The 63589-nt window shown below is 43.9% G+C and overlaps 2 protein-coding genes across 6 annotated transcripts in view; both read right to left on the bottom strand.

Moving 5' to 3' along the window:
- The window catches only part of nbl1 (NBL1, DAN family BMP antagonist), a 32395-nt gene extending 11540 nt beyond the window's left edge, over positions 1–20855 (bottom strand). The window contains exon 1 of one of the 5 annotated variants that reach the window (XM_080215298.1): positions 20460–20855. Coding sequence is in view for 1 of the 5 variants with exons in the window: in XM_080215297.1 (XP_080071423.1) it covers positions 19207–19226 (20 nt within the window). In the remaining 4 variants the exon portion in view is untranslated. Of the gene's footprint in view, positions 1–2069; positions 2126–16633; positions 16655–19195; positions 19429–20459 lie in introns of those variants that run through there. The other 4 variants (XM_080215297.1, XM_080215299.1, XM_080215301.1 and 1 more) reach the window with 4 other exon arrangements.
- Positions 20856–31813: 10958 nt separating this feature from the next.
- micos10 (mitochondrial contact site and cristae organizing system subunit 10) lies at positions 31814–59021 on the bottom strand. The gene is made up of 4 exons (XM_080215102.1): positions 58910–59021; positions 35694–35741; positions 34417–34526; positions 31814–31963 (listed from the first exon to the last, which is right to left on the bottom strand). The coding sequence occupies exons 1-4, from the start codon at positions 58971–58973 to the stop codon at positions 31949–31951; spliced, it is 237 nt and encodes a 78-aa protein (XP_080071228.1). The 5' UTR covers positions 58974–59021; the 3' UTR covers positions 31814–31948.
- Between the last annotated feature and the right edge of the window lie 4568 nt (positions 59022–63589).

The following is a 63589-nucleotide window of genomic DNA, read 5'->3' on the forward strand; positions in this document are numbered from 1 at the left end:
AGTGAAGAATAAACTGCTTTTTATCTTCCAGGTTTACTGTCTGTGAGAATACTTCAACGTGATTGGCTGCTTGTTCTGTTTGTCAACACCCCCTGCTGGCAGTCTCCTGGACTTGGCACCAGATTTAAACTGTCCCTGGGAAGGGGGAAAAGCATCCCACCGAGATTCCGTGATTTTTTTTTTGAAGAACAGTGGCGAGTGCAATCGTTTCACTACAGATCACAACATCCAGTACATTGAAGAAGAGAGGGGGCAGTAGTGAACAAAGTAAAGAAGTTATTGCCCATCGACAGAAGGAGGAAGAGAGGACAAGAGGAACCAGTACAGGAAGCCCACTGAGGCTGGATGTGTTCAATAGTTCAGCAGATGTGGTGAAAACACAGGTGGAGGAAACACAGGTAACAGGAAGAACCAAGCTGTAGTTCCTGGGGAAAGAAAAACAGGTGCTATAAGAACAGGAAGTGGTCATGGGGAATTTCTTCTGAATTGTAAAGGCAGCAGATTAAAGAAAAGACGTATATTCCTTTATTAATGTATTCCCACAAGCCTCAGTTATTTAAGTGGGCTAGCTGTCTTTAGAATGTGCTAACCGTACCTCATTATAAGCTAATTGGATCAATCTGTTTCCAATTAGTTGTGTACACGGTGAGCTGCAGCCAGTGTGCATCTCCAAGAGTTACATATGGTCCCCATCATTCTCCAATATTAGATATGTCACTATGGACAGGTACCAAGTGTAGGTATAGAGGGAACATTGCCATCGTACTTCACTCTGTGGCTGTGAGAATTGATGTGGGATTCACTCAATGGCCAAGGGAGCACGGTCATGCCTCGCACGCAGCACGCGCAACATCGCCGTGCCTCGCACGCAGCACGCGCAACATCGCCGTGCCTCGCACGCAGCACGCGCAACATCGCCGTGCCTCGCACGCAGCACGCGCAACACCATCATGCCTCTCACACAGCACACGCAACACCATCATGCCTCTCACACAGCACACGCAACACCATCATGCCTCTCACACAGCACACGCAACACCATCATGCCTCTCACACAGCACACGCAACACCATCATGCCTCTCACACAGCACACGCAACACCATCATGCCTCTCACACAGCACACGCAACACCATCATGCCTCTCACACAGCACACGCAACACCATCATGGTTTTCCTCCCACAGTCCAAATATGTGCAGTTTCGCTGGATTGGCCATGCTAAATCGTCCCTTGGTGTCCAAAGATTGTAGGTTAGGTGGATTAGCCGTGGTAAATGTGTGGGGTTATGGAGATAGTGGAGGGTAGAGGGCCTGGGTAAGATGCTCTGTCTGAGTGCAGACTCATTGGGCCAAATGGCCTCCTTCTGCACTGTAGGGATTCTATGATTCTATTGCCGTGTCTCTCACCCAGCACACACAACATTGCCGTGTCTCCCACACAACACACGCAACATTGCCGTGTCTCCCACACAACACACGCAACATTGCCGTGTCTCCCACACAACACACGCAACATTGCCGTGTCTCCCACACAACACACGCAACATTGCCGTGTCTCTCACCCAGCACACGCAACATTGCCGTGTCTCTCACCCAGCACACACAACAATCAATGTGACTCTCACACGCAACATCACCATTATATACCCCTTTGACAAGGAGCAATGGCATAGGATTCCGCTAACTCACTTGAACAGAACCTATCATCAGCTCCCACAACAACAAAATCTGGGTAAGAAAGTCGGATCTGCCCAGCGACTGAAGTGGGTTCAGAATATAGATTCCTGGTTGGTGCTGTGGTTACAAGAAACAAGAAGAAGACATGCAATTGAATGAGACTAGCAACGCCTTGCAATGCAGAAGAGAGATACTAACCACGAACAAACTTCCTTATTTAGACAAACAATTGTAAAACACCACCTCTTATGCCAGACACACAATGCAATATTATTCCCATGGAAATTACATTATGGGTTTTACAGATAGCGCTATGTTGTCAGAATTGGCAGGAGGTGCAACAGCTCAGCAATTAAAATCTATCACACAGAGAAACTCTGAGTTTACTTAACTGGACTGGCACCAACACAGGACCTTAACTCTCACAGACTGAGCACTGGCTCTCTCCCAGTCACAGCTTCACTCTCCTCTACAGCCAAATGGAGCAAAGGAGGCTGCAGTTTATATAGCTTTCCAAACAGGCTAAAATAATCAAATCCAGAGCATCAGTTATTCTTAAGCAACATCAAGCAAGTTATAATCAGCTATGAACAAACAACGTAATCTGTACCATGGGGCAGCATGGCTGCACAGTGATTAACACTGCTGCCTCACAGCGCCAGGGACCCAGGTTCGATTCCTGGCTTGGGTCACCGTCTGTGTGGAGTTTGCACATTCTCCCCATGTCTGCGTGGGTTTCCTCCGGGTGCTCCGTTTCCTCCCACAGTCCAAAGATGTGCAGGTTAGGTGCATCAGCCACATTAAATTCTCCCTCAGTGTACCCAAACAGGTGCCTGCATGTGGCAACTCGGCGATTTTCACAGTAATTTCATTGCAGTGTGAATGTAAGCCTACTTGTGACGCTAATAAATAAACTTTAACTTTACTTTTAACCGTCCCAAGCAAAATGTCACAGGACTCCAGGATTATTCCCATCCCAAACATCGCTGTTGCCTTTTAATAAAGCTGCCCTTATACTCAGCACTCCCACATGTCAAATTCATTCATTTTGGACCCCTTATTTCCCCAGCAAGTTACAAGATCTTGTTAACTAGCTGTTCACCACAGTGTAACACAGTAACAAACTACACAAACCAGAATCACTAATGCAAAAGCAAGATACTGTCAGAAATCTGACATAAAAACTGGACACAGTAGGAAGTCTCACAACACCAGGTTAAAGTCCAACAAGTTTATTTGGAATCATGAGTTTTCGGAGCGCTGCTTCATCACTCACCTAATGAAGGGGCAGTGCTCCGAAAACCCGTGATTCCAAATAAACATGTTGGATTTTAACTTCCCACTGTGCCCATCCCACTCCAACACCGGCATCTCCATATCACATAAACTGGAAATAACTCAAATGGTCAGGCAGCGTCTAAAGGAAGGTGAACAGAGTTAACATTCTAAACTGATTACCTTTCATCAGAATAACTGATATAAAGTCATCAAGCTGAAATGTTAACTCTCTTTCTCTTAGTGCCTAGTGTTAACACCCCAACCACCATCTCAACCATTCACTCCCTCCACCACCAGCACCCAGTGGCAGCCGTACCATCTACAAGACACAGGGCAGCAATTCACGAAGGCTCCTTCAGCAGCACCCGCCAAACCCACAATCGCTATCGCCTAGAAGGACGAGGGCAGCAGATATCTGGGAACACTACCATCCAGAGGTTCCACTCCAAGCCGCTTACTATCCTGACTTGAAAATATATTGTTCTTTTATTTTGTCATTGGATCAAAATTCTGGAATTCCCTCCCTAACAGCACCGTGGGTGTACCTATGTCGTATGGATCACATTGGTTCAAGAAGGCAGCTCACCAGCACCTTCTCAAGGGGCAATAAATGCTGGTGTAGCCAGTAAAACCCACATCCTGTCTGTCTGTGAGGAGTCTGTGTGGACAATCCATATCCCTCTGGGCTACAGGTTCACAAATATTTAGTGTGAAGTGACTTCTTCTCATCCCAGTCCATCCAACTGGCTGAAGGATGACCAGAAGTCTTTCTGGCTTCAACCCAACCTCTTGGAATTTGGGCTTTGGCTAAACATGACCCTATTCTTTTTGTCTGTGAGGAGTTTGCACATTCTCCTCATGTCTGCATGGGTTTCCTCCAGGTGCTCCAGTTTCCTCCCACAGTCCAAAGATGTGCCGGTTAGGTTGATTGGCCATGCTAAAATTAGTGTCCTTAGTGTCCTGAGACGCATAGGTTAGAGGGATTAGTGAGTAAATGTGTAGGGATATGGGGGTAGGGCCTGGGTGGGATTGGGGTCAGTGCAGACTCAATGGGCCAGATGGCCTCATTCTGCACTGTAGCGTTTCTATGATTCTATGATTTCTATCCCATAAATAAACAAGTAAGAAAAAAGACCAGCTGAGTTATTCCAGCATTTTCTGTTTCTGTAACACAAAAAGAATAGTGGGTCAAATTCCAAGAGATTGGGTTGAAGCCAGAGAGACTTCTGGTCATCCTCCTGCCAGTTGGATGGACTGGGATGAGAAGAAGTCACTTCACACGAAAGATTTATGACTCTCTGGCCCTGAGGGCTGTGGATTCTCCATCATTCAACACACTTCAGGCTGGGGTAGAATTTTGGTTTCTGAGAATTGAGGGAATTGGGAAGTGGGTGGGAATGTGAAGTTGAAGACCAAGGTCAGTCATGATCATATTGAATAGTGGGGCAGACTGGATAGCCCATAAAGTTACTCCAGCTCCCATTCCATGTGTTCCTGTGCACAGTTGTGGACAATCAGCAGTAGGCCTCAGAGGTGTTACAGGGGATTTATGAGGCTGAACCCTGGTGTCAGAAGGATGAACTGGGGATAATGACTCGATAAGCTCAAACTGTTTGACTTTAGAAGGAGACATTGTAAAGAGGAGTTGCTTAATGAGGTAGAGAGAGAGAGCAAACACAACAGAATACTTGCACATTCCAGACCATCACTACCCTCACAACCCCCTAAATCCTCTACCTCTCACCCTGAACCTATGTCCCCTTATGACTGACCCTTCAAATAAGGGGACAGCTGCTCCTTATCCACTCTGTCCACGTCTCTCATAATCTTGTACACCTCTGTCAGGTTGCCCCTCAGTTTTCTCTGCTCCAACAAAAACAACCCAAGACTACCCAACTTTTCTTCAGAAGTTAAATGCTCCATCCCAGGCAGCATCCTGGTAAATCTCCTCCACACCCCCTGGACTGGAATATATACTATATACAGAATGTATTATCTGAGGTTGATTTCAATCCCAGCCCAATGATCTCTCTCCTGGAGAAGAACATGAGCAGCAAGTTCATGAGAACATTTTCATCTCCGTGTTCCTCTTAAATCACACATCATCCTGACCTATCAGGGGGTCAAAATCCTAGCATTTCCTACCTTGTCCCCTGGGGAAGGGGCACATCAGCCTGAGGAGTGTAATAATTCGAGAACCATCATTTTCTTAAGACAACTAAGGCTCGGTGATGTATGTGGGATGGATCCGATATTAACCAGCATCCCGTCAACATTTTTTTTAAAACAATCAAAGGTGAGTCTGATCTTTTCCTCCATTTGATATCCACGTGAGCGTTCTCCCAGCAGATCTGGAGCAGATGCCCAAGCCCCTCTCCGCCCTCTGTTAAGTTCCTACTGCCTAATCCAGGAGCACTGATGCTAACTCCAGCACCCTGCAGAACCCCATCTAAAATCAACACAGGTCAAAGTTCAAACACGGGCTCTTCAAGTCTGCATCACTTCAGGTGGTATTTTTAATCAACTGGCTATCAGTGTACCTTCCAGTGTTCTGCTAATGTTATTCCAGCAACAGTTCAGACCCCAGCCCTCGTGGTCTATGGTGTATGGCTGCTGGTCTACCAATAAAATTAAATCTTCTCTGTTTACTAAGCACCTATGTGGTTCTATCACATCAAACACCCTGCCCACCTGTGCAAAGACCTATGTGCCAATATTCTGAACTGCCCATACACAGTGAACTTTTGGTGCCAATTCTTGGTTATTGGCATCTCGATCTACCCATCCACACCTCCTACAGCGAATGTGCTACAGACTACACAGCAACTGGGAACACCTCCTCTTAACACTGAAACTTCCAGGACAGTGAATAAAACTACCTTTGCCTGATCACAGATCAAAACTGGACATTGCAATTTAGGGAGGATGCAAAGGCAGCAGACAGGATGCAAAAAAGATTTACAGGAGTGATTCCCAGGGAGGAGGGATTTTGTCACAAGGATAGATTGAGAAAGCTCAAGCTGTTCTCATTATAGATGGCCAGGAGAGATTTGCAGGATGGAGTACATCGGGAGAAACTGTTCTCACTGGCAGAAGAGTCAAGAACCAGAGGGCACAGATGGACGATAACTGGTAAAAGGAGCAACAGGAACATGAGGAAAAATCATTCACACAGTGAATGGTTAGAATCTGGAATGCACTCTCTGAGAGTGTGGTGGAGACAGTTTCACATAGCGAATGGTTAGGATCTGGAATGCACTGTCTGACAGTGTGGTGGAGACAGATTCACATAGCGAGTGGTTAGGATCTGGACTGCACTGTCTGACAGTGTGGTGGAGGCAGGTTCACACAGCGAGTGGTTAGGATCTGGAATGCACTGTCTGAGAGTGTGATGGAGACAGATTCACACAGCAAGTGGTTAGGATCTGGATTGCACTGTCTGAGAGTGTGGTGGAGGCAGATTCACACGGCGAGTGGTTAGGATCAGGAATGCACTGTCTGAGAGTGTGGTGTAAACGGATTCAAGGGCTATGGGGAAAAGGCAGGGGTGTGGAACTGGCTAACTAGCTTTTACAGAGAGCCAGCACATACACAACAACTGACCGACCATCTCCAGTACTGTTATCCTCCGAAGATCCTTTAACTGAACTGCTTGATTCTGACAGATCAAATTAACTCCTTTACACAGCAATTGCTCATTTCAGAATGTGTTTGCTTTGATTATTTTGGCTGTTTTGAAAGGTTATATAAATTCAGAGCTCTACCTAATCAAGCTGGCTTGATGGAAGCAGCAGATTTGGCTACAAGGCACAAATCTGAACTTTCCAGTTTATGGCAACACTTTTTCAGAAATGTGTTTTTGCCGAAAAGGCAAACTCCTTTCTCATAGTTTTCAAAGGAGACATGAGTTAGTGTGAGTGTGCATGTGTTGAGTGAGTGAGTGTGCGTGTCTCTGTGTGTTAGTATGAGTGTGCATGTGTTGAGTGAGTGAGTGTGTGTGTGAATGAGTGTGTGAGCATGTGTGAGTGTAGTTGAGTGAGTGAGTATGTGCGTTTCTGTGTGAGTGAGAGTGAGTGTGTGTGTGTGTGAGAGAGTGTGTATGTGGGAGTGAGTGAGTGAGAGGATAAGTGTGTGTGTGTGTGAGTGAGTGTGAGCGAGTGAGAGAGAGGTCCTGCAGTATCAGTTACTCATCTTTATTCTCTCTTTTGTTCCTCCTAATATTTAAATCGGCCGTTCTGTACACACCCTGTCCTCCCTGCATCCTCACTGTGATGAAACACAAATGTTGTTGCGACTTCTACATACTTTCCTGAGACTTTGAAATTGAGGAATCCCTCACCTTCTTTAGTAATTCCTTCCTAATATCATTTACAGGCTTTTGAAATGCCAACTTGGAGTTAATTAACCTCCTGATTTACCCCAACTCCTCCTTCTCAATCCTGATCATGCTCCGCACTAGAGGTTTTAACCTTCACCTGGGTTTGCCAATGACAAGAGCCAGTTCCTATCTGTATGTTCAGATTACAGTTCAGGAACAGATTGGGAAACACCACACAACCCATTGTAACAGCAAGTAACATCAACTCAATCACAGTCACTGAACACACCTCTGCAACTGGACAATGGCTGCCCCTCAGAGGCCCCATTATAACAAACCCTTAAGTGGTCCTTTCTTTATTCATTTGTGGGACAAGGGCATCACTGGCTGGCCAGCATTTGCTGCCATCTCTAGTTGCCCTTGTTCAGAGGGCAGCTGGGAGTCAACCACATTGCTGTGGACCTGGAGTCACATGTAGGCCAGACCAGGTAAGGACAACAGATTTCCTTCCCTAAAGGACACTGGTGAACCAGATAGGTTTTTCTGATAATTGACTATGGTTTTGTGGTCATCAGTAGATTCTTAATTCCAGATTTATTTTTTAATTAATTCAAATCCCACATCTGCCATGGCAGGATTCGAACCCGGGTCCCCAGAACATTAGCTGAGTTTCTGGATTAATAGTCTAGCGACAATACCACTTGGCCACTGCCTCCCCAGTTGGAACACCCAAGAGAGGATCATGTACCAATGAGTGTGACTTGCAGTGAAGAGATAGAGACTGGACACTTCGTCAGGAAACAAGAAAGAAATCCCACAATACCAGTTTAAAGTCCAAACAGGTTTATTTGTAGCAAAAGCCACAAGCTTTTGGGACAGCCTGTCCCTTCGTCAGGTGGCTGGGAGTTCTGAGGCTGTCACGAAGGCTTGCGGCTTTTGGTACAAATAAACCTGTTTGGACTTTAAACTGGTGTTGTGGGATTTCTTTCTGTTTTACCCCAGTCCAACGCCAGCATCTCCACATCATGACTACTAGGTCAGGAAACAGGGCAGGAACTGATGTGGGGTGAGGGATAAAGCCAAGGACAAGGATGAATGGGCCTGGCAAAGAACAGGAGATCCAATCCTGCAAGTGGCTGCAAGATCACAGTCGCGACATAAGGATCACAAAATCGGAGGCTATGCAAACCCTGACTCGAGGAATGGAGAGATTGTTAGCCATCACAGCCCAGTTTAATTGTCACTTCCTTGCAATGACTGGAGCCATAAAGAATCTAAAGAACGAGCTTAACTTCAAAGAGTATGATTACATTCCCCAAGGTCCCAAACTTTCAGCAGGTCATAGAATCCCCACAGTACAGAAGGAGGCCATTCGAGTTTGCACCGATAACTATCCCACCTAGGCCTTATCCCCATAACCCCCACATATTTAGCCCATTAATCCCTCTAACCAACACATCCTGAGGCACCAAGGGGAAATTTAACATGGCCAATGCACCTAACCTGCGCATCTTTGGGGTGTGAGAGGAAACCAGGGCATCTGTGCAGACACCCAAGCCGGAATCGAACCCAGGTCCTTGGCACTGTGAGGCTGCAGTGCTAACCACTGTGTCACCATGAAGATGTCAATCTCTGTCACATCACTTTGTTGTCTGCCTGTTGTTGAGGGAGTCCTAGGGCACACCCATCCAGACTCTCCCATATTCCAGATTGCAAGGGCCTCTCTTCTCATTGACCACCCTGAGCTGAATGAAGTGACACTCCCCATCTGCAGGCAACAGGTGCCATTACTGGAGGTTCATGGTACATTCAAAAATTAATCAAATGATATGTCCTCCCTTTGCAGGATCTTATCCAACTGCTGTGAATCTCCAGCAAACGTGAGGAAAATGCTCGTGAGGCGCCTTTGAGTTTTTGGAGATTGATTGGGATGACACAAAGATGAAAAAAAAAGTAACTGGATTGAGGAAATGTGAAACATGTTGCTGTCCTGCAGGGTGATTTGCAGGGTGCATCCTATAAGACCACAAGAGCAGAATTGGGCCATTCGGCCCATCGAATCATTGCTGATAAGTTTCTCATCCCATTCTCCCACCTATTCCCCATAACCTTTGTTCCCCTTATCAATCAAGAACCTATCTATCTCTGTCTTAAATACATACAGTGACCTGGTCTCCACAGCCTTCTGTGGTAATGAATTCCATAGATTCCCCACCCTCTGGCTGAAGAAATTCCTCCTCATCTCGGTTCCCTTTACTCTGAGGCTGTGCCCTCAGGTCCTAGTCTCTTCTACTAATGGAAACATCTTCCCCATGTTCACTCTATCCAGGCCTTTCATTATTCTGTAAGTTCCAATAAGATTCCCCTCATCCTTCTAAATTCCATCGAGTGCAGGCTCAGAGTCCTCAAACACTCTTCATACGTCAAGCTCCTGTGATGTGTCAGAGCGATAATTAGGTTGGCTACCGTAATTATGATTTTGAGACTGATTAGCACTGAGAGTGAGGCAGTACAGAGTGGCCATTTTGTGCCAAGGCCCAATGGAGATGGGCAACAGTCAGAACTTATGGTCAGATGTTTGCTTTGAAGTTCATCAAAAATACAAACTGAAGCAAAAAACAGTTAGGCTCCCATCTCATAAATTAAAGGAAATTGACTTTGATTAGTTTAAATAAGCAACCGCTTGGTATCTGGTTTGGGATTTTTGATGTCATACCTACTTAAAAACCTTGGCTATCTAAACCAGAGTCAGGCTGATTATTGGCCAAGAAAATGATTCTTGTCCTGGGCTTGCATTGATTGAAGTTAAAACTTTGTCAAACTGTATCCATTTCAGTTAGGGCTGCAGTAGTGCTCGCCTTTCCAGACGCCAGTGCATCTATCCACCCTACACTTGGTATGATTAACTGTGCAGCTAACTCCATGGAGCCCTGGTGCAAATTCCAACCTCCAGCGTACCCAAACCGAGGGCAGGCCTCAGATTGACAGATTCTGAAGCAAATATGTCTAACTTAATAGGGTGAACTTGCTAAGCGCAGCCGGGTTGATGTGAGTGGTTCCTGCCTCGTGTCCTGAGGCACTGTGCTGCCCCAACTCAAGATGACTTCCTTATAACCCACCCCCAGATTGTTTGACCCCCTGGCTCCCACAAACCCTGGTTAAATAAATGCTTTGCAAAAAAGGCATTCAGACTTAACTCAGAACATCGGCTGCAAGCACAGGACCTGATTGCAAACGCTGGAACAATATGAGACTGTAATCAGAACCATTTACCAGCCTGACTTGATTCATTTGCTACAGTTCATATTATTCTGCATTCTGTTCCCTGTGCTCGAATTTAATTTCCTAGTCTGCATATATTACCATATATTACAGACTGATATTTTTAAATCAGATTAAAGAAAGATTTCTCCTTGCAAATCTTGCATTGCATTTTTTTTTGCATTGACCAGTATTTTAAATACAAGCATTGTTTTCACCTCAAGCTTTCTGGTCCTCCCCGTGCACTGGAGAGGCAGCCGGAACAAGCTCCAATCTTTAATGCTGTCAAGTTTGCCTCCAGCACAGCGTGTGGCCCTTGTTGCTGCCTCAGTGAACTGTATTTGTCCCGCAAACATTGTGTCCCAACTTGCTAAAGGAGGTTCATCCAAACTTTCAGATGGTCTCTGACTTGGGGAGGGGCTTTCACGTGTGCACCCTCAAGGGGGAGAAGTGGGGGGCCGGGGGGGGAGGGGTTCAGTGTGCACCCTGACCAGACCCTGGTCAATTATATCAACTCCCACACAAAAGCATCTCAAACTTCCGATTGCCCAGAGGCTAAAGTCCAGTCCGGAATGGATCGGTGAAACCAGCGAGCTCCATCATGAGTTACTCACTGGGGACGTGACTCATACATGGAACCAGTTGCGAGTTGTTCAGCAGCCAAGGTCTTGGGCAGTTTGGGATGCGGCTACACAACAGCAACTCAATCCTTGGTTTCAAGCCCAGTTTCAGCAAAAAAAACAAGAAGTTTTGTTTCCCCAGCCACAATCTCTCTCTCTCTCTCTTTCTATGTACAACAGCTTTTCACATCTTCCCGTTCCCTTATTTTGGCTCCAACCATACCTGACAACCACAACCCTAGAGCCAAGTAGATTTGAAATTAGATAGAGCCAAAATGGTCAGAAAAGGGTTTGAAAGGTTCCCCTCAAGCAGCCATGTCTTCCCTGTAGGAAAAAGAAAATCCCACAGAACTTCCTGATTAAATCTGGGTTTGATTTCCAGCTCAGGTCACTGTCTGTGCAATGTTTGCACATTCTCCCCATGTCTGCATGGGTTTCCTCTGGGTGCTCCAGTTTCCTCCCACAGTCCAAAGATGTGCAGGTTAGGTGCATTGGCCATGGTAAATTTCCCGTTAGTGTCCCAGGATGCGTAGGTTAGAGGGATTCGCTATGGTAAATGAGTGGATTGTGGGGATAGGGCATGGGTGGGACTGGATAGGGCCTGGATGCAGACTCAATGGGCCAAATGATCTCCTACACGGTAGCATTTCTATGATTCTATAAAAGTACGGATACTGAACTTAGAGGGAATGGCAGGAGGAGTCACAAACCTTAGTCAAAGATACAGGCTTAATAGGAGAATTCTTTTTAAAAATTGTATTTCTATAGTGCCTGTAACATCCCAATGAAATGCACTGAATTTGAAGCCATTGGTGGAATGAAGTAGGAAGGGGGTGGATGGTGCTCAGAAGGTCTTTTTTATTTGTTTCTGGGTGTAGGTGTCACTGGCTAGACCAGCATTTATTGCCCATCCCTAACTGCCCTGGAGAAGCTGGGTGGTGAGCTGCTTTCTTGAACCACTGCAGTCCCTGAGGTGTAGGTACACCCACTGTGCTGTTAGAGAGGGAGTTCCAGGATTTTGACCCAGTGACAGTGAAGGAACAGCGAAATGTTTCCAAGTCAGGATGGTGAGTGGCTTAGAGGGAAATTTGCAGGTGGTGGCATTCCTTGCTGCTCTTGTCCTTCTAGGTGATAGAGGTTGTGTGTTTGAAAGGTGCTGCCTAAGGAGCCTTGGTGAGTTGCTGCATTGCATCTTGTTGATGGTGCACAGTGCTGCCACTGTGCATGGCAGAGTAAACAGGAAGTGCCAAATCTATCAGCCCAGTCAACACAAGTCCCGCATACATATCATAAACTTACATTTAAACAACATCTTGAAATCCCAAGGTGAATAATCAGAAGAGAGAAGTTCTAGAAGAATTAATTAAAAACTTTGCCTGGTTTTGAGGGGAAGGTGCTTAAACATGGAGGAAGGTTCAGGGAAAGTGTGTCAAACAGGGAGCAAGGCTGCTAAAGGTTACGCTACCAACAAACATTCCATTGCTACCATGTTGACATCATCTCCCATCAGCCTGCATCCATAGCAGAAGAATTGCAACTCATAATAATTAAAAGTCATAGATTTAAAATCACTGTCAATAGGTTTTGAGAGGGTGATGCAGAATCATTTTTATAGAGGGTTCATCTGAATCAGAAATGCTCTAAGAGGCGCTGGAAATTGATTCCAGAGTTTTGTTTGTTCCAATGGAGTTGGACAAGGACTTGAATAGAATCCCTACAGTGCCATTCAGCCCATCAAGTCTATACCAACTCTTTGACAGACTTTTTACACAAACCCTCTACCCCACACTATCCCCATAATCCCACACATTACTATGGCTAATCCATCTAACCTACACATCTTTGGACACTAAGGGGCAATTTAGCATGACCGATCCAACTAACCTGCACTTCTTTGGAGTATGGGAGGAAACTGGAGCACCTGGAGGAAACCTTCACAGACATGGGGAGAACGTGCAAACTCCACACAGTCACCCATTGAACCTGGATCCTTGGAACTGTGAGACTGCAGTGCTAACCACTGTGCCACCATGCCAACTTGAGAATGAGTTTACAATTTTGCCCCCCAGGGTAAGGCAGGGAGGTGGGACTTGAGCACAAATGGTTGTTTCTTCTCTGTCACTAGGTCAAAATGCTGGAGCTCCTTCCCTAATAGCACAGTGGGTGTGCCTACAGTTCTAGGGGGCAGCTGGCCACACCCTCTCCAGGGCAATAAATGTTGTGCCTAGTCAGCGACACCCACATCCCATGAATGGATTTGAAGGAAAAAAGGGGCTAGCATGGGCATGACGGGACAAAAGGCCTCTGTATGCTGTAAGTTTCTCTGAATCTCCAGTCCAGATCAGCAAGCACTGTCTTTATTTTGGGAGATACAATGTGTTGACTCATCTGCCTGCCATTGGGAAGGCTGTACATAAATCATCTCTTCCCCAGCCCTGGGGCAACAGTCATGGACAAACAATGCGTGGGTGCCTCATCCCTTCTGAGGAATTAGGCCTACAGTGAAGGGGGTGGGGGTGGGGGCGGAATCTCCGTACAGAGGGGTGACACCAGAAGATTTCATTGCTAAATAAAAGCGAATGGGTGTGGCAGCTGCCGGAAAGTCCGTGACACAATCACATTTGTGATCAGCGTGTTCACACGGTGAATTTTGCACTGAAATTGTTTGGAGAATAAGCCCCAACATCAGCAATACAACCAAAGACCAGCAGAGGGCCACGGTTGAGGGTTTAAATCATCCTCGAAAAAAAGTCCTTCAAAAGCCTCAAAAGGCCTCTGCAAAAAAAATGCTGCTTTAAATTGTTAACATCCAGACTTTGATTTGAAACAATTGCTGCGTTTTGGGATTTTAAAAAAAGATACATTAGGCGTTATTTTAAAAAAATGAATATTAAGTGGTAAGAATAGGGATTCTTCAGAAAAGTCCCTAACACAAAAAAAATGAAAAAAGTACTCTAAACTTTATAGCAAAGTTACAGGGAAGTGGCAGAGCTGGCTTTAAGGCAGAGAAGAAAATGGGTGGAAGTGTGAATGCTGCTGGGGTGTCTTTATTTATTGGTTTAAGGAGAGGGCTGGGGGAAATTGAAGTCAAAATGATAAGAGGCTCAGACCTATCGGTGGGTCAGGATTTACTGGGGCCGGATGGTCATTTTATAACATTCAAATCCGCTTTCAAAAGAAAAGCGGTGCCGTTTCTTCCTGTTTGGTTTCTGTATTTGCTTTTTGTTTTTCAAAAAAAACTGAATGTAAAGTCCATGTGACAAAAAGAAAACTTCGGAGATTCCTGATAAACAAATGAAAAGCCAGTGGGTAAATAAATAAACCTCCGCTCGACTTTTCAACACATCACTAACAAAATAACACAAGCTTTTTGTTTGTTGCACAAGATTGTTCAAATAGCAAAAAGCTGCCTTACTTAAAACAGACACCCGGATCACTCAACGCAAACAGGTGTTCGTAGGGTCTCCCCAAAACATCCCCCCCCTCCTCACCCGGGCTGGGGGAGGTGAGTGAAAAGATGTTTGTGGAGGTGTGCGGGGGGAGGAAGAAATGTGAGCCAAACTCTGCAGGGAAACGGCAGCTTCACAGATACACACACACAGAATACAGACAGAGAGAGAGAGAGAGACACACACACACAGATAGATAAACACAGATACAGTTATATACACACGCAGATACATAGACATACACAGAGATACACATAGGCACACATACACAAAGAGGCATGCACATACAGATACACACAGAGAGATATACACACATACGCACACACAAACACACAGAATTAGAAGAGGGGAGGGAAGGATAGACAGTGTGGGTGAGTGGGGGGGAGACTGGGGGTGAACTTGCTTAGTGGCTACAGTCGCCCGGGGAGTGGGGGGCTGCCAGAGCCATTGGACAGGGGGTGGGGGGAATTATAAAATAGTCAATATGTAAACAGAGCCTTTACGAGACTAAAGTGAAAGATTGGAAACTCTGTAAACCCCTCCCCCCCTCCCTCCATATAACCAGGACTCTCTCACATCAAGCTATTACTGCGGATGCTGGAATCTGAAACAAAAGCAGAAAATACTGGAAAATCTCAGCAGGTCTGGCAGCATCTGTGCAGAGAGAATAGAGCCAACGTTTCGAGTCTGGATGACCCTTCGTCAGAGATTTAAGATTCTGTTTTGCTTTGATGCGGTCTCCTTTTATGGGACGGCATTTTAATTTATCCCTCAATTTGTTCATTTATTTTATTTGATCAAATCCAAAGAAGCGCGGCATGTTTAAACCGTTTTGTTTAAAAAATTAGAAATAAGACTGTCACAAATCCCCAGAAAGGGTCCAGGTTTAATTTTAAATCGAACCCACTCACCCCATACATCTGGGTTAAGTCCATCATCCCGGAGCAGTGTATCCATCTGGACTGCTTCGCTGGGGCGGTGGGGGGGGGGGGGGGGGGGTGGGGGGCGGCGGGTAGAATCCATGTGGTGAAATGTACTTGTAACAAATGTGAGCAGAGGCGAGATGAATGTGGACTACAGAGCCCATGTTGGGTTAGACACACACACAGACGCTCCCACAGATACACACACACACTGACACACAAATACACAGATACACAGACACACACACACGCTGAAACTCAGATCAAGGTCCACAGCTCCATTCTCCTTAAATCCCCAGCTCCTGTTTCACAAACAGAATCCCAGATCTCAAAAATAAACTGGGTTGTAATTAAAATTAAAAAAAAGTCTAAATGCACCGATTGTGATGGGTGGGGGTGGGGTGGGAGGATGGAATGAACATCTTGAGGCAAGTTGCAAACTGACATTGGAGTTGTTCAGGAAACATCAGAAACGGACACAGTTCCCGAGAAAGTGAAACCGCATCAAAAATATAACAGAAATCAACTTTCTGTTAGCACTGCAACAACTGTATCCAGGAACTGTAAACATATCTGAAACACAAGTGGGTCAGAAAAGGCGGTTTGTTTTTTGTTGCTATTTGGGGAACCCACGTTGAAATGACTGTAGGGGAAACATTATTTCTAACAATTGAACGCTATTTTACTTGAATATTTCGGGGACTCTTTTGGGGATTATTTTAATTTCGGGTGAGGGGACAGTTTGGTTTTGAGAGTGGGAGTAAGTCCCGGGTATCTGCCCCCCCCCAGACCCTCGGGGGGTGGGGAAAGGAGTTGGGGAGGGGGCCTGGTTATTGTTCGCCCTGATTTTCTCTCATTTTGGAGCTCAGACCCTCCCTCCGTTCCCCACTCGGTTGTCACCGGCCCCAAAGCCCTGCCAGAGCGGGGCGATTTCGGCTCATTGCACCCACCCCACAGCCTGGGGGTCTCGGTAAAGCTCCGCCTGCCTCCCCCCACCACTGTGATTAAACAGACCCCTCCCTCCCCCGGTACTGATTTAATTCCTCCACCGTCAACCGGGTCCCACCACCCCACCGCACCGAGCTACCCTCCAAGCGGGGGACTCACCGGCCGCTCTCCTGTCCCCTCTCACCGCCTCCAGTGACTGGGACCCGGCGCAGGGTGAGGGGTGGGGGGGGGGGGTGGGGTGTGGTGTCTCAGAGTCCCAATATCGGGGGGGTGTAGGGGCCGCTTTCACAACCAGATTTCTGTTTAAATGAAGGACATTTTCTCCACGGCTACTTTACCTTATTATCAGCAATACTTTGTCCAGTGTTTGGGGTCTCCCTTATTAAAGTGGGGGGTGGGAATCTGCTTCATATGCGGAGAGATTTACCTCTACTGAAAGGGGAGGGGAACTCTCAACGTTCAAAGGACAAACACTTGGAAGAAAAGTCAGTGAGGTGAGGGCTCAGAGTCGCCTGTTTCATGGAAACACAAGTAATTCTGATTTACTCAATCCCTGGATGTACCTGAGCTGGGAAAAGGCTCGCTCACTGTTTCTGGGACATCTTTGCATTTAACCCTCTGCCCCCGAATCCCCAAAAAGATTGTCCTGCTCTTGTCAAAGGAGCTTTCGGGGAGGGGGAGGGGGCTCTCTGAGGTTGCCAAAGGTTGCCTTGTTTTATTGAAGGGTGGAGGTGCCAACCAGGCTGACAGGTCCCCCCCCCGCATCAGCAAAACCCACTTTGCAAACTGAATGGGCACCGCTGACTCAGGGTGTTGGGGGACGCCACGGAGGGGCAGTGAGATGCCAATGGGGTAGAGTGGGGAGGGGAGGGGAAGGGGACAGCATTTCAAATCTGGACGAGTTCCCCATCTCAGACGTGTCGCCACCAACAGTGGATTCAGCGGGAAGGGAATACCAGAAAGTTACCGGGCTCCCGCAGTCTGGGTGACCAAGTATCGCTGCCAAACTCCTATTTCTCAACTGGTCTGGGAGAAATGGAACGGGCGTGGGAATGAGGTGAGAGGATTGTCCTGTGAGAGGATTAATAACAGTGTAATGGACATAACAACCCCAAAATTCACAATTTTGGGTAATACGTAAATTTCTAAATTCAAAGTCAGTGATAGAGAATGGGACATTTTCTGCTCCCGGTAATATTAGACACTGGCGTTGGACTGGGGTAAACACAGTAAGAAGTCTGAAACCTGGTGTTGTCAGACTTCTTACAATATTAGGCACTGCCAGCTCAGGCCCGGAGTAAAGTTCCCTTAACACTGTCCCTATTCAGCATTCACACAGACTACAGCATGGGATAGGTGTAAAGTGAAGGTACACTATCCCCCAATCTCAGAAAGCAATATCCCCTCATGCACCAGCCTAGTCTCTATACCACAGCCCGTTAGTACTGAACTATCTCCAGTTTTTTTTGTGCTGCGGGCCCCATAACCTCCAGGACTGAGTTGAGATCAGTCAGATAAAAGCAAATTATTGCGGATTCTCGGATCTGAAACCAAAAGGGAAAATGCTGGAAAATCTCAGCAGGTCTGGCAGCATCTGGGACAAAGGGTCCTCTGGACTCGAAAGGTCAGCTCTTTCCTCTCCTTACAGATGCTGCCAAACCTGCTGAGATTTTCCCAACATGTTCTCTCTTGGTTTGAGATCAGTCAGAAGCGGCAGCCACAGCTGAGCGGAGCGTTTCATCTTGTAAAGCAGACCTGGATTTGAAGCTAAAAGCCTGAAATTGAAATCCCCCCCCCCCTTCAACATTCTGCACCCCCTTCCTCCAATGTCCTGTTAGCTGCTTTCACTGTTGGTTAAACAATGGGATGAGTCTCACTTGCCAGAACTGGTTAATATACTCCGCTTACCAAAATTAAACCAGTGGCAAAAATGAAATGTAACTTCATGGCTGTATAATCCAGCTCCTGTCTGCAGGAATGTGCAATTCGCGGCAGAACCCTTATTTAAAGCCAAATCCTAAGATGCATAAATCTATTTTACTTACCAGAGTTAATGCCCTTAAGTTTAGTTGAACATTGCACGCAATTTAAACATACTTAATTCAAATAGGATTTTTATCAGATTTTCCCTCTTATTGAAGGTGCGGGCTGTGTTGTTAGATCCTCCAGGGAGGGCCAGTGGCCATTCGGCAGCAGTGTGTCTGGAAAGAGAACCTCAACATAGAGGTGGGGGGGGGGGGGGCAACAGCAGAAAGCACCCCCCGCCCCCCAGCCCACAGGCTCTCCAGCAATGGTGAGGAGCGCGGATCCTGTTCTGTACCCGGGATTCTGAGACCTCTCGCAGCGTTTCCACTGAGGGGGCCGAGTTTGATCTGCAAGCCTGGGGCTTGCCCCATCTGTCCAGCCACAAATATGAAGGGGTGAGGGGGGGATGAATTCTCAAACCCCGCCGCCTGCTCTGTCTTCCGAATCGGTTCCCTTATTCTCTGCTGGGAACTAAAACCCAAAAAAGTTCCACAACTTGGAGGGTGAATCTAATCTTACCAGGCGGAGAGGGGATATCTTCCCCGAATTATTTACACTGACTGGATACTGATGGGGGCCCCTAAACTGAGGTTCTAAATTTAAAAGATACCTTGCAGACATTTCTGGCTAAATTAAAGTTTTAAAGTTAGCCAAATTACTGCAGAATCGACCGCGGCTGAGTTTAGATTCAGATACCTTCCCCCTACCGATGATTCTGCAAACCCATCGATGTTTCCAACAAGCAAGGGTTCTTTTCACCCTCCGTGAGCAGTGGGAGGAAAAGCCAGATCCGATTTGGGTTTCTGATTTGTTGATGTCGCCTTTCTCATTCGCTCGACCCCGGCTCCTTTGTGACTTCTGACAAACGCAGCCCCTCTAAGATGTAAGCGCCAAGTGCGTGGACATGTGAACAGAAAAGGGATTAAGAATTCTTGGATCTGAAGTAGGTGGTTGGACAATTAATTCGCTGAAGGAGGAGGGAGGGAAGAGAGAGGGGAGGGAACCCTCCCCATTCCAGAATGAATCCGGTTGGAAAATATGCCTATTGTGGGAGTTGGGGTGCCCTGCTGATATTGGAACATATACCAAGTTACAAATTAGAGGAGTAGGCCACTCGGCCCCTCCGGCTTGCTGCACCCTTCAATAAGATCGTGGCTGGTCTGATTTTAATCTCAACCCCACATTCCTGTCTACTTTCTCCCATAATCTTTCACCCCCTTGTTAATCAGGAATCTATCTTGTGCCTGTACAATATTCAGAATCTGCCTTCACTGACCTCAGACTGTTCCACAGGCTGAAAACGTTCTCATCTTTGATTAGATTTATTACTGTCACGTATTAATATACAGTGAAAAATATTGTTTCTTGTGCTATACAGACAAAGCATACCATTCATAGAGAATGAAAGTAGGGCGCAGAATGTAGTATTACACTCAGGGGATTTTCACAATAACTTCATTGCAGCGATAATGCAAGTTTACTTGTGATCCTCATAAATAAACTTTAAATTTATATAAAGTTAAAACCTGCTTGCGACTAATAAATTAACATTAACTTTATTTAAGTTTAAAGTTTATTTATTAGTGTCACAAGTAGGCTTGCATTAACACTGCAATGAATTTATTGTGAAAATCCCCCAGGTCGCCACATTCCGGCGCCTGTTCGGGTAGACTGAGGGAGAATTTAGCATGGCCAATGCGCCTAACCAGTGGACTGTGGGAGGAAACTGGAGCACCCAAAGGGAACCCACGCAGACGCGGGGGAAACGTGCAGACTTCACACAGTGACTCAAGCTGGGAATCGATCCGGGGTCTCTGGCGCAGCTAGGGTGTAGAGAAAGATTGAATGTCTGCAATGTCTTGGCGGACAGGACAATAGCTGTTGGTATTTTACACCGTAGTCACAGTCAGGAGAGGCAGAAGAAGCAGGCAGCGAGAACAAGCTGGGAGTGTGACCTTACCTGTGTTAATAGGAGAAAATGCTGGATTGTCCTTTGCTAAAGAGCTGGAAAGCACTGAATGATTCCCTCCTGCCAACGCATCAACGTCTATCCAGGTTATTTTGGATTCAATCCTGTTCTGGTGCTGGGAGTGCGGGGGGTGTGCCGTAGAGCTCACTACCTTGTGTAATCCAGAGTGACTGTCAACATTCAGAACAAGGAATCGCCAGCCTGAGTGCTCGATGTGAAAGTGCGGCACATTTTCTGTATCTGCCTCAGCCCAGTTTGAAGATGGTTTTTGCTGGGAGGAGGCTTTGTAGTGTTGGCTGGTGCTCCAAGTTTATTTACTGACAGATAGACCAAGCCTCAGGGAGTCTGTATACCAATCCCTGGTGTGGGAGCAGCACCCTCTCCCCTCCCCTCTCCCCTCCCCTCTCCCCTCCCCTCCCGCACTCTGCACAATCCGAAAGGGTTTGCCAAAAGAGGGGCGGGTTGTTAAAAAGTGGGACAGCTGCAAGGAGCGGAAACGCGTCCTAGCGGAAACGCAAGGATCCCGGGAGCAGTCCTGATCTTCACCCATGGAATGCGCATCCGAGCCGGCCCGCTTTGATATCAGCTCCCGGCCTAATCCGCATCAGCGCCTTAATGCAGCCTAAATCTCTCCATGTCACCCAGAGAGTTAATGGCTTTAACACTGCTCTCGGTTTTACAGCTACAATCACAGCTTAACAAGCATGCAACAACAAGAAAAAAAAACTTAATTCCAGCACAGCTCCAGCACTCTAACCGCTTTCAGCATAAAAAAAACACGCAGCAGGAATCCTCTCCCTTTGTAAAATAAAGTTTAGTGTTTTAATAAGAAGTACTGGGATAATAGATTCAGCTGCGATCTCCAGGATAGTCCTGTGTCGATCAGGGAGTTAGAGACAGAGTGGAGGTCCCTCTACACTCCCCCCCACACCCCACCCCCCCGCCCTCATTCAAACACTTTCATCTGGGACACCACCTTGCCACATTTCGAGAGGTTTTGAAGACTTTTTTGACTTTTTTCTGGCATCTGTCCTGAGTCGAAACAGATTTAAACCGATCATTTGACAATAACCACTTACCTTCAGATAACACGAGGACGTGCCCCGGGGGTCTTTCACCAACAGATATAAACTAAACAAGCCGAGTGAGAGAGCGAGTTTAGGAGAGAGGTGGCTTAGGCAAAGCAATGGACCCTGAGGATGTTTTTGCAGGTGGGGGAGAGAGAGATGTCCAGGAGAAAAAGATATAGAGACAAAGTCGAAACCGACAACAAAGGTTGCTGGATACTTTTTACAAACGGTTAAACAAAGGAAAAGAAGGTGCAGAGACATCAGATACTGAAGTTTTAAAGTTAAAATTTATTTATCAGTCTCACAAGTAAGGTTTGTATTAACACTGCAATGAAATTCCACCTAGTCGCCACAGTCCGGCGCCTGTTCGGGTCAATCCACCTAACTAGCACATCTTTCAGATTGTGGGAGGAAACCGGAGCACCAGTGGAAACCCACCCAGACACGGGGAGAACGTGCAGACTCTGCACATTCAGTGACCCAAGCTGGGAATCGAACCCGGGTCCCTGGCGCTGTGAGGCAGCAGTGCCACTGTGCTACCATGTCGCCCAAAGGCAAGGCTGTTCAAGATGGGGAGGTGGAATTGGAGGCGATTGTAGAGATGGCGGGGGAGGGGGGGGGCAAAGCTTTGGAAAGATATATTGATTAGGACAAGGAAGGGGGGATATCAAGTGGAGGGGCAGCAAGGACAACTTGATGGATATCAGGGATTTCAGGTGGGATGGAATGTGTGTGGAAGAGGCTGTGATTGCACCAGAGGGGTGCAGAGGAGATTCACCAGGCTGTTGCCTGGACTGGATCCTTACAGTAATGAAGAGAGGCTGCTGAGACTGGGATTGATTTCCCTAGAGTAGAGAAAGCTGAGGGGGGACCTGATTGAGGTGTGATGAGGGATATTGATAAGATAGGTACGAAGAAACTTTTCCCCTTAGTAAAGGGATGAATAATGAGGGGGCATATATTTAGTTTTGAAGTGTATTTATTAGCGTCACAAGTAGAACATAGAACATAGAACATTACAGCGCAGAACAGGCCCTCCGGCCCACGATGTTGCGCCGACCAGTTAAAAAACAATGACCCTCTAACCTAAACCAAACCCTTTCCATCCATAAACCTATCCACGGATCTCTTAAACGCCCCCAAACTAGGCGCATCCACAACTGCAGCAGGCAGGTCATTCCAATCCCTCACCACCCTCTGGGTAAAGAACCTACCCCTGACATCCGTCCTATAACTACCACCCCTTAATTTAAAGCTATGCCCCCTCGTGCTAGCAGTGTTAATGTAAGTAGGCTTACATTAACACTGCAATGAAGTTACTATCAAAATCCCCTAGTCACCACACTCCAGCTCCTTTTCGGGTACGCTGAGGGAGAATTTAGCATGGCCAATGCACCTAACCAGTGCGTCTTTCGGACTGTAGGAGGAAAACGGAGCGCCCGGAGGAAACTTGCGCAGACATGAGGAGAATGTGCAGACTCCATAGAGAGAGTGACTCAGCAGATGCTGTCAGACCTGCTGAGATGTTCCAGCATTTTCTCTTTTGGTTTCTGATTCCAGCAGTAATTTGCTTTTATTAAGATTTACCCACAGCTGGCGAAATAAGCAAATGTATCAATGGCGAAGACGTAAACGGCGGGACTTTACTACGTGTCAAACACTGACATTTCTGAGATAATTGTAGAAACTTGAAGGTTTCTTCGTGTAATATATTGCAGATATCGAAATATAACAATTGAAAACAGTCAACGTAGTCAAAAAATCCATTGGACCAGGGCAGATTTTGGATGAACGGTCGAATAGGCTTCCCAATACAAACAGATGGCAAGTGACTGGTAGAACTCCAAACCCCGATTTCAAAAGAGGAGGAGTTTAAAAGATAAGAAATAGGAACTGGAGTAAGGCACTCGACACCCGGTGCTGAGAGGGGAGGGGAAGGAGGAGGATCCCCTGGTTAACCTACTCCTGGACCTGGCCAAACTTGCCATCCACAGATCCAGGCAGTGGGCCAGCCAGGGGTCATCTAACCTGACTGTTTACTCCTCTACCCCAGTTATATGTGCGGCTGGGGCCCCCTAGTGAGGGAGCACGTGGAGTTTACAGACACCATAGAAACCTTCCATGCCTAGTGGGCACTGGGGCACCTTATAGAATTATACAAGCCCTACAGTGCAGAAAAAAAAACATTCAGCCCATTGAGCCTGCACTGACAACAATCGGGCGGCACGGTAGCACAGTGGTTAGCATTGCTGCTTCACAGCTCCAGGGACCTGGGTTCGATTCCCGGCTTGGGTCACTCTCTGTGCGGAGTTTGCACATTCTCCTCATATTTGTGTGGGTTTCCTCCCACAGTCCAAAGACGTGTGGGTTAGGTTGATTGGCCATGCTAAAATTGCCCCTTCGCATAGCATAAGTTAGAGGGAGTAGTGGGTAAAATATGTAGGGATATGACGGTAGGGCCTGGGTGGAATTGTGGTCGGTGCAGACTCGAATGGCCTCTCTCTGTATTGTAGGGATTCTATGATGAATCCCACCCAGGCCCTATCCTCATATATTTACCCTGCTAGTTTCCCTGACACTAAGGGGCAATTTAGCATGGACAATCTACCTAACCTGCTTTGGATTATGGGAGGAAATTGGAGAAAACCCATGCAGATATGGGGAGAATGTACAAACTCCACACTGACAGTGTCCCAAGGCAGGAATCGAACCCAAGTCCCTAAGCAGGTTTGCTCGTAAACCCATGTAATTATGTTTTGGTTTAAAGTTTTAAGTTTCATATGTGATTTGCTTTTTGTTTAATGCCGTACCCCTTCAAGGGACTGCCTCTTTAATTTGCCCCTCAGTTCATCTGATTTACTTTAATTGGTTAATCGTTTATTTTAAAATGGGAGTAAGCTATCAAAGCATCTTGAACCTGACTCACCATAAGATCACAGCTGATCCGATCAGGACTTTAATTCCACTTTCCTGGCTGACTAGTATTCCCTAGTCAATCAAACATTTAACTCAGCCTGGAATATATCCATGGCCCTGTGTCCACTGCTCATGAGTGGGGAAGATTCCAAATATTCAAAACCCTCAGAAAAGAGATTCTTCCTCATATCAAAATCAGCAGCTAGAGTGTTCGTGTTCATAAAAGGATCAAGAACCGGGCAGCACATGGTTAGCACTGCTGCCTCACAGCACCAGAGAGCTGGGTTCAATTCCCAACTTGGGTTACTGTTTGTGCGGAATCTGCCAGTTCTCCTCGTGTCTGCATGGATTTCCTCCAGGTGCTCTGGTTTTCTCCCACAGTCCAAAAGACATAGCATTGGCTATGCTAAATTCTCCCTCAGTGTATCCAAACAGGCGCCAGAGTATGGCAACTAGGGGATTTACACAGTAATGTCAGTCACTGTTAGTATAAGCCTACTTGTGACACTAATAAATCAATTATAACCAAGAGGGCACAAGTTTAAATGAATTTGCAAATGCGATGTGGGAAGAAACTTTATCACACAACTGGAAGCAGCGTTTGGAAATGTGGTGAAGGCAGGTTCAATCGAAGCATTCAAGAGGGCATTAGATGATTGTCTGATTAGAAACAATGTGCAGGCGTATGAGGAAAGACAGGGAAATGGCACTAAGTCATAATGCTCATTTGGAGAGCTGATGTAGACACAATGGACTGAATGGCCTCCTTTTGCACCATAATAATTGTGATTCTACCTCTGTCTTAAATGGGAGATACTTTATGTTTATGTTTATATGGGAAATCATCATCAACACCGATGCCCCACAAGACTGTGTTCTCAGCCCCCTACTATACTCCTTATATATCTATGACTGTGCAGCCAAATTCCCCTCCAAATTCAATTTTCAAATTTGCCGATGAAACCACCAGAATGGGTCGCATCTAAAACAATGACAAGACAGAGTACAGGAATGAGATAGAGAATCTGGTGAACTGGTGCAGCAACAATAATCTCTCCCTCAACGTCAACAAAATGAAGGAGGTTGTCAGTGACTCAAGGAAGCATAAAGGAGAATATGCCCCTGTCTACATCAAAGGGGATGAAGTAGAAAGGGTCGAGAGCTTCAAGTTTTTAGGCATCCAGATCACCAACAACCTGTCCTGGCCCCCCCACTGCTGACACTATAGCTAGTAAAGGCAGCCAATAATAAGAACATAAGAAATAGGAGCAGGAGTAGGCCATCTAGCCCTTCGAGCCTGCCCCGCCATTCAATAAGATCATGGCTGATCTGTTGTGGCTCAGTTCCACTTTCCCGCCCTCTCCCCATAACCCTTAATCCCCTCTCTTATCAAGAACCCATCAACCCGCTTCTTAAAAATATTTAGCGAGGCAGCCTCCACCACTTCAACGGGCAGAGAATTCCAGAGATTCACCACCCTTTGAGTGAAGAAGTTCCTCCTCAACTCCGTTCTAAACCGCCTCCCCTTTATCTTGAGGCTGTGCCCCCTAGTCCTACTGTCTTTTTTGAGCGGGAAGAGTCTCTCCACCTCTATCCTATCCATCCCATTCATCATCTTATACGTCTCAATGAGATCTCCCCTCATTCTTCTAAACTCTAACGAGTACAAGCCTAGTTTATTCAGCCTCTCCTCATAGCTCAATCCCCTCAACTCCGGTATCAGCCTAGTAAACCTCCTCTGCACTCCCTCCAGGGCCAAAATATCCTTGCGCAGGTGCGGCGCCCAAAACTGCACACAGTACTCCAGCTGCGGCCTCACCAATGCCCTATACAGCTGCAGCAAGACCTCCCTACTTTTATATTCAATCCCCCTCGCTATGAAGGCCAGCATCCCATTCGCCTTCCTGACCACCTGCTGCACCTGCAAGCTGGGTTTTTGCGACTCATGCACAAGGACCCCGAGGTCCCTCTGCACCGTCGCCTGCTGCAGTTTTTCGCCACGTAAGTAATAATCCTTCCTACCAAAGTGGACCACCTCACACTTGCCAACATTAAATTCCATTTGCCATTTCCTGGCCCATTCGCCCAGCCTATCTAGATCCTTCTGCAGACTCTCCACACCCTCCGCACAATTTGCCTTTCCCCCAATCTTGGTGTCATCAGCAAATTTCGACACCCTGCACTCGGTTCCCTCCTCCAGATCATCTATATAAATGGTAAATAGCTGAGGCCCCAGCACCGACCCCTGGGGCACCCCACTAGTCACCAGCCGCCAATCCGAATAGCACCCATTGACCCCCACTCTCTGCCTCCTATTTGACAACCAATCCTCTATCCACGCTAACACCCTACCCCCAACTCCATGTCCCCTGACCTTCTGCAATAACCTCTTGTGAGGTACCTTGTCAAACGCCTTCTGAAAATCCAGAAATGCTTCTAATTTCTCAGAAGCATAAGGAAATTTGGCATGTCAGCTACAAATCTCACCAACATTTACAGATACAGCCAGAAAGAATGCTTTCTAAGGTGCATCACAGCTTGGTGTGGCTCCTACTCTGCCCAAAACTACAAGGAACTACAAAAGGTCATGCATGTAGCCCAATCCATCACACAAACCAGCTTCCCATCCATTGACTCTGTCTACACTTCCCGCTGTCTCAGCAAAGCGGCCAGCATAATTAAGGACCCTACGCATCCTGGACATTCTCTCTTCTATCTTCTTCCTTCAGGAAAAAGATACAAAAGTCTGAGGTCACGTACCAACCAACTCAAGAACAGCTTCTTCCCTGCTGCTGTTAGACATTTGAATGGACTTACCTTGCACTAAGTTGATCTTTTTCTACAACCTATGACTGTAACACTACATTCTGCACTCTCTTGTTTCCTTCTCTATGAATGGTATATTTTATCTGTATAGTGTGCAAGAAACAATATTTTTCACTATGTTAATACGTGACAACAATAAATCAAATGAAATCGAAATAGGAGGGATAGATTCAGATACTTCAGGCTTGACAGTGTTACTGTACTTGGGTGGGGGGGTACTTCACACCAATTATTCAATGAATCGTATAGCAAGACTTCAGATGCTATATCTGATATTGCTTAGGCTTAAATTGTTTTCTTCAGAGCAGAAAAAGCTGAGGGGGGGGTGCAGAAACATGATTGAGGTGCATAAGATTATGAGGGGTATGGACAGAATGAAGAGGAAGCAGCTGTTCTCCTTGGTTCAGGAGCAATCACAAGGGGATACAGGAGATTAGAGGGAATTTGAGAAAAAGAGAATTCACTCAGGGGGTGGTGAGAATCTGGAATGCACTGCCTGGAAGGCTGTGGAGGCCAGAAACCTTAAAAAAAAACAATTTGGATGAGCACTTGAAAAAGAACATTGGAGGATATGGGACGAGTGCTGGAAAATTGGATTAGCACCCTTTTAGTGATTTATTGCCAGTGCAGACTCGACGGACCAAAGGGCCTTTTCTGCATTGTACGATGCAAACTGAACATTGTCAGTTCTCTTCTGCACAGGTATCTAATATCGACTGGAAGTGTCTCTCCATTCATGCAGGGAATATGGTCAGACCTCTAAAACCTGTTGCTTCAGAAGATGTTGACAGGAGATAGTTTAGGGATAAACCAATACAAGTTCAGGAGTTGGGACAATCTGAAAGGCTGGATATTTATGTACAGCTTTATTTCAGTACAGGCTCCTTGAAGTTAAACATTTTTAAGTTTATTTATTAGTGTCACAAATAGGCCTACATTTACACTGCAATGAAGTTACTGTGAAAATCCCTTCGTCACCACACTCTGGCACCTGTTCAGGTACACGGAGGGAGAATTTAGCATGGACAATGCACCCAACCTACATATCTTTGGATTGTTTGTGGAAATTCACACAGACACTGAGAACATGCAGACTCTGCACGGACAGTGACCCAAGCCAAATCAAACCCAGGTCCCTGGTGCTGTGACACAGCAGTGCTAACCACTATAAAAGTCACTGTGCATAGATAATAGTATCCAGTTATATCTTTAAGAAGTCACTCAATCAATAAACATACAGCATAAAAAATGTCATCCATGCAGAAGGCCCCAGCCAACATGCGCCTGCTTTCTGAAGATTGAAATGGACAAGAGTTCCAAAATCTACATAAGCTTAGATTACAATCTAATTTACTGAAGCAATTTAATTGATGGTTTTAAACATCAATTATTTCCAAACCATTGATTATTAAAAAGAATTGAGTTGAGAATGTTACATTTGAGCAGGGCGATAGGTGAGAATCCAGAAATCAGTATGAGTGAAAACTTTCCATTCTTATATTCTAATGTCTAGGAAATCCTATTTCCAATTTACTGCAGCATATTCCATTGCAGGTATGGTACACCAATTCCTTATTTCTGTAACCAGTATAAGGAACTGGTTATGATTAATAATTACAATTATTTGGAAGTTACGTTTTCCCGATTTCCATTTTACATCAAAAGATGTGTTAATGACCCGAAGGAAAATAGGCACAATGCCACTGGCAGTTCAAATGCTTTCCAGTGAAAAGCGATCGATCAGCTTAGCAGCAGAATTCACACATGACTGGAGGGGAAATATATAGGAGTGAAATTTGGGAAAATAGCATTTGCGCACATGCCTATAAATACCCTTTGCATCATCTCACATTCCCATTGCCACTCTAATAAGATCACAGCAAGGTTATATTGGTTTATTTAAAAACAGGTCTGCATTTGTTCACAGCTTCCAAATTGTATGTATCCCAGCATTAAGGAAATAATATGAAATGTGATGAGCACAGATCACAACCCCAAACACTGCTGCTACTCTGCGCTATAGACACTAACAATTGTTGGAACCACAACATTTAAGACACTTTAAGACTGGGTTGCATCATATGTAATCCTTCAATACAGGCACGATTGGCAAGTTTAATAATGAATACATTTCTCAATTTTGCTTTAAATATGAAAGAATTTTTAATAGTATTTGCTCACAATCAGGTAGACTACTGAAATGTACAATGTATTATTCCATAGCTGCACTTCAGAGAGAGGTACAGCAGTGCAGTGAAGTGCAGCAGTAGAACACCCCAAGGTCTAATTATTTTGCCTATTTAGGTTCTTTGAGGCCAATAAATCTTGTGGCAATATTCATCCCTGTTCATTTTGGGATGATAAAAAGGGATGTTAATTTCAGGATATGGTTACACCGATGATGCCACTTCTATTGCTCATCCCTAGCTGCTTGTCAACACTGGGATTTGAACTACTTGTCTCTCCTATGCCAGCCATAAATATTGTGCTGCCCTATCTCAATTGGAGTTAAAGATTATTTATTAGTGTCACAAGTAAGCTTACATTAACACTACAATGAAGTTAGAAAAAATTCCCTAGTTGCCATGCACTGGTGTCTGTTCGGGTACACAGAATGGCCAATGCACTAACCAGCACATCCTTCAGTGTATGGGAGGAAACCAGAGCAGCTGAGGAAACCCATGCAGACATGGGGAGAATGTACAAATTTTACAGAGTGACCAACACTGGGAATTGAACCCAGGTCCCTGGAGCTATGAGGTAGCAGTGTTAATCACTCTGCCATCCTGCAGGTTGATGCAGAGATGACCACATATTTCTTTTAGTTTATAATGGTTGGAGAAGATTATATACTTAACATTTGGAGGTCACAATTTAAAGTTCCCAATTCAAGATGTTTTACAAAGCTTTTTATTTTTAAATGTTTGAGGTAGGTGTACTTCTCCAGTAGCTTAATAAAACAAAGTACAGAATCAAAAGATAATAAATTCGGTCATAATGCTAAGCAACCATTTATTTTGTTGCCAGATTTTCTCCCTTCCTTACTCTCCCTGGGTACAATTCCACTGATGACAAGTCAGCTGTTTATTCACCTATTACTGGACTGTGATCCTAGATATGGATTGTCAGCAAGCCCTTCCACTCTGCAGAATATCACAGCTGAGCTTAACACTCTCAGTAACACACAGATTCTATCAGTGAGTTGAAGCTGGAAGGCAGTTAGCTAACTCAGCACTGAGGAATGGAATCTGGAACCTTCAAGTAGTGGTTACCCCCATCGGCAATTTATTTAGCTCATTACAGGGATATTGATTATGGACTCAGTTGGTAAATTTAACCAGTGGAAGGTTTTCTGGGGATGCTGTATTTCCAGATTGTAAACATGAACCTGTCTGAGGGTCAAAGACACCTGGAGCGATGCTCCAGGAAGCACAAGACATCCACAGACACACCTCTGAAAAATAGCTCAAGGTCAGGAAGATCCAAAATAGCACAATTCCTTAGTCTGAAAACACCCTTTAAAATTGACAGTAATTAGATATGTGATAGGTATGGCATACAACATTCTTTGGATCAGGGAGAACGGCACCTCAAAAACACTTGACCCCTTTCTCCTTCACTCCCTTCTTTAATTGCTCAACTTTAGCAGCTACACACAAGTAACAGCTACAAGATCTGTCACAGGCTAATGCAACCTTTGGACAGTTTAATTTAAGCCTAGATGTCAAACAATAGTGTTAACCAGCATATCATGCCTATTAATATAGAGGTAATTTATAGATTGTGGAGTCCAGATGCATGTGGACAGGACAGTCAGCAAGAATTATTTGAAAATGTACAATTAATATTTTACTTATTACAGAGGTGACTACATAATTTCCCTGTAGTAAATCTGCAGTAAACCTTTGCAATTTGACTCTCCAGTGCAAAGCATTAATTGAGCTGATTTACTACTAGCCTGGACTGCATTTAGCATCAATACATTATCACACTATAATTTATTGTTAGCCACATAGTGATTGTAGATTCCAGAGATTGCACAGAGGGAACATTCCAAACCAGGAGCACAGCTTATAGACGGACTATAAACACAGGAGTGATTTAAAATCCCCTCGGGGGGTTGGGGGGGGGGGGGGGCGGGGGGCGGCTGTTGTGGGGTGCAGCGGCTGTGTGCTGTACGGCTCTTGCTTCGCAAGAAACCAGGAACTAGCCTTTCTTTTAATGACTCCAGCTGTGGGTGCGTGCTCCTTCACTCAGCTCCTGTATAACAAATAAAAGGGAAGGCTTCCTTAGAGGAAAAAAGGTTCCTACAACCAAAACAACGCCACAAGAATCTGTCAATAAATGTCCATCAAGTTTAGCTGGATATTTGATAACTTAATAACTTATTTTCAGATCTCTACTTCAGTTGGTCATGCCACCCTCACCTACACAACTTCCCTGATAAACCCATCTGTTAGTCTTTAGCCTGAAACCCCTCTCTTTCCATGCACAAATGGATCAAGCTGCGCTTAATAAATAGGAGTCGTTAGCTCTTTTTATTAATGACAATTTTAATATACACTTTTGAGGAGTGAAATTAAATACAACACAGCAATAAGAATCTCTATTACATGCACGCAGGCAGAACTGATCCATGGGAAACTGGTACCGTACAGCAAGTACATCTTAGGACGACTGGTCCTGTGAAAAAATGATAATTCCCAAAATTAGAGTTCAATTCAGGAGAATTAGAAAAATGATAATTTTTTGTTAGAGGCACAGAAAACTACATTTATGTTGTTTCACACAAAGTGTGCTTAACAAGTAACAGAAAAAAGATGGATATTAAGCACTTAAATGGGAGAGAAAGAGGGGAAAGAATTAGAGGCAGAGAAGGGCCTTCAGAAGCACAGTGAAATAGAAAAGCATTTGGAAGGAAGTGGCAAGGAAAAAGGATTTGGCAAGAGTGTTCCACATGGAACGGATCTACAGCTTTATGATCAATTTTGTTCTCATCTGTGTTGGCAGAGGCCAAGGAACAAATCAACTTCATGGCCTCAGTTGGAGAAATTCTGTACATGTGAAGCAGCAACAAAAAGAGAAAGATGGCTGGGCATTTGGCGGTGGCGGGGGGCGGGGGAGGAGAGAAGAGGGAGAGAGAGATGTGGGGGTGGATGCACACTCTCTCCTGGCTGTACACGTCACTCCCAGTTTGATCTTGACCACGCAAGCCTAATTTCAGTTAAAATGCAATCGTGTCACATATACCATACAAGCTCAAATTTAGCTGAGATTAAACAATTGCAGCACAGCTTCTGTTCCCATTGTAATTTGTGTGTCGACCAATCTCAATTATATTTTTGTTGTAATGGGATGAAGCTTTAGGAGGTGAATTTCAGTATTTCAGTTTCATTCCAAGTTCAGTGATTTACAACCAAGCTAAACAAAAGGCGTGCTACATTTCTAGCTTATCTTGAGTTATTATTACTTGTGACCCATCCAGAAAGCTCCTCGCTGAAGTCAGTTTCATGGGTCCTGACTACTCTTTCGAATCTATAAGGGGTCACCCCCTTCATAATGCTGACAAAATATTTACCTACAGAGGGACTGATAGCGAGTCTGATCTCCTCACCGGAGACTATAGTTTGTAGCAGGGGAATTGTATCTGACCACCAACATCCAGCCACCTCACAAAGATTATAAATTTACACAAAATCCAATACACTATTCTGGATAAAAAGACGCAAATCATAAAATCCTACAGAGGAGGCTGCCATTTGGCCCATGGAGTCAGCACCGACTCAGCATCTGGCCAGGCCCATAACCCCATGTATTTACCCCACTACTTTTCCTATACACTAGGACACAAAGGGGCAATTTAGCACAGCTAATCCACCTAGCCTGCACATCTTTGGGCCATTGCAGCTTAAAGTACAGGCCATACTTCTTGGTATTACAGAATCAGAATTTATTCTCTGATTCGAGAATAAAACATTCAACTGCTATGTAACTCAGCACTGAAATAGAGCTCATCATTTAAAAAATGAATCAATTTCATATTTCTAATTAACAAAAAAATTAATCAGCCTCTACTGGAAAGCTTGCAAAACAACCATCACTTGAAATTGGCTGAAGCTTCCTCAGGAAGATGCTGGTATTTTGCTAAAGTGTTTCATTAAGATTCAACCACACAAGCAATATTTTACATGAATGGTGATAGGGAAATTGCGTGCGATCTCATTGCCCTTTGGTCTAGGTTGGAAAAAACAAATTTTGGTTATCTACCCTTTACCCCTTGCTGCACCATGCACGTGTGCAAATATCAGGCTATGTAGATTCGCTATATTCCTGATAGTTAATTACATTTTTTCTGTTGAACACAGATCTCAAGAACCTGATTCTATGTTTAGATGTCCTACAGCTACTATTTGCAAGATCAGTAAGTAGATAAATATTTTGCAAATATGTAGTTCAAGGGAAATGAAGGAAACATACGCTCAAGAAAATAGTTCATGAATATTTTGAATTCACTTGGCAGGCATCCTTGTGCGGAGACAGAGGAACTGGTCAATGTCCATGACACAATATTCTATAGAGAAGGAAATCTGCCATCCTTACCTGATTCCGGCCTACACGTGACTCCAGAGCCACAGCAGTGAGGTCGACTCTCAAACATCCTCTGGACAAGAGGACCAGGGATGGGCAATAAATGCTGGCCAGCCAGTGTTGCCCATATCCCACAGATGAATAAAAAGAAACAGGAACTGCAATAATAGTCACTAAAAAGTTGGAGACAAATCACAACCATGGTGCAAGATTCCCCAATCCACTGACCTCACTTGTGTCTACAACATCCAGTAGGGAGTTGATTTAGATAATCTGCCTTCCCCTCAATCTGAAGCGATGGCCCACCACATTGATCAACTCCTACCCAGTAGAATTTATGGCAAGAGTTTGGCAGAAATGCAGGAGACTACTAGGTCTAGTCCCCTTTGACCATAATTCTAGTTTGCTTGCATGTATCAGCAGGTGCACCCTGCCAGGGTCCAACAGAAGTTGAAGGAAAACTATGAAGAGATTATCTGATTCTCCCAGCATCCCCAAATTGTAATGTTGATCAAAATATCAAAGATACATACAGTACTGGTACTCACTTTGACAAACTTTCCATACATAAGATATGGAGACTGGAAATCATTCTGGCAGTTGGCATAGGCCATTCCTAAACCCATTCCTGTACCAAAGCTAATAGGCCAAGTGCGCCCTGGACACAGGAAAAACAGAACATTAGGCTCAATGCAAATACCAGGAGCATGGAAATAATTAAAATACATTTTGCAATTTATTTACTCAAATGCCACGACAGACTCAATTGCTTCTGTTTCATAGAATAGTACAGCGTAGGAGGTTGCTATTCAGCCCAAGTTCTGTGTTGCCTCTTTTAGAGAGCTGTTTAGTCCCATGCCCACTAATACTCTCATATCTTTGCAAGCTTTTCTCCTTCAAGTATTAATTCAATTCCCCTTTGAATGCAGCTACACAATTTGTATCCAGTTTTCTGGCAGACAGTGCATTCCAAATTCACTCTTTTCCTTTGTCTTCTGAAGCCACATGTTTATTTCATAGCCACAGTACAAAATGAAGCACCTCATTCAAGTGACTATTCTTCACAGGTCCGTTTAGGGAGTGAGTGTCAGTACACTACTCAATCATGGCAGGAGGAGGATGGGACAATGAAGCCCAGCCTAGTACTTACAACATCACCCAGTGGTAGGTGGTACAGTGGCACAATGATTAGCACTGCTGGCTCATAGCGTCAGGGACCGGTGTTTGAATTCCGTCTCGAGTCGCTGTCTGCAAAGTCTGCACATTCTCCCAGTGTCTCTGTGGGCTTCCTCTGTATTTTCTCCTACAGCGTGAAAGATGCACTGATTAGGTGCATTGGAAAATTTTCCCTCAGGTGCCAGAGCGTGGCGACTAGGGGATTTTTCACAGTATTGTAGCAATGTTAATGTAAGCCTGCTTGTGACACTAACAAACTTTATTGGCTTGCCAGAAATGCTCAGGAGGTACAACTCTGAGGGAGTTTGCTCTTCAGTTGTGCTGTCTGACCAACCTTGCCCCTGAAAGTTGCTAACTCAGTATAGACCAAGAGCTATGTGGTTCAGTTACAAAATGGTTGATGCATTTAACAGAGTTATGGAGAGGAGCAAGACTGATAATCATTTTCATGAACGTATCAAACCACAGCTTTGCTTTTCCTGGGCCATAATGGCAGCAGCACCCACAATACTGCTCAGTCATCCTATTAGAAATCATTTTACCATCCTCCGGTTTATATCTTCCCAGATTTTGCTTCTCACAATTATGACAGACACACGATCATTTACTGTTCCATACACACTCAACCACCACGAACAGCAATACTTACGCTTAAAAGCGACGACGGAAAATACAATTCCTAAGCCAAATCCAACACCTGAAAAGTACAAAAAGATTTTTTCAGAACATGAAAATTTAACTATCAAAAGCCATAAACTAAAGTACTATAAAGTCCTATAAACTGTTTGGATTAGTGGCATTGCAGCATTTAATGTTTCTGCACACTGAGCTGGAAGAGTTATCTATCTCAGTTTTGTAGCTTGTTAATAACCTAATGTTGAGCCAAACAATGCTGGAATGGTCTGTAGACCTCTCCTCTCAGGCCTCAAGCATCATCAGGGTGGGGGGAGTGGTGGTGGTGGTGGTGTTAAGAAAGTTTGGGCTTTTCATCTTGAAAAAGAATCTTCCTTTGGGGCAACTAACACAATTATAACTTGGAGTCAAGTCATGGTGTTCAACAAATTGCAGGAACTACTGCAGGGGAGAAAACTTCCGCCTGCACAACTGTGAATTTCAGCTTGTCTGGCACTATTAGTCTTAACAGATTGATTGTATAAAGAGAGAGGTACCTCCTAACTCAAGCTAATAAATGAACACACTTCAACTCAGCGCTAATTAGCTCCATGTCAAAGGCTTCAGGACCAGACCTACCCGCTCCGAAACAAAGTTTACAGTTTTTTTATATTTTTACATTGAGAGCTCCCTGATGGCTTGATGGGATTATCAGGGATGTAGCTGAGACTTACAAACTAAGAGATCTCAGATTCAATCATCAGTTTATCTGGGGCAATCTCAGTGAGAAAGATGGCTGAGCTTTCCAAACCCAAGTGAATGATAGCTGCAAGCGGGCACGTGGATGCTGACTGACAATCCAGGGCCTAGTTGTGAAGTCCACATGAATAACGTGTGCTTTGGTGATGTACTGTACCCCAGCAAGTAGTTAGTGTCTTTGGGGACAGGTGGTGGGGTGGAGAACAACATATTCTGGAGAAATAAATCCATCAAGCTAGAGTTCAGGGTACAAAATGTAGAAATTAATTTTCAAAACAAATCAGTTACTAGCTAAAAGGAATTGAAAATGTATACACAACAATCTCACATCAAGCCAACACCTTAGATTACCGCAAGCAGACAATTTGGGCACTAAATTAGCAATCAAATTTTAAATCTTAAAATCGCAGTTTTTATGCAGCATGCAAGGAATTACCAAACTAGAATAACCATGTCCTCAATATTTACGTGCACAGTGCTATATAGCAGAAATATTGGTTACAATCTTTATTTATTGTCACATTAGCGTACAGTGAAAAGTATTGTTTCTTGCACACTATACAAAGCATACCATAGCTCGAGTGTAGATCAACTTCACGAGGCAGGTCAATTCAAAAGTTTGATAGCAACAGGGAAGAAGCTGCTCTTTAGTCGGTTGCTACGTGCCTTCAGGCTTTTGTATCTTTCTTTAAGAAAAGGTGGTGGAAGAGGTACATCTGGGGTTGGAGAGGTCTTGTCTATGCTGGCTGCTTTTCTGAGGTCGCGGAAAGTGTAGACAGAATCAAATCGATGGGAGGCTGGTTTGCACAACGGACTGGGCTTTGTTCACTACCCTTTGCAGATTTTTGCAGTTTTGGACAGAGCAGGAACCATATCAAGCAGTGATACAAACAGGAAGAATACTTTCTATAATGTGTCTATAAAAACTAGTGACAGCTGTAGTGGACATGCAAAATTTCTTTAACTCCTGAGAAAGTAGAGGCATTGGTGAGCTTTTTAACAATAGCATTGGCATGGAGACCAGGACATGTTGGTGGTCTGGACTGCTGGAAAGTTGAAGCTCTCGACCATTTCCAATTTGTCCCTGTTGATGTGGCATGTCCTCCATTACGCTTCCTGAAGTCGATGACTCTCTCTCATTTGTTTTGTTGACATTGAGGGAGGGATTATTGTCGTCAGTCTTATTGGATATAGGAACACTGTGGGTACACTGCAGGACTTTGAATGTTATAACATTTTTCAAGAATGGGAGCCAGTCAGCCTGCCATCGGTGGTGGGGAAGCTACTGGCACAACTCATGGATAAAATAACCTTACATTTGGAAAGGCTTGAATCAAGAGGAGCCAGGGTGGATTTGTTAAAGGCAAAACATGTCTGTCTAATTTTGTTGAATTCTTAAATCAAGTAACAGAAAAAGTTGATCACGGTAGTTCAGTAGATGTTGCATATTTTGACATTCAGAAGGTACTGGATGAAGTGCCGTACAGAAGGCTTATTAAGAAGATAGCAGCCTGTGGAATTAAAGAGAGAGTGGCAGCGTGGACAAAATTAAATCTTTGACATAAAGCAAAGGGGTGGTGGGTGAAAGTCTTTCAGACTGAAAGATGGCTTTCAGTGGTGTTTCCCAAGGATCATTATTGGATCCCTTGCATTTGGCATTTTTATATCAATGATCCAGACACTGGTGCAAGGAGCAGCACTGTAAAATTAGATGGTGCAAAACTCAGCAAAGTAATACATAGGGATAAGGATAGCTCTAGGTTTCAGGATGATACAGACCAGAAGCTGAAATGGGTATAAACTAGGCAGATTGAGCTCAATGCAGAGAGGTGTTGCACTTTGGTAGGACTAATGTGGAAATACAGTAGACTACTATAGTTTATAATACTTTAAAAAATGTAGATGAGCAGAGAGTCCTTAGTATCAATAGATACAAATATTTAAAGGTGGAAAAACAAGTTAATGTGACTTAAAAAGTATATAGGTTATAGATAGAGGAATGGAATTTAAAGGGACACAGATCATACTGCAACTTTATAAGTCACTGGTTTAGGTGAGCTATTGTGGACAATTCTGCACATCACACTTCAGTAAAGATGTAAAGCACTTGGAAAGGGTGCAGAAGTGTTTTACAAGAATGTTACCAGGCACAAGAGACTTCAGAGGTTAGAAGAGTTGGGACAGCTGTCATTGGGACAGGGAAGGTTAAGAGGTGATAGAAGAGATTTAAAAGATGAGAGGTTTTGATCGTGTGGACAGAGAAAATTATTCCCTCTGGTGACAGGGTCAATACCTAGAGGTCATAGATTAAAATTCATTGATCTAGGAGGGAAGACCTGGAGAGTTTTCCCCCTCTGCGCTGTGGGGATTGGAAATGCTGTACCCAAAATGGTGGTAGGACCAGATTCCATTTAACATTTTAAAAATCTGGCAGCTACTGGAGATTGAGGAATACACACGATTATAAATGAAAAGTGCAGATTTGGGACCAAGTATGTCTGGTCTTTCAAAGGGCCAGTAAGGGAACAATGGGCTGAATGGCCTCCTTATGTTGCAAGTTTCTGTGACTCCTTGAATTTTTAAACTGGCTGATAAATTTGATTAACAGCTTTAAACTTAATCTTCAGTCATGCCACAGTTACAAAAGAACTAATTTAATCTTCCACTGAAGATTTTGGCCATTATACCAGCGAGAATTTGAGAACTTGTTTTGTTCCGAGCATTTTTGAACCTCAAAGCCCACTACAATTAACAATTTCCTAAAATACCGTGCACAGAAATTATACCAAAACTAGTACAAGTTAACCATCAACAAGAATGTACAAAATAGGGAACCATTTCGACCTTTAACCTTCATCTCTGCTGCACACCACCTGTCTCCCAGACAGAGATGCATTAAGGTCTTTTTCTGTTGCCCTTAACCCTAGGGCTGGGGCCCACAAGAAGGGACTTTACAAAGAGGTCAAGTCTGCATTTCGCAACACATCTTTTGTCTTTTTAAGAAAATACATAGTCTCCTCTCTGTTGGAAACTGATTTTCACTAACTACTTAAAATTGCTATGGTAAGTTTGTGAACTTTTACAAAAATAAGCTTTGTACAAGGAATTATTTAATCAGGAGAAAAGCAACGCAGGCATGCAGTCAGTTGATGTTGCAATTAGCTAATTTATGTAGTGGTCACATTTGGATTGCTAAGTCATTTATGTGCAGGAGTGTTAATCATATATAGAACCATGCTTCAAATATTCAAAAAGAAAAAGGTGACATATTTCTATACTAGCTGCTGTATATTGCAAGGATGGAGCTTTGTTTAATCTTTAACAAATATAAGTACATCAAAATATTTATGCAGTCCTGGATAAATGGAACATAGTAGACAGAAGATTCAAGGATATCAAAAAACTCTGCCACTGAGGGGCCTTAGAACTTTGTAATCAGAATTCAAATCAAACTCATGTTGCAGTGCCATCCAGATGATCTACAGCCAAACTAATAAGCTTTAAACTGCTTTATTCTGATGTGCATAAAGGCAAGTTTAATTTATTTGTGTCACAAGTAGGCTTACATTAACACTGCAAAAATCCCCTGGTCACCACACTCTGGTGTCTGTTCTAGCACGTGGAGGGAAAATTTAACAAAGCTAATGCATCTAACCAGCATGCCTTTTGGACTGGGGGAGGAAACCGGAGCACCTGGAGGAAACCCACACAGACATGGAGAGAATGTGCAGACTCCAAATAGACTAGGGAACCCAAGCCGGGGATTAAACCCAGGTCCCTGGCACTGTGAGACAGCACTGTGCCCCCCCCAGAGTAACTGATACTGGGCTAGATGAGGGGCAGAGGGTGTCACACGACTCCTATGGAGTCCAATATACAACTCTGCACTTTATGCAGATGAAAGGCTGGTAGACAAGAAATAAACTCAAAGCTAATCAAAAAGGACAAAGACATTTCAGAGGCTTCACTGAAAAAACATTTTGCTGAACAAAAATATTAGGAGTGTAGTTTTGTGTGGTGCTTGGAATCCCAACTTTCTATCTCAGAGGTGCTCATTTGAGCCAAACTCCAGCCCCGGGCACATTTAACCTCGTGATTTAATAGCAGGAATACATATATGCAATCAGCTAATGACACTTAACAATAGAGCAAGCAAGCAAGCTATGGCCCATTTAAACTTCGAAGGTGGAACCTTCAAAGAGTAGAGATATAACAGGGCTGAAAATCTTGTATAAAATGAGGCCGCAAAACAACCCACTTAAAAATAGACATACATTTATATCAAAACACTTTACAGCCAATGAAATACTTTTCAAGTACAGACACTGCTGTGGGAAACATGGTCACCAAGTGGTGCATTGCAAGCTCCCATAAAGAGCAATGGAAAATGACCAACTAATCTGTCTTTAGTTGTGCTGGGTGAGGGAACAACATTGTATCTAGTTAGGGAAGGCAGTGGCATAGTGATATTGGGCTACTAATCCAGAAACCCAGGATAACGCTCTGGGTACCAGGGTTTAAATCCCCCTTCCCTCCCACCTTGGCAGATTAACAAACGATGAAATATGAATTCAGTGAAAAGAAAATCTGGAATCTGAAACTATTGCTGATTGTTGTAAAAACCCATCTGGTTCACTAATGCCTTTTAGGAGAGGAATCATACTTGGTCTGGCCTATATGCAACTCCAGGAGAGCAACTGCTTTCTGAAATGACATAGCAAGCCAAGGGATGGGCAATAAATGCTGGCCCAGCCAGTGCTGCCTGCATCCTGTGGAAGTGATTGCTCAGCATCCTGGGAGACAAGTGGGTTATGAAAACTGATCAGAATCTCAGTACAAATAAAAGGTCAAAGACACCAGCAGTCCCAACTTACTACTGCCCCATGTGACATCAAGGAAGGTTAAGCAAAGTTAAGTCTATTTCATTAAAGGCACTTCCCTTAAAAATTAAGGGAAACGCCTGCCTTAAGACTATTTCAAATATGACTAAACTTAAGGGGCACTTCAAGACAAATTACTTGACTAGAAACTAAAACTCCCTTCCTTATTAGTTCACATTCTGTACTTAAATTAAGATTTCCAGACCAAAACACGCAAATAACTGAACAATGCACCTCTACTGGAGCATTACCAAATAAAAACTGACAAGTCTGGGACAGGCCGAGATAGAACAAGGTAACGTGAGATGGTTAATGAAGAAATTCCACAAATAAGAGACAGAATAATAAGCAACCAAGAGCTTGCCAGGAGGGAGGGTGGTAGAGAAGAGATGAAGAGAGGATGCAGGATTGGGGGTGCGTGGGGAGGTTGCAACAGCTTGAATAGGACAGGAAGAGAAACAGCACAGAGCTACGCAGAGGGGAGGTTAAGAGAAGGCAATAGCCCAGTGAAGGCAGGCAGGAAAGGACAACTGACTGCAAGATTGGGAGGAGAGTTTGAGCGGAGGTAGGGAGAAATTATTTTGCAGAAAGGACAGAGAGAAAGAAACAGCCTAGCAGGAGAGAAAAGGGAATGACAAAACTGGAGAGGATGGTATCCAAGAGTGGAGTGGGGTGGGGTGGGTAACAAACAGGGTAGAAAGACAGAGGCAGAAGGAATAAGGATCAGAAACAGTGAGAGAATTAGGAAAAGAGAGCATGAGTGAAGTGAAAGAATTAGTATTTCTACAATAGATTCTTTCATTCACTTTTTAACATCGATAACCCCAAGTTTGCTGTAAACACATCAACCAGCATGTTAAATAAAGTATCAAGAAATTTCAACCACTAAGTCAGAGAGTTGATGAAGTGTTAACCTCAATAAATCTCCATTCCTGAACTAAGACAGTTTTAAAATAAGCATATAACAGATGGATTTGGATCTCGATATATTGGTCCAGGTGGGTAAAATTCCAAGGTAAACTGTCAAATATTGTTAAAAATTGCAGCTTCAGAAAATGCACCAGAGACTGCCACAGTTAAAGTCAACAAGGAAACTGGGCTAGTACTAAAGAGATCAGCAACACGTTTGAGATAAGCAATCTTTTACACTCCTCTCAAATCATTTTTGCTAACCTTGGTAGAGTTTGATACAGTAAAGTTTATTTATTAGTCACAAGTTGGCTTACACTAACACTGCAATGAAGTTACTGAGAGAATCCCCTAGTTGCCACACCCTGGCGCCTGTTCATGTACACTAAGGGAGAAATTAGCATGGCCAATGCACCTAACCAGCATGTCTTTTGGGCTATGGGAGGAAGCCAGAACACCTGGACAAAACCCACACAGACACAGAGAATGTGCAGACTTCACACAGACAGTGGCCCAAGCTGGGAATTGAACACAGGTCCCTGGTGCTGTAAGGCAACAGTGCTAACCACTGTGCCGCCCATTACACAATTACATGATTCACATAATTAATACTATTTCTTTCTGAAGATTGGCCTTCCTGCCAATATTACCTTCACTACCCAATCTAGCTGTTTCCTTATAAATGGAGATTTTGACAGGCATTTCCTTTTCTGAGCTTTCCCTGAAATCAATGTTGATTTTGTTAATATTGACTAATAGCATGGCTGGCATTTATCACTCTGCCTTTGTACTCACATCTTCAGGCTTAGGGTATAACCTGAATGTGCTGACCATTTTGCTACCTCAATACCACATGTAGTGTTCAGCCCAAATAATTCAACCTCTCTTGCAGAATACTTCTGAAGCCCAAATCTAATGACCTGGCTGTCACAGAAACTTCTGACCCATTTCACTGCACAAAGTTGCCAGATGGCTCTTGGGATTTAAACTGTTTTTATAATTTGATACTGATTGATGGAAACAAGTATCACATTAAATTAAATAGTACAAGAGCAATTAGCCTGGCCACTAGCCTTAAATGTAAAAGTGGTTTCAGAATGGAACAGAAGTCTTATTGTGCTCCAAAACATTAATATGCCATTCAGTGCTCCCACAATATCTGTATTATTTATGAAGTGCACTAATGGTAGTTTATGCTGTGGATCAGATTCTATTGGGACTAGATGGAGAATGCCAAAACTCATTTAAAATGTGACCTTTATAACCCTTCAGTAAGAGGTGGCCTTCGTTATTCATTTCCAGACTAAATTTGAGCTCGCTGCTTCAGACTAGCAGTGTTTTATCAAGGTATTTTAATATCAATTTGAGTGCCCCAATTTAGGATCTTAACAATACAGAGTACAACCTCAGCGAGAGGATTTCAGTACAGGCGCAGTCATGACTTGCTGCAATTAAAGAGAGCTTTTGGTCTCCTTACCTGAGGGGATGTTCTTGCTATAGACAGAGTGCAGCAAAAGTTTGCGGGACTGACACATGAGGAGAGATTGAGTTGGATAAGATTATATTTACTGGAGTTTAGAAAAATGGGAGAGAGGTCATGGAGGAAGGTTGTTCCCGATGGCAGGAGAGTACAGAAACAGCAGCTGCAGTCAAAGGATACAAGGTATATCATTTAGGACTGAGATGAGGAGAAATTTCTTCACCCAGAGAGGGGTAAGCCTGTGGAATTCACTACCACCAAAAGCAGCTGAAGCCAAAACACTGTTTTCAGAAGTAGAAATAGCTCCTGGGGCTAAAGGGAATCAAAGGATGAGGGAAAGTGGGAATGAGTTACTCAGCTAATGATCAGCTATAATCATAATGAATGAGCTCTAAGGGCTGAATGGACTACTCATGCTTCTATTTTCTATGCTTAAAGGCAAAATGATTTTTTTATATGAAGATTCAATTGGTGCAAAATAGACAAGATCTTTTGATCTCTTTAAAAGTGAAAAAAATCTGAAAAGAAAGGTTAATGATTTAATAAAGGTAATCATGCTAAATCAGCCATATAGATAAAGAAAGTACATTGTCATGCTGCATCTGCCTTTGTGCAGTAATTTGAAATGGTAATTTAGCTAATGGGTCTTTAGTAACTACAAACAGACGGCCTTGTTTTCATATTTTTGGCTCTTTCTTGAATTGTAAGTGCCAATGGTATAAAATTATGAAAACTGCAGTGATCTATGTAGTCTGAGATTACAAAAATTACTGGCTAGATTCAGATAAAATATCCCTTCTTCCCCTAAATTTCCCTTTTCCTAGTCCCCACCAAATTTTCTTTGCCTGTGTCCCATTCTTCATGCCCAGGCTGGCAATGTGCCCGCAAATGAATTGAAGCCAGGAATCACCCCACCATGGCTGAGTTCTAATCTCTTATACCACAGTCCACACACTCAACATTACTTAGACTAGAAGGACAAAATTACATCTATTCGCACTGCAAGGCATGCAGGTAACAGCATCAATTCTAAGACTTCTATTTCTATTGCCTCAAAATTGCCAACAGTAACAGGAAACTACTATTAAACAGAACAAAAGATTTATTTTACTTCATTAGAATTCATAAGTATTTTAATTTTTGTTTAAAGACAATATCGTGCAGACATGCCAAATGCTGGAAAGCACCTGATTACATGAATGAGTAAACTCAGGGAACAAATGGAATTAAACTTCCCCTCTCAGTAAGATCAATTTGACATTGTCTCCCTTGGTTTGGAAAAATTATGCATTGCTGAGGGGTAGCCTCTCTAATGCAAGTTCCATTCAGCCCCTTACTCATTCTGCATTTGACCTTGTAGTGATTGATGGTGCCACTGGCCACACAATGAGCTATTCCATTTCCCCCAGTACCAACAGACCTCCCTGAGCAATTATTAGCAAAACTAAAAGCCAAATAGAACAAGTTACATTAACAGAAGAAAACATAACTTAAAGCAAATTAATGTCTAGTTTTGGTATTGATAGGGAGTAGGTATTAGTCAGAACACAAGCAAGACAAGGAATCAGCTTAGTATCTCATCCAAAAGGACAGTTCCAATAATAAAACATTTTTCAGCACAAAACGACGGTGGTAACTATAATTGCAAGCTGAAATCCAATATATGATGCACAAACCCATATTCTTTTGGCCCTGAGAGGGCAATTCTTTACTTATAATGTAGACATTTGGCATAGAATCCCAGCCATTTTGGAGCATCAGCAATTGTGGTAAGCCAATACATGGAGCAGCTGAAAGGAGGGCATCTTACACAAAAGAGCTGAACTCCAGAGGTGAGAGTGATTGTCCTTAATTTGATCGAGTGTGGTATCAAGGAGAGCTATGGGAGTCAATGGGAATTGCGGCAGAGAGGCGAGAGATAAAAAAAGAGACCATCTACTGGTTGGAATCATAGCTGGCACATAAGATGGCTGTGGTGGCTGGAACTCAATCACCTCAGCTCCACAATAGCACTGCTGCAGTTCCTCAGGGTAGTGTCCCAGGCGCAACCATCTTCAGCTGCTTCAATGATCTTCCTTCCATCGTAAGATCAGAAATGGGGATGTTCACTGATGACTGCACAACATTCAGCATCATTTGTGACTCAGATACTGAAGTAATCCATGTCCAAATGCAGCAAAACTTGGACAACATCCAGGCTTGGGCTGACAAATGGCAAGTAACATGTGCACCACACAAGTGCCAAACAATGGCCATCTCCAACAAGAGGATCTAATAATCGCCCCTTGACATTCAATGCCATTACCATCACTGAATCCTCCCATCAACATCCTGGGGGTTGCCACTGACCAACAAGACTGGTCTTTGCCATATCCTGCAGCCAATAAGGAACAAAAGAACAAAGAAAATTACAACATAGAAGCTGGCCCTATGGCCCTCCAAGCCTGCACCAACCATGCTGCCCGACTTAACTAAAACTCCCTACCCTTTCAGGAACCATATCCTTCTATTCCCATCCTATTCATGTATTTGTCAAGATGCTCCTTAAAAGTCACTACCATATCCACTTCCACTACCTCCCCCGGCATGAGTTCCAGAAATCTGCCTCGTACATCTCCTTTAAACCTTGCCCTTTGCACCTTAAATCTATGCACCTTAGTAATTGACTCTTCCACCCTGGGAAAGAGCTTCTGACTATCCACTCTGTCCATATCTCTCAATCTTGTAGACTTCTATCAGGTCTTCCCTCAACCTCTGTTGCTCCAGTGAGAACAAACCAAGTTTCTCCAACCTCTCCTCACAGCTAATGGTCTCCATACCAGGCAACATCCTGGTACATCTTTTCTGTACCCTCTCCAAAGCCTCCATATCCTTCTGGTAATGTGACAATTGAACACTATATTCCAAGTGCGGCCTAACTAAGGTTCTACAAAGCTGCAACATGACTTGCTAATTTTTAAACTCAATACCACGGCTGATGAAGGCAAGCACGCCATATGCCTTCACGACTACCTTGTCCACCTGCACTGCCACTTTCAGCGACCTGTGCAACTGTACACCCAGATCCCTTTGCCTATCAATACCAAGGGTTCTGCCATTTACTGTATATTTCCTACCTGTATTAGACCTTCCAAAATGCATTACCTCACATTTGTCTAGATTAAATTCCATCTGCCATCTCTCCCAAGTCTCCAACTGATCTATATCGTGCTGCATCCTCCGAAGGTCCTCGTCGCTTTCCGCAAATCCACCAACCTTTGTGTTGTCTGCAAACTTAATCAATCCAGTTACATTTTCCTCCAAATCACATATATATATTACAAAGGTCCCAGCACTGATCCCTGAGGAACGCCACTTGTCACAGCCCTCCATTCAGAAAGCATCCTTCCACTGTCACCCTGTCTTTGACCAAGCCAGTTTTGTATCCACCTTGCCAGCTCACCTGATCTCATGTGACTTCACCTTCTGCATCAATCTGCCATGAGGAACCTTGTGAAAGGCCTTACTGAAGTCCATGTCGACAACAAACATCGTCATACCCTCAATCATCTTCATCACTTCCTCAAAAAACTCAAGTTCATGAGACATGACCTCCCCGTCACAAAACCATGTTGCCTCTTGTTGATTCATCCACTTATTTCCAAGTGGGAATAAATCCTGTCTCAAAGAATCCTCTCCAATAATTTCCCTACTACTGACATAAGGCTCACAAGCCTGTAATTATCTGGATTATTCTTGTTCCCCTTCTTAAACAAAGGACCAACACTGGCTACTCTCCAATCCTCTGGAACCTCCCCTCACTGAGCAGAGACTTATAGCCAAGTTCCACACACGAGGACAGCCTCAACCAGGATACTGGGTTCATGTCACACTATCTGTAACCCCCACAACTTGCCTGGACTTGCAAAATCTCACTAACTTTCCTGCCTGGAAACAACACACATCCTTTTAACCTGTGCTTAAAGCTCTCTCCATTCACATTGTCTGTACCTTTAAAAATTGATTAGCTGTAAAGACTCACATTCCAATCATTATGCATGTAAATTGAGTTTGTGTCTTTGTGCCCTGTCTGTGATCAGAACTCCCACCCACCTGACGAAGGAACGTGTTCCAAAAGCTTGGGGCGTTTGCTACAAATAAACTTGTTGGACTTTAAGCTGGTGTTGAGAGATTTCTTTCTGTTGTACCTCCCCTGTAGCCAGTGAAGATATAAAGATTTCTCTCAAGACCCCAGCAATTTCCTCCCTTGCCTCTCTCAGACCCTGGGGATATGTTTACCTTAATGTTTCTCAAGAACCCAAATACTGCCTCCTTTTTGATCTCCTGACTAACCTCCTGACTCCCCAAAGTCTGTCCACCATCTAAAAGGCACGAGAGAAGTGTTATGGAATACTCTCCTGGATGGGTGCAGCTCCAACACAAGAAATCCTCCACAATCCAGGACAAAGCAGTCCACTCATTTGCTACCTCTTCCACATTCAATTCCTCCACCACCGATGAACAGTAGCAACCATGCGTACCATCTACGAGATGCACTGCAGGAACTCACCAAGTTACTTTTGGTAGCACCTTTCAAACATACAACCAGTACCATCTAGAAGGACATGGGCAGCAGATACATGAGAACACCACCACCTGGAAGACCCTGTCCAAGCCACTCACCAACTTGACTAAGAAATATATTGCCATTTCTTCAGTGTCGCTGCGAAAAAAAATCCTGGAATTCCTTCCCTAACAGCATTATGGGTACACCTACACGGCAGGGACTGCAGTGTTCCAAAAGGCAGCTCACTACCACTTTCTCAAGGGCGACCAAGGAGGGGCAATAAAATGTTGGTCGGTGATATACAGATTCTTCAAATGGATAAAAAAGTAAAAGAGCAAAATATATTTAAATAGTGTGGAGGTACAAAATACTTCCTTCCTCAGTGGGACTGGTGGGCAGGGTGAATGCCAAATGGAATTATGGCAATAGTGCCTGAATAAAGGACACAATACTAACAGTATAGAACTTTCCCACTATTGTGTAAGTACGTGTCTCCCATTGATCTAAAATAGTGACTTGGATGAAAGAACTGATTGCATGTTGTTAAATTTGCTGATGACACAAAGGCAGGTAGGAGACTGAGTTGGGAAAATGAAATTAGGAGTCTGCAAAAAGGATTCAGATAGTTTAAATGAGTGGCAAAAAATTGGCAGATAGAGTATAATGTGGGAAATTGTGAACTTGTCCACTTCGGCAGGAAGAACAGAATAGCATCATATTATTTGATTAGAGAGAGATTGCAGAACACTGAGGTACAGAGGGATCTGTGATCTGGTACATAATTTTCAAAAAGTCAGTGTGCATGAACAACAAGTGATTAAGAAATTAACATGCATGTGCAAGTGACTTGGAAGGCAAATGGGATGTTGCTGTTTTTTGCAAAGGGATAAAAGTGAAATTTTGCTACAGTTGTACTGGGCATTGCTGAGACTACATCTCATAGATCATAGAATCCTATAGTGCAGAAAGAGGCCATTCAGCCCACCAAGTCTGCACTGACCACAACCCCATCCACGCCCTACCCCCATATCCCTATATATTTTAACCACTAATCCCTCTAACCTATGCATCTCAGGATACTAAGGGACAATTTTAGCATGGCCAATCCACCTAACCCACACATCTTTGGACTGTGGGAAGAAACCGGAGTACCCGGATAAAACCCACACAGACGAGAAGAATGCGTGAACTCCACATAGACATCTGGTGTACAGTTCAAATTTCCTTATTTAAGAAAAAATATAATTGAATTAGCATTTCAGAAAAGGTTTACTCAACTGATTTCTGGGATGAAGGGTTTGTCCCAGAAGAAAGGTTGAACAGGTTGGGTCAAAATCCATTGGAATTTAGAAGAATGAGAGATGGTCTTAATGAAACATTCAAGATACTAAGAGAACTTGACAGTAGATGTTGACAGAAAGGATGTTTCTCCTGATGGGAGAGACTAGAAGCAGATGCACAGTTTAAAAATAAGGGGTCTCTCATTTAAGACAGATGAGGAGAATTTTTTTCTGAGGTCATTAGTCTGTGGAATTCTATTTCCCAGAGAGCAATGGAGGCAGGAGCATTGAATATGATTAAGGCCTCACTTCAAAGGCAGCAAATTTGTTTTTTTACCTTTACACTACAGATTGAGTGACACATGGGGCTTGGAGAAACACTCGTCATTTCACTTACAGTAACAAGGAGAACTGTATTTTGAATCCAGACATGAGAGACTATCAAATTATTTAGTCTCAAGGATTTAAGGAAAACAAAATTAGGACACTTTTCTACACATGGTTTCAAAATACAAAACTCAGTAAACTGGTGTTATGATGCCGAGCTGTAAAAGATGATATTTCATTAAAACGGTTGGCAAAATTGAAATCTGTTAAGAAAATCCTCACCAACACAACCTTCTTTGTGGTTTTTTTCACTCTTTTTGCTAAAGGTGGTGACTCTTGCTGGGATACAGTGCCATAGCCACAAAATGCCCTCTACTACTTCATCCACATGGAGTTCTTGCTGAATGTGAATAGCCAGTGAAGGCCAAAATTTGACCCGATCTTGTTACCAACACAAGTACACAATCTACCACGGTCACTGTAAAGCCATCAGGAATAAAGATTTGTGTGCCATATGAACTAAAAAGTACCTGGCAGTAAACTAATTACGTATTTCATTCTTCCAGAATTAGCTGTGCAAGGAGACAGTATTTTTAAGTTAGGGCAAAGTACATGTATGAGCAATTTGAAATGATAAATCACATGCAAAGTGCAAAACCACATCAAAAGAAAATGTACTGTTTTTCCTGAAGTGTACTATTACTGATATGTTAGATAAGCCTGGTGAAAACTAAGTAATTGTACATCACCATACTAGAAGATCCCAACCTTGACTTCCAGCTTGTGCAGTTAACTAAGTTCAGCCAAGGCTTCAAGAGGAGCATAGGATGGGCTACAATCAGCTTCGAGGGAAAGAATCGCTTCAAATTCTTGTTTCCGATTACCTAAAAATGACACTTGCTGGGCAGGGGGCGGGGAGGTTCAATCATGAAGGTTAACGACTGTCCATCCAAAGACTGTTCATACATGGCTTACACATGAAGAATTATTATCTGGGGATGGCACTGGTGGTCGGCCACCTCCTCGTGAACTGCACCCCAACATGAGTTAACACCTTCAGGAAGGGGAAAAGAATGGGATAGGTTCATTTAAAACCTTTCTATAATTATGTGCAGCGTTTCCTCCCAATAACCAAGTGAGCAAGAAATCTGTTTCCAAGTCTCTGATTATTTTAGTACAAGCTGTAAACCACATTGATAAACATAATTAACTAAATACAAGTTGCATTTCTAAATGTCATCCAATAAAGTTTGAAACTAAAACAACAAGCTGACACAGCATTATTGCTAACATAATAGCTCCCTTTAAAATTAACAGTTGTTACTATTGATGTTGTGTAGAATATTTTGGTTACAGATTCACTCAGTAAAACACAACACACGCCCAGTTGCAAAAACAGAAAACGCTGAAAGTCTCGGCAAGTCTGACAGTATCTGTGGAGAGAGAAGAGCCAATATTTTGAATCTGGGTGACCCTTCGTCAAAGCATTTTTTGTTTTTGTTTCAGATTTCAGCATCCATAGTAATTTGTGATTATACGCCCTGTTATTTGGCTCGTGATTTTAAAATGACAAAGTTGTTGTTACCTCCCTTCGTAATTTAAGACAACTATTTTCCATAAATATTTAATTTTTGTTTCAAGTCAAAGCACTGCATCAAAGCAGATTCAGAGATTTTCTTGTTCGCGTTGAAATAAGAACAGTATCAGCTGCCACTGACTGTCACAATGTATTGATGCCAGTTTCTTTCTTCCATTCTTGAAGGTGGTTTCCGGTTAGGGTTATTCCACACAGATCTATGTTTCATTATCAAGGTAGTTATTGTCTATGTTTCAGCTAAACTAAACACCAGCAAGCTTATGAATACCAGAGGTATATTGCACTGAACCAAATCTCATCCTTATCTGACGTCCACATATATACACTATCCAATACAAAGATGGATATGAAGAATCTCCAGCTGATACTTACCCTCTGTAGCTCAGGGACATGGAGTTGTAGTCCCTGACTGAGATCAGCTAGTTAGCTCAAAGGCCTGGGGGCTGCTACTTAGAAATTACAACATGAAAAACAGCCACAATTTTTCCAAGCATTCCTTCATTTCAACAGGCATCCTAGTTAATCTGTATTTTTTAAAAAATCATTCAGGTAATGTTGGCAGCATTTGTTGCCAACATTAATTTGTCTCAAATTGAATGGCTTGCTAGGCTACTTCAGAGAGCAGTTAACAATCAACCACATTGTTGTGGATTTGGAGTCTCATGTAGGCCAGACCAGGTAAGGATGGTACATTTCTTTCCCTAAAGGACATTAGTGAACCAGATGGGTTACATTTCACCATCTGTCAAGTGGGATTCAAACACTAGCTCCCAGAGCATTACTCTGGTTTAATCATCCAGTGGCAATGCCACAACATCACCACTACCCCCAACTTCTCATTTGTCCCAATATCCTTAGTGTAAAGGGAGAACTGCAAAAGTAACTGTGCTGACACTAAGGTTTAATATGTTACACATTGACAAATCTAGACAGACCACAAGACACATGACAAATCTAGATCAAACATAAGACATAAGGGTAGATGTTGGCCATTCAGCCCATCAAGTCTGCTGAGATAACCTTTGGCTCCACTCTCCATCTTATCCCCATAAACCTGATGATAGGTTACTAATTTAAAATCTATCTCAGCCTTATATATACACACTTATGACCCAGCCTCTAATTCCTTCTGCAGTAATGAATTCCACAGATTCACTATCGTCAGAAGAAACACCTCAACTCTGCCTTAAATGAGCAATCCCTTACTCTGAGATATATCCTCTAGTCTTAGACTCTCCCACAAGAGGGAACAATCTTTCAGCACCTACCTTATCAAGTCCCATTATGTCTCAATAAGGTTGCCTCACATTCTTCTAAACACCAATGAATATAGGCCTAACCTACACAGCCTCTCCTCGAAAGAAAATCCTTCCATATTCCAGATCAACAATTTACCTTCCCTATTAGTGCTGAACTTGCACACTAGCCTTTTAATGATTTATGACAAGAACCTCCAAATTCCCACTGTGCTGTAGCTTTCAACAGTCTTTCTCCAATTAAATACTACATTCTTTTCTTCTTGCCAAAGTGTGCAACTTTGCAGTTTCCTACATTATATTCCATCTGCCAAGTTTTTGTCCACTCACTTAACCTGTCTAAATCCATCTTTACACTCTGCATCATCCTCACCATTTGCCTTCCCATCTATTTTTCCACAAACTTGGCAAGTGCATTCACTTTGCTTGTCCAAATCATTAATATATATTGTAAATAATTGTGATCCTAGCACTGATCTCTGTGGCACTCCACTAGTTACAGGTTGCCACCCTGGAAATGACTTTCTTATTCCAACTCTGTCTTCTATTAGTTAGCCAATCCACTATCAATGTTCATGCACTACCCATCAAAAACCCCACATACTAACTTTTCTAATGGGTTTAGGCCACTTGAGGGCTTCTAATCATCATTTTAACCAAAAGCAAGTTACTGACATTGAGTTACATCCACCACTTTTTTCACCCATTCACCCTCTTCTCAGCATCCACTTTCAGCTTGCTGCACTTCTCAAAATGGTTTATGCATCTGGAACTTTGGACAACACATTAGGCCCAGGGGTGCCTAAAGTGTGGTGTAAAGAGATTTGGGGGTCATGAGCTGCAAGGCAGCTCAAACTGAATGCTAACGGCTACAAAACCTCTCTAAATGCACATTTTTATTTTGTTGGTGGGGATAGAAATATAGAAACAAGAAGCAGTAGGCCATTCAGTCCTTCAAGCCTGCTGAGCCCAAAGAGCTATTATTTAATTTATGAAATCAGAGCATTTTGGCCTCAACTACATTCTGTGGTCGTGAATTCCACACATTCATCTCTGCGTGAAGAAATTTCTCCTCACCTTAGTTCTAAAAGAACTGCCCCTCATCCTCAAACTATGATCCCTTAGTTCTGGGCTCCCCACCATTGTGAACATTCTTTCTGAATCTACCCTGTCTAATCCTGTTAGAATTTTATACATTTCTATCAGATCCGGTCTCACTCTTTTAAACTGCAGTGAATATAACCCTAAGCAACTTAGTCTCTTCTCATATGACAGACCTGCCATCCCAGGAATCAGTTGGTAAACCTTCACGTATAGCACTCCAGAGCTTGACTGCTACTACAAAGTAAGCCTGGATAAATTCTGTTCATTTAGAAGAAATCCTGACTTTTCCAGACTCGAATTGTTGGCTCTATTCTTTCTCCACAGATGCCGTCAGACCTGCTGAGATTTTCCAGCATTTGCTTCAAATTCCAGCAGCTAATATATTTTGCTTTTAGCTGATTTTTCATCAATTCCCCTGAAGCTCAACTCCTGCTCTCACCCTGTCAACAACTGAAGCTTCCCCTCTCAGCAAGTAAAGCTCCATCCTCTCACAATCCCTCCTCCCACTCTTATACCACCCAAACTTTCACACTGGGTCACAAAATCTGAGGCATTAAAACTACATCAGGAAAGAGTTAAGAGAAGCACTGCTCTCACCCTATATTCAAAGCTCTTATGAGCAACAAACTCAACTACCCAGAATCTTAGCGGTCATAGGTATTCATGTCCACTGAGAAAGTGACTTTAATTCCAGGTTTGTTTTCTATCTTCTAATTACTTTAATCCAATTTACTTCCCATTAATTGCATAGCCAATCTTCTTCAAGTTTCAATTGCTTACTTACACCATCTCAAGTGCATTTCCCTCTTTCACCACATCCATTGCTTTCTTGAAGAAATCCATCAGATTTGTCATGCAAAACCTTCCCTTTTAAACAGCATATTGGGAAATATGGTTTAGCACTACACAGGGTACTGTATCTACGTTAAATTACCAGTATATCATCACAATCTTTCCAATGTCAGATTGTCTCTGCTGATAGCATTTCTCATCTGTAAGCCAGAAGATAATGGGTTCCAAATGCTGCAATGCTGGAGAAGTGACCTTTTATAACAGACATTAAAATCACAGTCTGTGACCATGTCATGATTAAAAAATGATGTTGAGATGCCAGCGTTAGACTGGGGTAAACACAGTAAGAAGTTTGCTACAAATAATCTGTTGGATTTTAACTTGGTGTTGTGTGATTTCTTAGTATGATTAAAAAAGACTGTCTTTCACAACCTCAGAACATCTCAAAGTACTTTACAGCTAATAAAGCACTTTTTGAAGTGGAGTTACTCTTATATGTAAGAAATGCAACAACCAATTTGAACCCAGCAAGGTCTTACAAACAGCTATGTGGTAATGACTAGAAAACCAGTTTGAGTGACATTGAAGGAAGGATAAATATTGACCAGGATAACAGGAATAACTCCACAGTGAGACAGTGCCATGGGCTCTTTTACATCCACCTGAAAATAGTCAAGTCATTGTTTTAACATCTCAGCTGAAGGACAGTAGCTGTGACAGTACAGCATACCCTCAATATTGCACTTATCCTGAAACCACAACTTTCTGGATCAGGTAAATGTGCTATCAACTGAGCAAAGAACGTAAAAAGAACCAGTGGCACCTTTTTGAAGGATAGCAGAAAGAATGCTCAACCAACACCAAGACAACTGTTTTGTTCATCATTTGTGGGATCAGCTGCTACATTTGCCAACAATTTAGTAGTGTCTACACGTCAAAAGTATTAACTCGGTTACAAAGTGCTTTTAGGTGTCAAGTCCTGAAAGGCGCCTACGTAAATACAGTCTTTTTTTAGTCCTTCTTACCAAAGTTTGCAAAGAACAAAGGCAGCAAGAACAATTCTAAATTAGTCCAAGATAACCATCCAGCAACGCGTTTACACTGGTCTTGATATCCATTGCAGAGGAACATAGGAGAAAGAGTTCAAACTGCTTTGCCATTCAATAAGATCATGACTAATCGTCCACTTCAACACCACTTTCCTACATTACCCTCATATCCCTTGAATCATTAGTAACCAGAAATCTATCAATTTTGGTCACGAAGATGGTCAACAATACAGCTTCCTTTGGGATAGAGTATTCCAAAAGTTCACCACCCTCAAGTGAAGAAATTCATCCTCATTTCAAGTCTTAAATGGCCTGCTCCTCATTCAGAGATAATTATCCTGGCTTTAGATTCAACAATGAAAGACATTACAAACATATAGCTCATAACTTTTGTGTGACAAGAGTATTCTACTCAAGCAAACTATTATCATGAACTAAATTAGCTAGTTAACAACCCCTAAAAGGGATCCTGTAACTAAAACTTCAACAGAAACTTAGCAAATTATCATGACCAGGGTTATTAAAAGGATCTAGGCTCCTTTGAGCTGGAATTGAACCAGCTGTGTGCAAGTAATTAACCAATGTGTGCCTCTCATCTGTATACACTTAACCCTCATTTATACAATTAACATGATTCAATCAGAAACTTGGCTAAGAAGGGGCATGGATCATTGGCGAGCACAGAGAGTTTGTGATGAGGTGCTTAAGATGATGGCTTTGGTCTCCCAGTGTAGTGGAAGTAGTAGTGACTCATCCAAGACAAGCAGCCCGACAACAATGATCATCAAGAAAAAGGAGACAATGGATGACAGGAGGGGAAAGTAAGTGCAGACAGAAGTAATAAGAGTTTGAATCTGGGGCGGCTGCAAAAATATTTGCAAATAAAGGAGGAATCCAACCTAGAGGCACAACATTGGATAAGAGGCATTTCCTGGACATAACTGTCCCAGGTTACTCCAAATGCCTTTTGGAAGATGAACTGGATAGTTATGATGGGCACACCTTAATGTGACAGTCAATATTAAATTTTTCTACTGACAGGAAGGGATTGGAGATATGCAATATTTAGTCACTAAAGCACTAGAAACTCCGTAAAGATTAAGAGACCACTGCCACTACCAAGTAAAATATCAAAATCAGGAGAGACTAGATATTTACACAGCTACCCATCAAATCCATAGAGGAAGACAAAGTCAATTTCTATTGATTGTGGGCCTTATGAGGAATGATTCTGAGATTAGTGATGTTTTTCACCTGTGGACTGATGGGTATTTAGATCATTTAAATTCAATTGTCACATTAAAAGGTGTGCCAGTTGCAACAAAAGTCAAATTCATCGATCAAAAGGCATTTGGAGTAAACTGGGAGTGTTATATACAGGATATGTTACTTATTCAATGTTAAGCCTCTAATGGATTCCTTCTTTGTTTACAAATGTATTTTTGCAGCTGCCCCAAACTCAAACTCATTACATCTGTCTGCACTTTTCTCCCCTCGGGATAGCCATTGTTAGACTGCTCACCTTGGATGAACCACCACTACTTCCAGTTGAATATTGGGAAGAACAAAGCCAGCAGACACATTCAATTTGCTTCAATTCATACACGCTAACACAGTACACTCCTTCACTGTATACCAGTTTCACACTCAAGTGATGTTTCAAAACAAATGAGCCCAAACTACTTCTGTCTTCCAGATAAGACATTAGACAGATCCCATTTGTCCTCTCAAGTGGACATAAGAATGCCATGGCACAATGTGAGATATCATAACCAGCATTTATCCAACTATCAAAAGATAAAATATGCTGAGCACAAATTAGCTGCCGTTTGCAAAGAGACTCACACTGATTAAGCTTTTCTTTTAGATGAACTTAAAATATCCCTATTTTGAAGAGCAGAGGAATCATTGCTGTTCTCATGGCCAATGTTTATTCCTTAAACACATCACAAAAATATATCTATGTTAAGCTCAGTAATCAAAAAAATGCTAAGCTACACCTTAATGTTCAAAAGAAATTTCAGAGCTAGTAAATACTTTGGGCATCTCGAAGACACAAAAGATATAATTGTCATATTTATTTATTTATACAGTACCTGTGTAAAACATTAAGGTGTAGCTCAGCATCATTTTTTAATTACTGAACTTAATGTAGGTACATTTGTGATGTGGTTAAGGAATAAACGTTGGCCATGAGAACAGCAATGACTACCCTGTTCTTAAAAATAGGGATTTTTAAGTTCAGCTAAAAGATGGTCTCAGTTTTAACTGTTCATCCAAAAGACTACATCTCCAACAGGGTAGCACTCCCTCAGGGTTGTATTGCTGTCAGCCTTGATTTTTGTGCTCAAGTCCTGGTGAAACAAACACTTAGCCAAAGAAATAGAACCACAATGAGGTTTTAAGCAAGGTTTAGGAGGAGAGAGAAGTGTAGGAGAAAAGATTATCAAGAAGGAAATGCCAGGGCTTAAGGCCCAGATTGCTGAAAGGCACAGCCATTAAGAGTAAGCAAAACAAGTGATGACAAGAGGCAAGAGTTGGAGGAACACAATTCTCAAAGTTGTAGAGATAAAGAGGGACGAGGTTGTGAAGCAATTTGAGCAAATATACAATTACTTTGCTATCAAGACATCCCAGTCAGGCCTGATCTTATCTTCATAAGCATATAAAAATATAGATATTGGGAATCAAAGTCAAAAATACCAGAGAAACACAACACGTACTGTTTCAGGTGTTGGTCTGAGACATTAACTTTTAACGTCTGTTTTTTTCCCCCACAGATAGATTATTCTAATATTTTCTAATCCTGTTCTCACCATACATTCACACACAAGCACACTTCGTAGAAACTGTCAGCTGAATCGGGAACACAAGCTGTGCTGACTTTCAAGGTCAAAGTACCAACCAACACCTACTGTCTCGGCTAAAACAACAGGAAAGACAGTTTAGGGGGCGGCTAATGCCGGTAGGGTCGCAGCCAATCCAGAGCCCAAAGGAGAGAGAGAATTACTGAGTGGGACAGACCCAGGGAACGCCAGCAAAGGCACTCAATCTCTTGTTTTGAAATGTCTGATGATGCGGGGGAAGAGGAAGGCAGTCACTAACTTGCTACCTCAGAGCGGGTTAGACCCACTCAGTGAACGGGCATACTGTCCTAGGCCTACCAGCTAGGCCCAGGGCTCAAGCGCGACCCACTTCACTGTGTCATATGCCGGCCCACCAAAACCAGCTGTGGGCTAAGTACGATGCCCAGCTGCACAGGGACCAACTTTACCTAATTTCAGCAACGCATCTGCCATGCAGCGCTCCACCTTCTTACTCATCTCGTTCTCCGCCATCTTAGACTGCCCGAGCCCCAGCTCTCGCGAGAACTGCCCGAGAGAGATCACGGGAGCAGGGGTCGCGAAGGGCGAGGACCAGTCACGTGGTCAGCTGGTGGTTGGGTGGGGTTGTTTCGGGTCGTATTTTCGAAGAAAAAGGGGGCGGCTCCCCAAAAGGAGGGGGAACGGCCCGAACGGAAACATAAAGTACAAAGGAAACTTAAGACACGTCAAATCAAAATGTGATTGTCGGGGTCTGTAACGCACATCAGCCCCTGCGGTGCCCAATGGGCACGGAAGGCCTCGACAGTGCCCGTGGACACCGCGTGCTCCCCCTCCAGGGACACCCGGCCGCGAACGTAGCCGCGGTAGAGGGGCAGGCAGTCAGGACGCACGGCCCCGTCGATCGCCCGCTGCCTGGACCTGTTGATGGCGTGTCTCGCCAGGTTCAGGAGGAGATCGGCATCCTGACCCTCCCCTCTCCGCACCAGGTGTCCGTAGATCAGGAGCGTGGGACTGAAATGCAAACAAAACATCAATAAAAGGTTCTTCAGAAAATCAAAAAGGGAGTGCAATCTATAACACAAAACGTAGATGTGGCCCACAGACTCCACGAGGCCACAGAAAGAGCAGTCTCGGGAGTCCGCGAACCGGTGAATCCTACGGTTGTGCGGCACTGCTGTGTGCGGCACCCTCCACCCCAGGTCCCCGAGGTAATTGGGGGAGATCCCTCCGTAGAGAGACCTCCATCGGGGACCTACACCGCCCGGCGGCAACAAGGCCCGCCAAGGTGTGTCCGGGCGACGGGCGAGGACGCGGTAGTTGAAGGTGTGCAGCAGCAGCCCGTACAGGAAACGCCTCCACACGCTGGAAAAAGGCACGGAGGACATTTCCGTGAGGCGGCTCGCGCTGTGGGGCACCTGACCCGGGGAGGGGGGTCTCGGCTTCGGGCCAATGTGAAATTCCGTCGGAACAGGGGAACGCTCAGACGGGATCCCACCGCACGCCTGAGCCGCCTCGAGCTCATGTGTGCTTTCGGGGCTGAGCACGACTGTCCTAAGGTCTTGGATGGCTTTGGCCACGCGCCAGACAGCCACCCCCGCGCGCTCAGCCAGCTTTCGAGGGTTCATCCAGCCCGCTCTTCCGCCATCCAGCACGTCCCCGATCCTGGTCACCACGGCGTCCACAGCCTCCCTCTCTGTCAGCCACCTGAAGTTATACGGCTGGAGGTGCGGATTCCTGAGCAACGGCTCTCACACGAGAGCCGCTACTCCTGACGGGGGAGAACTGCGTCGCGAGGCGACTGCATTCCAGACGGTGAGGAGGTCCTGGTAAAAGACGGGCAGCTCCTGCAATGAGGTCGGAATGCGCCCCAGATTGATGTGCAGGAGCTGCTCGTCGTAATTGAGGCCGCGCCATTGGCAGAAGAAATACATCGCCAGGGCGCACCATCGTGGAGGAGGCTCGATGTAAAAGTATCTCTGCAGGGTCTGGAGGCGGAAGGTCGCTATCTGCATGCGAAGGCACACCAGACTTTGGCTGCCCTCCTCAATCGGGAGATGCAGAACCTCGGCAGCAACCCAGTGCAGTCGGTATTCCAGAAGAAACGCACGAGGGTTCTCTGGATATTGGCGACAAAGCCAGGGGGAGGGGTCAAAGCGACCAGCCGGTACCATGACACGGAGGCGACCAGCTGGTTTATGACCAGAACTCGCGCCCTGTAGGACAGCACTCGGAGCAGTCCTATTGGGACGAGGCGGGGCAGCAAGGATGAGGCAAGGGTCATCCCAACCTTGCCCATTGATAACCCACCCAAGCCCAACAGCAATCCTACAAATGGATGTGAACTTGCAAATTCCATCAATAGCCCAGCCAAAAAATCCACATCACTACAAAACACCCATCAATATCACCAATAAGGACAGGTAACAAAACCTCCTCCATGATTATACTCAACACCGGTACCCCACTGGGTGGCATCGTCAGTCCCTTGCTATAATCTTTGTACAATTATGACTGTGTGGCCAAATTCCACTCCAACTCCATTTGCAAGTTTGCTGATGACATTACTGTAGTGGGTCAACAGAATACAGGAAAGAGGTGGAGAATTATGTTGAAATGGTGCAACAATAATAATCTCTCACTCAGCGTCAGTAAAATGACGGGGAAAGCCATTGGCTTCAGGAAACGTAGTGGAGGATGTGCTGCTGCCTACGTCAACAGTGATGAAGTGTAAATGTTCGAGAGCTTCAAGCTTTTAGTGTTCACCAACAATCTGTCCTGGTCCCTCCGTGCCGATACTATAGTTAAGAAATATCACCAATGTCTCTACTTTCTCTGAAGGCTAAGGAAATTCTGCGTGTCCACTATGACTCATCGATGTTTATAGATGTACAGTAGAAAATATCCTTTCTGGATGTATCACAGCTTGGTATGGCTCCAGCCCTGACCAAAGACCACAATAAACTACAAAGGATTATGAATGTAAATTAGTCTATCACTGTGTACAGTTTTGGCCCTCCTTACTTGAGGAAGGATGTACAGGCACTGGAGGGGGTATAGAGGAGATTCACTAGGTTGATTCTGGAGCTAAGAGAGGGTTGGCTTATGAGGACAGACTGAGTAGATTGGGACTTTACTCATTAGAATTTAAAAGAATGAGGGGGGACTTTATGAAGAGAATAGATAAGATAGAAGCAAGGAGATTGTCTCACTGGAGGATGAAACTAGAACTGGGGGTGGCGGGGGGGGGCATAGCCCCAAAATAAGGGGGAGCAGACTTAGGACTGAGTAGAGAAGGAACTTCTTCACCCAAAAGGTTATGAATCTGTGGAAGTCCCTGCCCAGTGAAACAGTTGAGGCTACCTCATTAAATATTTTTAAGGCAAGGATAGATAATTCCTTTATTGTTGAAAAATTTAAGGGTTATGGTGAGCAGGCAGGTGAGTGGAGCTGAGTCCATGAAAAGATCAGCCATGGTCTTATTGAATGGCGGACCAGGCTCGAGGGGCCAGAAGGCCTATTCCTGCTCCTAGTTCTTATGTTCTTATCACGCAAACCAGCCTCCCATCTATTGATTCTATCCATGTTTCACGCTGCATCAGGAAAGCAGCCAGCATAATTAAGGACTCCATGCACCCCAGACACACTCTCTTCTGCCTTTTCCCATTGGGATAAAGATACAAGTCTGAAAGCAATACCAACAGACTCAACAGCAGCTTCTTCCTTGCTGTCATCAGACTCTTGAAATTTACTAACATATATGAAGCTGACCTTTCTCTTGACCCTATCTGTAACTGCAGTAATATATCCTGCATTCTATCCTTTCCTTCTCCCCTATGTACTCTATGAACAGTATGTTTTGACTGTATAGCACACAAAAAATAATACTTTTCGCTGTATCCCAGTACATGTGACGATTATAAATCAAATTAAATCTCTGAATCATAGGAGACTTGCAACATAAAAGAAGGCCATTCAGCCCATTAAGTCTGTGCAGGTTCCCTTGCAAGCATAATTTAGCTCGCCTCAATCTCCTGCCCTTTACCCAAATTTCTGCTATTCTGCAGCTTGTCAAATTCCCTTTTGAAAGCCATGGTTATGACGTTTTCTCCACCACATTCTGAATCGCTTAAATGAAAGTAAAATGCTGCAGGATGCTAAAAATCTGAAATAAAAACTCACTTGCTTGCTGAGTCTCTCACCAGGGAGAGAGACTCACTAAGCAAGCTAGCTACCAACAGCAGATTTTCCACTCCAGGAAGACAAGAAGCCTTACTTTCAGCTAACCAGCAGAATTTCCAAAACCAGGGAGAGAGAAAAACTTCTTTTCAGCTTGATGTCAATGTTGGCAAGTGTGAGGTTATCCACTTTGGTAGGAATAATAGTAGGAAGGACTACTACTTACAGGGCGAAAAGCTGCAGCATGCTACGGTGCAGAGGGACCTGGGGGTCCTTGTGCATGAGTCACAAAAACCCAGCCTACAGGTGCAGCAGGTGGTCAGGAAGGCAAATGGGATGCTGGCCTTCATAGTGAGGGGGATTGAATATAAAAGTAGGGAGGTCTTGCAGCAACTGTACAGGGCACTGGTGAGGCCACAGCTGGGGAACTGTGTGCAGTTTTGGTCGCCGCACTTGCGCAAGGATATTTTGGCCTTGGAGGGAGTGCAGAGGAGGTTCACTAGGCTGATACCGGAGTTGATGGGGTTGAGCTATGAATAGAGGCTGAATAGACTGGGCTTGTACTCGTTAGAGTTTAGAAGGATGAGTGGGGATCTCATTGAGACGTATAAGATGATGAAAGGGATGGATAGGATAGGGTAGAGGTGGAGAGGTCTTCCTGCTCAGAAAGGACAGCAGGACTAGAGGGCACAGCCTCAAGATAAGGGGGGGCAGTTTAGAACAGAGTTGAGGAGGAACTTCTTCACTCAAAGGGTGGTGAATCTCTGGAATTCTCTGCCCGTTGAAGTGGTGGAGGCTACCTCGCTAAATATATTTAAGACGCGGGTAGATAGGTTTTTGGTAGGCAAGAGGATTAAGGGTTATGGGGAGAAAGCGGGAAAGTGGAACGGAGCCACGACAGATCAGCCATGATCTTATTGAATGGCGGGGCAGGCTCGAAGGGCTAGATGGCC

Source organism: Carcharhinus amblyrhynchos, chromosome 30 (genome assembly GCF_965287045.1).
Source record: "Carcharhinus amblyrhynchos chromosome 30, sCarAmb.v2.hapA, whole genome shotgun sequence".
NCBI lineage: Eukaryota > Metazoa > Chordata > Chondrichthyes > Carcharhiniformes > Carcharhinidae > Carcharhinus > Carcharhinus amblyrhynchos.

Bases quoted from the DNA above. Each gene is read 5' to 3' on its own strand.
- micos10 (XM_080215102.1), bottom strand. From the start codon at position 58,973: ATGGCGGAGAACGAGATGAGTAAGAAGGTGGAGCGCTGCATGGCAGAT. The intron at 35,742-58,909 runs GTAAAGTTGGTC...TGTACTTTTCAG, and splicing joins AGATGCGTTGCTGAAATTAG to GTGTTGGATTTGGCTTAGGA. The intron at 34,527-35,693 runs GTAAGTATTGCT...TCCTGTGTCCAG, and splicing joins TTCCGTCGTCGCTTTTAAGC to GGCGCACTTGGCCTATTAGC.